The sequence below is a fragment of the Eucalyptus grandis genome, chromosome 6 (assembly GCF_016545825.1).
Source record: "Eucalyptus grandis isolate ANBG69807.140 chromosome 6, ASM1654582v1, whole genome shotgun sequence".
In the NCBI taxonomy this organism is placed as follows: domain Eukaryota; kingdom Viridiplantae; phylum Streptophyta; class Magnoliopsida; order Myrtales; family Myrtaceae; genus Eucalyptus; species Eucalyptus grandis.
The window spans coordinates 50,004,023-50,073,394 of record NC_052617.1 but is presented as its reverse complement, the minus strand read 5'-3'; the positions used below and the strand labels follow the sequence as shown (position 1 = coordinate 50,073,394).

At 39.5% G+C, this 69,372-nt stretch overlaps 7 protein-coding genes across 12 annotated transcripts in view; 4 read left to right on the top strand and 3 right to left on the bottom strand.

The window, feature by feature from the left end:
- The window catches only part of LOC104450519 (signal recognition particle subunit SRP68), an 8,090-nt gene extending 5,000 nt beyond the window's left edge, over window positions 1-3,090 (top strand). The window contains 7 exon segments of the mRNA XM_010065110.3: window positions 1-35; window positions 150-356; window positions 486-525; window positions 528-594; window positions 1,468-1,597; window positions 1,738-1,887; window positions 2,397-3,090. The exon segment at window positions 1-35 is cut by the window's left edge and continues 93 nt beyond it. Coding sequence (XP_010063412.2) covers window positions 1-35; window positions 150-356; window positions 486-525; window positions 528-594; window positions 1,468-1,597; window positions 1,738-1,887; window positions 2,397-2,615 — 848 coding nt within the window. The 3' untranslated portion in view covers window positions 2,616-3,090.
- Window positions 3,091-7,366: 4,276 nt separating this feature from the next.
- Window positions 7,367-8,508, top strand: LOC104452195 (E3 ubiquitin ligase BIG BROTHER-related). The gene has a single exon (XM_010066705.3). It carries the CDS (start codon window positions 7,535-7,537, stop codon window positions 8,234-8,236), a length of 702 nt encoding a protein of 233 aa, XP_010065007.2. The 5' UTR covers window positions 7,367-7,534; the 3' UTR covers window positions 8,237-8,508.
- A 5,075-nt stretch (window positions 8,509-13,583) lies between these two features.
- LOC104450518 (protein CELLULOSE SYNTHASE INTERACTIVE 3) lies at window positions 13,584-24,736 on the top strand. 3 transcript variants are annotated; one of them, XM_039315702.1, is made up of 8 exons: window positions 13,584-13,741; window positions 14,150-14,329; window positions 14,985-15,138; window positions 15,445-18,514; window positions 19,707-22,251; window positions 22,780-23,234; window positions 23,505-23,621; window positions 23,910-24,736. In XM_039315702.1, exons 3-8 carry the CDS (start codon window positions 15,077-15,079, stop codon window positions 24,072-24,074), a joined length of 6,414 nt encoding a protein of 2,137 aa, XP_039171636.1. In that variant the 5' UTR covers window positions 13,584-13,741; window positions 14,150-14,329; window positions 14,985-15,076; the 3' UTR covers window positions 24,075-24,736. The 3 variants fall into 3 exon arrangements, with proteins under 3 accessions (XP_039171636.1, XP_010063409.2, XP_039171637.1); XM_010065107.3 differs by having other exon boundaries at window positions 14,947-15,138; XM_039315703.1 differs by having other exon boundaries at window positions 14,944-15,138.
- A 1,167-nt stretch (window positions 24,737-25,903) lies between these two features.
- LOC104452194 (kinesin-like protein KIN-7C, mitochondrial) lies at window positions 25,904-53,046 on the top strand. Of its 2 annotated transcripts, none has more exons than XM_039315318.1 (26): window positions 25,904-26,340; window positions 26,505-26,602; window positions 27,033-27,122; window positions 27,599-27,651; window positions 28,346-28,411; window positions 28,485-28,538; window positions 32,463-32,522; window positions 33,131-33,209; window positions 33,483-33,550; window positions 34,531-34,593; window positions 34,750-34,854; window positions 35,424-35,528; window positions 35,694-35,801; window positions 35,892-36,038; window positions 36,278-36,460; window positions 36,695-36,865; window positions 37,465-37,701; window positions 38,351-38,491; window positions 38,596-38,721; window positions 39,641-39,691; window positions 39,787-39,834; window positions 39,930-40,220; window positions 40,426-41,124; window positions 41,275-41,364; window positions 41,560-41,630; window positions 53,026-53,046. In XM_039315318.1, exons 1-25 carry the CDS (start codon window positions 26,009-26,011, stop codon window positions 41,584-41,586), a joined length of 3,492 nt encoding a protein of 1,163 aa, XP_039171252.1. In that variant the 5' UTR covers window positions 25,904-26,008; the 3' UTR covers window positions 41,587-41,630; window positions 53,026-53,046. The 2 variants fall into 2 exon arrangements, with proteins under 2 accessions (XP_039171252.1, XP_039171251.1); XM_039315317.1 differs by lacking the exon at window positions 53,026-53,046 and adding an exon at window positions 41,712-41,844.
- LOC104430789 (F-box protein At2g02240-like) lies at window positions 43,338-50,415 on the bottom strand. Its single transcript, XM_039314649.1, has 3 exons — window positions 50,140-50,415; window positions 45,307-45,341; window positions 43,338-43,773 (listed from the first exon to the last, which is right to left on the bottom strand). The coding sequence occupies exons 1-3, from the start codon at window positions 50,413-50,415 to the stop codon at window positions 43,338-43,340; spliced, it is 747 nt and encodes a 248-aa protein (XP_039170583.1).
- A 73-nt stretch (window positions 53,047-53,119) lies between the features above and the next one.
- LOC104450516 (aspartic proteinase Asp1) lies at window positions 53,120-56,642 on the bottom strand. Of its 3 annotated transcripts, none has more exons than XM_010065104.3 (9): window positions 56,148-56,642; window positions 55,332-55,449; window positions 54,760-54,986; window positions 54,410-54,646; window positions 54,178-54,316; window positions 53,903-54,094; window positions 53,743-53,815; window positions 53,560-53,647; window positions 53,120-53,469 (listed from the first exon to the last, which is right to left on the bottom strand). In XM_010065104.3, exons 1-9 carry the CDS (start codon window positions 56,321-56,323, stop codon window positions 53,403-53,405), a joined length of 1,317 nt encoding a protein of 438 aa, XP_010063406.2. In that variant the 5' UTR covers window positions 56,324-56,642; the 3' UTR covers window positions 53,120-53,402. The 3 variants fall into 3 exon arrangements, with proteins under 3 accessions (XP_010063406.2, XP_010063408.2, XP_010063407.2); XM_010065106.3 differs by having other exon boundaries at window positions 53,120-53,464; window positions 56,148-56,641; XM_010065105.3 differs by having other exon boundaries at window positions 53,120-53,647; window positions 56,148-56,640.
- Window positions 56,643-58,794: 2,152 nt separating this feature from the next.
- LOC104450515 (aldehyde dehydrogenase family 3 member H1) lies at window positions 58,795-64,917 on the bottom strand. Its single transcript, XM_010065103.3, is given in 11 exon segments — window positions 58,795-59,346; window positions 60,007-60,156; window positions 60,626-60,716; window positions 60,794-60,966; window positions 61,045-61,149; window positions 61,237-61,265; window positions 61,268-61,351; window positions 62,885-63,091; window positions 63,188-63,284; window positions 63,381-63,449; window positions 64,693-64,917. Coding segments are annotated over 11 exon segments (1,464 nt in total). The 3' UTR covers window positions 58,795-59,112.
- Window positions 64,918-69,372: the final 4,455 nt, after the last annotated feature.

Here is a 69,372-nt window from a genome sequence, read left to right as displayed (position 1 = left end):
ATAATGAGGCGAGGAGTTGCATCAGAAATGACCTCGTAAGGAATATAAGATTTTGAATTCTTTCCAGTGAGGAATTTTGTCATGTTTAATTACCCTTCTTTTTTTGAGAAACTTGTGACCTATTCCTGTCAATGAAATGTGTCTTCTAGGTCAGTGCCGGGAATGCTGAAAATGTGAAAGATGACTTGAATGGTCTTGACAAGGCTGTAAGTGCTTTACTAGGACAACGAACCATTGAGCGCAACCAGCTTTTGGTCAGCATTGCCAAGAGTAAACTCACTAAGCGTCGTGAGGAAAAAAATGAGAAAGTTACCAAGCCTGAAGAGCTTGTTCGCTTGTACGATCTCCTACTTCAGGTTGGCTCTTCTAGTCTTTTGGTTTCTAACTTGCATATTGACATACAATTGCGTTGAGTAAAAATCCTGGAGTCATGTTTGCATGTTACCGGGTTAGTTGGGTGAATTTTTAGATGCTTAATTTTGCAGAATACTTCTGATCTTTGCGATCTACTAACTTCTGGGAGAGACCAAAACCGGAAGAAGCAGCACTAGCGGAGGAGTGTGTACTTAAGACTCTTGTTTTCCAAGCAGAAAGGTTTTCCTTGGTCCCTTTGCTTTTATCTGCATCAGTATTTGCCTTGTAAAATGTTCTAGAGAAGTTATAGCAAATTCAAACAGTTTCCTTGGTTCATCTTGATGTTCCCTGATGCTAAATAGTTTATGAAACTTCAGTGATGAGTTCACCTTTCTCCATGATAGTATCTCCAGTTTTTGCTTTTTGCTCTTTTTCTTCTTCCTTCTCCCATTATACCGTCTACCAATTCTAGCTCCAATTGTGTGATTTTTCATTTTGTGAATGACGTTCAAAAACCAATTTTACAAGAGGTCTATATTTCTCTTTTACTCATTTCCAAGCGCTACTTTGATGGAGAAATCCTTTGTTAGCTACTTGTGGGGTGTAAAAAATTAAAAAAAAGCAGCTTCATCTTACGACTCAAGCTTTTGGATAAGTTGGCAATGGTCTCACTATTTATAGGAGGTAACAAAATGCAAGTCAGAATTTCAAACTTTTTAGACTCTTATTTTCATTTTTTTTTTTTTTTTGCCTCCAAGGTGGGTTAAAAAGAAATGCTTGATATGCATTGCTGACTTGTTTCCTCAGAGCTTAAGATTGGTCATTTAATGGCATTAGGTCAGATGTTCGGATCTTTACAGACCCGTCACCACCCATATTCATAATTAATGTCAACACTTTGCCCTTGTTCGAATCCCAGTCTATGATTGAGGAGGAACTGCAAAGTATTATGTATTGAAGGCTCACTTTTGTTTAACAGGTTTTAGATAAGTAGGTAGAAGGTCTCACAATTTCTATAACAGCTTAGGTTTTAGATAAGTAGACCTTACCTTTCAATTCCTTGTCAATGGATGTTCTTTATTTGAAATAATAATGGAATCTGATTGGCTGCAGGTGCTTTTACTTAGCCTTGTCATATGGTTTGGCTGGAAAGAGGGTGGAAGCATACGTATTGTATTGTCGTGCTCGCTCTTTAGCAGAGGAGGCTCTTCAAAGATATGACAGTTCAGGCAGCAGTGATGAGGTATCCGTATTTTTTGTGTGTTTAGTTGTTTTTGGTTGATAAGTTATTTGGAGATGCTTCTCTGTTCTGAGAAATGTTAATTATCCACGGGATGCTATGGTGTTGCCAAATTCATGGTTTGGCTTCTGCTCATTTCACAGGTGTTGCAAAGAGAGTTGAAGACTTTACATGATGAGAGCAGATCCAATAGTTGCATAGAGCATGCAAAAGGAATTATGGAGGAGGTTAAGGGTCCTGAGAATCTCTCAAAGAAAATATCTACTATATCATTGTCTGGGACTGACGGGAAGGTACTCTTCCTTCTTCTATATACTAAGGAGAAGACTCAGCTAGAGTCATAGTTTACTGTAGCTAAATTACACAGCGAAATGAGAAAAAAAATTAAAATACGGAGATTTTCCACAATTGGTAATCTGTCCATGAAAAGTGACGATGCTTAAATTGATAATCTTGCAAGGTAAGACTTGATTAAGAAATCAAAATTGTTTTAAACAGGAGCGAGCTCAACTTCTTGAAGTCATCAAGACACCACAGGGTTTTTGGGTAAACATAAGGGTCAATTGTGTCGGGTCATTTGTGTCAATGATCCATACGCCAAAACTTTTAGAATGTTTCTTTAGGTAACGCTGTCAGTGATGGAACTTATGTCGTAACAAAGTAACCTGAGAAAAATAACAAATGGTTGATTATGAATGTGTCATACTTTGCTCTCGTAAGGAAAAATTTGATCTTTATAATACTCTTGGACTGGACAATATTGCCTTGACATGGAAATTTTGTGACCTTCGCTGTGTTTCAGCCAGAGAAACTTCTCGAGAAACTTGACGCATATGAATCTGCAGTCGGTGATCCTTCTGTGAAAGGTGTTACTCACATTGTGGCCTTCCCTCCTACTTTTGAAGCAGTGCCCCGTAATCCCATTGTTCTCGACCTCGCCTATAACTGTGTAGAGTTCCCATCCCTCGAAAGCAGAATGAAGAAGGACAAGAAGGGCTTCATAAGCAGGCTGTGGCGATGAACCCTGTTGATGAGGTTTTCCGATTGCTCGGATTCATCTACCATCTGCTCTCCATTTCACCATTGATTTAATCTAGTTGGAGGGGCGTGTTGAATTTTGGCTCACATTGCTTGCATTTTGGTGAATGACCTCCGATGTAGTTTTTCAAAGTTTAGGCGCCCTTAACAATTTTTGTTTGACCTGCATAAAGTTTCTTCTCCTACGAGCATGACGCCAAGGAAAGTGGAGCAGGGCGCGAAATTTCGTCCAGTTTATTTCATTTCGGCATTCAACAATCGACATTATAAAACGTCATCTAGTACTGAGAAATTGGGAAATTTTGGTATGTATCTGTAGATGTTATACAACAGCTTGAATTTTTATCTTCTAAAGACTAGCAGAAGAGTAGTGAGAGAACAAAAATAATGCGAAGGGAGATGGTTTGCGATTGTTAAGATGCTGTTCAAAGCAAATTCGTTTACGGAGTCTTTCGATACCTGAGTTGATCCTCTTCTATATATTGCATGTCTTCCTACTTACGGTAATCACCCGGTACTTTGACATTCTTTCTCCGCACGTGAAGTTACTGACCTAGGACGAGGCTTGCTCCGCTGGTCAATTTTATAATGCTCGTTTTGGCAGACACCTGTCTAGCAAACGACTACAATGAAGAAATCTAATCCACGCAATAGGGGGTAGACACGTGCACGGATTGTTTTCCATCGTTACACTCACGGATATCTATCCGCAAACTATTTTAAAGTAATTCACTGATAAATTTATAGATCTTCTGTAAAGAAAAAATTTCTGCATTACTGAATCTATCTTTGTAAATTTGTCCTGATTAGTCTAAAGATTATTTCGATGAGGCACGAATGTTTTCCTGAATATGATAATTGAGATTAAGTGTCAACTTACGAGTGTTGTTAACTTCATCATGATGAGAAGTTTTAAATAAATAAAAAATGGTAAAACGAGTTTAGGGACGCTCAACTAAACTGATGAAGTTATTAGACATGCAAAATTAAGAAAATGTTTCAGAGTGCTCCTTGGGCACTCGTTGAACTTTATTATAAATGTTTTAGAGATTTAAATTCACTAGTGGCTTATGAAAACTTGTTATTATTCCGTTTTTTAGAATGTCTCGTTCCATTTTTAGTGAACTTAATTAGTAACCCAGGCACACCTGTTAACAAGGCTCATAAAAAATAGCATAGTTTTCATTAACTTTATTCTTAGATGGAGTTCTTCTTTAACTCCAAGCAATATAAATATAAAAATCGTCACCCAACAAATTTCCATGATTGAAATTGAAGGTCAAACAATTCCACATGTAATCTATTGTTCGCTCTGAATTTTGGGTTCCATCGGATTTTGTTTGTTTTCTATTTCTGCACTTGAGTTACCCTTTTGCTAGTGTCGTCTTCGTACACCATTACAGTTTTTTTAGTTCACTTTCCCGCAACATCTCTCTCTCTCTCTCTCTCTCTCTCTCAACTTCCTTTAGAACACCACTCACTGATCACTATCTGACATTTTGCATGATTTTGCATGAATCCCATGAAAAGGATCAGCCCAAAAGCCATCTCTAACATCAGATTATTATCTTCATTATCTGCATTACTTTGGAATGACAACACGAATATGTGCTCGAAACAACTGGTTATTTCATGGGAAATATGGTGGGTTCATTCATTTCTGGCTTCACCTGAGTGATTAGTAGTGGTCTCTTGGACTCTGCTCTCGATTTCATGTCAGGAAAATCTTGTAGGTAAGCATCGCTCTGCCTTGAGTCATTCCTTCTTTTGCTCTTAGTTTGAAATAAAATAAAATTAAGTTCGTGCTATTTGGTTTTTCTGTTTAAAAGAAGCCTGTGCATACCCAAGTCGTATGAGATGATGCCTGTACAATGTGAAAAATGTGTGCATGCAGCAGTGTTCGCCTGGGCTGATAGAAGCCCTGTGCGTCTAAAGTTATATAAAACAAGGTCTCTGTCTTTAATAAAAGGTGGAAGTACTTTATATTTGAATTTTGAGAGTATTTTTCTGTTAAAATTGCATTTCAGCTCTTTTTGTGGATCGACAAGGGACTTCCTCTGTTGCAAAGAGAACTTCTGTGTTGTCAATGAGCTGAAGATGGCCACGGTTGCAATTCTTCTGTACATAGGTACGAGTTGCCCCAGGACCATAGTACTCTAAACTGTAGCCTTCAGATCAATGTTTCAAGCTTGTTTCTTTCTAATCAGCTATCATCAGCTCTTTTTGCGGATCGGCAAGGGACTTCCTCTGTTGCAAAGAGAACTTTTGTGTTGTCAATCAGCTGAAGATGGCCACGGTTGCAATTCTTCTGTAGATAGGTATGTTGTTCAATCTTTCAGGATCATAGTACTCTAAACTGCAGCCTTCAAATCAATGGAAAACTTTCAAGCTTGTTTCTTTCTAGTCAGCCATCTTCTTACATTCAAGGGTGTTTTCCATGTCATCAAACTCAGATTTGTTTTCTATATTACCAGGCTTAAGGCTACAGAGATTGCGGTTATGCTTCTGAAGCTTTCTACGATTAACAATCTGATAGCACTGTCATCACTATAGTCCCTTCGTTCAAGCTGGCCATTTTGAGATGCATCTTTTCCTGATGATCTAGCATTGGTTCCATTTGTTATCTTGCCTGCGACAAAATGGATTTGAAATGAGTCTGGACAATTATCTGTCTTTTAATTCAGGTAAACTAAACATACAAAGGTATTTAGAGGCTAAAATGTCCTGAGAGGCCTAATTCAATCCAATAAATTTGGGTTTTCTGCTCGCATGCTTGGAATTTGATTTTTCCTTTCCATTGGCAGTTCTGCTCTTCCTTTTTTCTTCTGTACAAATTGGGCATCTTCCAGTGTGTTGGCAGGAGCCTCGGTCCTGTGCATGCTGCTGCTTTTTCCTTCAGGGATAAGCAGCTTCTGAGCAGTGACGGAGAAGAGTTAATCGAAGGCACAAGAGAAGTGGGGAAGGCTTGTATTTGAGCATAAAATGTGACGACTACGATGGAAACTCTGTAAATGATATGCGTAAACATATGGAATTGAGGAGTTCATCTCGCAGTGAGATAGTCTTTGCAGCCTAGAAGTCATCGAGTACGGATAAGCATGAGCAAATATGATCATAGCAAGAAGGCTTGCAGCAGCATTGCGGTTGCGGTGGCTCGCTTCATGATTTTAGGGTGGTTAGGACAGCAAATTTTGTGCGAAAAAAGTACAGATTTTGAGCATGGGATTGGCCAAAGGCAAAGGAGGGGAGATGACGGACCTAAAACACACCGGAGGTGAATTTTTCTTGCGAAGTAATCTGTGAGGTTGCATTCCTTTCAGCACTTGCGCATAAACATGTCCATTAAACTTCGTATAATATAAGTTTACTTGAGTTTGCTTGGTACTTACTTCACGAGATGTTGAAGTTAATTATGATGCTTCCCTCATTAAAATTCTTCCGCTTAAACGGATTGAACCTACGCCTCTATAATCAATGTTTGGTAAGACCTAAAGTAAACTTTATAACAACCCATATTCTATTCCATTCCCACAATATTTTCTCCCGTTCCAAATTCCACGATTCTTTGTAACCCAACAAAGAGATGGATTCCTCATTTTGTTTAATTCGATTGTTGCCGATTCCATTTTGCTTCGTCGTACCAAACACATCGTTAGCTTTTGGTATACCAAGTCTAATAGGTTTGTGCTTACGTTTGTGGAGTGTAGCGGCTAATAAATTTTATGCAGGAATATGACGGAAGTACAGGCATCACTCAGCAAGGCATATTCACAGGCTATTGTACAACTCAAGTCACCAATCTCTCTCTCGTTCTCATGAATTCACTTCAAAGAACATGTCCCGATCACTTCGCCCACATATACCGATTTTTATAATTCATTCGAGGATTTAGTTTTGAGAATCAAACTATCTAAAAAACGTATCTTCACACAATATAACTGCACATTGCTAATCTATTTGTTTGATGTGTACACAATGCGATATGTAACTATAGGGGTGATCGGTTCTTAGTTTAGTCCAATCCCACGACCGATTTCTAGTTTCTAGGACCAAGAGCCAAATTAGTCTAATTTGTCAAGCTGATGGAGCCAATCACTTGGCAATTTTGCCTTCATATTTCAACATTATGAAGGTAAATCTTTTCGCAAAAAATAACACATAATGAACTAGGTAAATCGTTCCCCCAAAAAATACTGGACTTATTGTTATTTTAGGCATTATTGCTATTTGTAAGAAATTAAAATAATTAAAATAATATAGTCGGTCCAGTCCATACATTTCGTTGGGTCCGGTCCCCCCTCCCCCCAAAAAGAAAATAAAAGAAAAGGGAAAGCGGACCGACAGAATTGGGAATTGCCCGGATTGGCCGAATCTAGGCAATTCCCAGGGCGTCAATCCAAAATGCTCACCCCTAGATGTAAGAGCCCATATTCATGTCAATTGGATTTACCTTCTTCGGAAAAATGTTTCGAAACTGTTATCAGTATTCTCGATGCTTGCCTAAAATAGTGGAACATGTCATCTTCTGGCACGGAAAGGTTTCCGTTGCTTTGCATGAAAAGTTGAAAACTTGTCGTCTCCTTCAAGCGATCTCCAGCAAAACCTCCAACGTCTATCCTTTGCCTAGCTTGAATTGGAGGCATACGAACGCTAGTTGTTTGCACGTTTATGTCAAAAAGAATATGGAATGTCGTCACCCACTGGACATCGGGTTTCTTCTACTTTCCATTGAGATTGCCTTCTTCCTCAAGTAAACCTAAGCCTCATCTCATACCATTTCCTCACGATATATCCCTTCTCTATCCAATCCTCCGTCTTTCGTCTTTCGTCTTTCGTCTAAATGTTAAAAAGGTTCAAAGAGAGAAAGCTCTCTTCTCGATTCCCATCGTCTTTCGAATTGCCATGGACAACGAAGAAGAGTCCAAGAGGAACTCGAGGAGCAGGCCGGCCACCCCTCCCGCCGGGATGAACGACGACCAAGGCCCCGATCCCCATCCCGCCTTGGCAATGTCATCGCGACGAGAAGAGGAAGAACAAGAAGCACGAGAAGACAGAGACCGCACGGCGACGCTCTCCACCATCGCAAGCGAGACGGAGGAAGAAGACGAAGCCAGCGAGGAGGAGGAGGAGGATGACGAGTCGAGCGACGACGGTGGGGAGGACCAGGGCGAGGACCGTTACGACTACTTCTCGGGCCTCGGGTTCGAAGCCGAATTCGGGTTCCTGGAGGGAGAAGACAGCAGCCAGAACGACATAGACATGGCGGAGTTCGACGACATCGACCCGGACGAGCTGTCGTACGAAGAGCTGATCGAGCTGGGAGAGATAATCGGGGAAGAGAGGAGAGGGCTGTCGCTAGAACAGATCGGTAAATGCTTCGGGCCCTTCACTTTCCAGTCCCAATCGGCGGTCGAAAGGAAGATGGGAGCGATCGATAGATGCGTCATCTGTCAGATAGAATACGAGGAAGGCGAGAAGCTAGTCATTCTCGATTCCTGCGACCATTCCTACCATTCGGAATGCATCACCCAGTGGCTTCAAGTCAAGAAGACGTGCCCCATTTGTAGCACCGAAGTTTCCGCGCCCAAGAAATCCATGACCTAAGTTTGTTCTCCATTCGGTCCGAATTGTGAATAAATTCATTCCTTATACATAGCCGCGCTCGTGTATATATCTCCATTTGATCTGTGAACATGGTAGTGAACAGCAACATCTAGCCTATGTAGATCGTTCCATTTCTTGCAACCCGCTTTACATCGTCGGGCCGGGTCGCCACAGCGTATGCAGTTTCTTTTGTGTAATGGGCCGCCGGTTCAATGCGTCGAAGCCCATTGTTTTTTCTCGTACTTAGGTTAAATAATGTCTAGCTTGCTATATCTATTTACCTGGTATGAGACTATGGTGCGTGATTAATAGAGCAAAACCCTAAGAAGCTAGACAACAAAAGGATCAAAGCCCAACCACCGCGGAGGGCGACGATTCGGACATGGAGACCCATGGTGCTCTGAATTCCAGTAGCGCGTCGCTGTCCGCCGATGATAGGTGGTGGTGGCGGTGGTTCGCTACGTGGGCCGCCTTGGGCCCAGCTTCGAAGACCGTCCACGTCGCTAAAATATATATGTGACTAGATCTAGTTCCGGACCCACTACTCATACGGGCATCAATAGTGTGGGCATTCAATTAATTATTTGTACCCATGAGTTATTGCTCCGTGAAGAAGTGGGAAAATTGCTATCCATCGATGGGTCGATGTGTCCAATCCGAGATTTAAATGTAACACTGCCGATTCCATAATTATTAGGGGGCCATCAGTTTTAGGGTGGTTTAGTTCCTGCTCTAAAATTGGAACTGGATCAAACATGGTCGATTCCTAGCCATGGAATCGGGAACCAATCCTGTCCACCCTAGAATTGAAACAAACTTGCATATCTCAAGATTAGGTGGTGTTATTTTCTTTTCAACATTTTATTTTCTTTCGCAAAAGTTCAGAAAGTTACTTTAGTGTGGGATAAAATTATTAATTGCAAAGAATCAATTAATAAAAAAGTGAATTTACACCCACGATTAATTGCTTTGCTGAATAATGTACTCCAGGTTGGTTCATCAATTTAGTCCAATTCCTCCCAAGAATCGTGGAAATCACCTAAAATCGGTCGGTCTAATCCATATCTTGGTTTGGACTGGGATTAATCCATGCCCCCCATAAATAATATATTAGGGATAGTCGATAAATTGGAATAGGGCACGTCTCTCTACATAAAAGATACTACATCATTTTTAAAAACTAGTGGCCAAATTTACATACACATCGATTATATATATAGAGAGAGAATGTAAGATGTAAGTACATTTAAAATCCTTATATCATCGTGTCATTTCTTGTTGACTTTGAAATCATCTTACCTATTATTTTCTTGTCATTATGTGAGGGTCAATTAGTTTCCTAAAAGATATATGCTAACATGGAATCTGGACGAAACATCTTCATACTTGTGAGATAATGCAAGAGACATGACATTAATTGTGGCCACAAAATCCTCGTAGTGCCCCGATTTACTCACAAACACAAGTAACGTCGGAAAAGGATGCTTGTCTCGTATCTTTTTGTATCCAAATGAATCTTATGTCTCCGTTTCAAGCTCCCAACATCGCCATCACCCCTCTCGTCGCCAATTAGCCTTTTGCCCTTTTGCCCTTCCAAATGGTTTCCATTCGCACGTGCGAGTGCCTATAGTGTTTGGTAAGACTAACCCATCACACTTCCTTATATCATAAGATTCAATCACCCTCCCGACTCCTCGTAATCGTATGTGCAAATGACGTGGACCGAATTTGATGAACGGGATAGGCTCTAAAATTCCGGTCATCTCTCGAAATTGACGTCACTACTTTTTATATACGTTCCGTATAGACATTTTCTAACGACCGACAGAGTCAAACACCCAAAAAGGAAAAGAAAAAAATCGAGATCCTGGAAGCAACAGTTTCCATTGATCGGAGTAGACAACAAGGTTTGAGATCCGACGAGTTTTCCAATGCGTGGTGGCCTTAGATTCCACACAAACTAAACGTGAAGAGGGCCAAAACCGGGCTACGTCTTCTTAGGGAGGGCGTCGAGTTGTCCTGTCCAACAGCGCCACACGGTGGCTTCAAGCTGCTGTCAGCAATCAAACCAGGATAGAAAAACCTACCGTGTCTGTGCTCCAACCGATTTAAGTCTCAACCGCCCTGTCCTTGTCGTCTAAACCCACAAGCATCGGAAACCCAAAAAATTAATTTTCTTTCTTTCTTTCCAATCCCTATAGAATCAAAGGTTGCTGGCACTAAGTAAAGAATGAAGAGTCCATTTTTTTTTTTTACGGAAAAATGAATTATTAAAATATATATTAATAAAAATGGTTACTTATTTCGCTTATAAGAATGAATGAATGAAGTTTTTTATTTATTTATTATCTATGAAATATTCAAACATAAATCGTTATCGATAATAAATAAATGGGTTCCATTAATTAATTAATTAATTCAAGCAATACAAATGATCATCTTTTTATTTATTTTTCACGAAATAAATAGATCTTAAGTCTCGTTAGATTAGATGAAAAAAATGGGAATTTTGCCGTCTAGATCTCCATTTCCTTGAAAATAACAGCCACGCCTAAATTTTAACTGCAACCTAAATAATATGATTTGCCATCTTCATCGAATTTTCGCAAGATTTTGGCAACTGAAAAAAAAACGGAATAAAGAAAAAGGAAAAGAAACAAAAGGTCATTCGAAGGTGGGATCTGCATAAAAAAAAAAAAAAAAACACGTTGGAGTTGTGTCGGCAGAGGTGATTGAACGCGAAAAGCCACGTCATTTGTGGAGCATTTTATTATTTTATAATATGGTCTGATTCTAATACGAGATTAGATGATTATATGGGTAGCGACAGTGATTTCGAACCCACATGTGCAAGATGCCAATCGAGAGCCATCCACCAGATCTAAACGACCAGTCCTGGCTTCCTCACAGATCATCTCCTGTCAGATAAGAAATTTAAAAAGTTGGGGAGGGAGTGGGGAGTTAGAATCGTCACGAGAACCGATTTTTGTCCTTTTTTGGGGCACATGCTCGTCTCCTCCCCAAAGCCTAAAACAAATCTGCTCATCATTTATTTATTTATTTATTCAAAGATGGTGGTCTTCAAGTTCAGACCACAGTCCAAAACGTGATCGTTGATGCTTGACGTACCGTGATGTCCCCACAAAAATAATGTCCAACAAATCGTGAATTTATTATATGAAGGTTTATTCAATTTTAAATATTTTAATTATAAAGTTTTTGACGATTTGTCAATTTAACTCATAACTTTCAATTGTGCCGATGTAGTTCTCAACCTTTTGATGATTTATAGATCTAATTCCAAACATTTTAAAAATTTGTCGATGCAATCATTCCATCCAATTGCTTGATTAATAGGGTTATGACTGAATTGACAAATTATTCAAAAGGTTTAGAATTAAATTGAGACAATTGAAAAATTTAAGATTGAGTTGGCAAATCTTGAAAATGTTTAAGACTAAATTGATCATCGTATAATAAGTTAATGACTTTTTAAACGATTATCTCATGTCCCCATCGTGTTTTAAACTATTTAATTGTGTAAATTTAATCTTAAACATTTTGATGATGTGTCATTCTAATCCCAAATATTTTGAAGATTTGACAATGTAACTTTCTTAGCTAATTATAAAAGTAATAGATTTATGATTAAACTGACAAGTCTTTAAAAACTCAGGATTAAATCGATATAATCGAAAAGTTTAGAATTCGATTAATAAATTGTCAAAAAATTATGTGAACTGTTTTTCCGACAATAATCCCATTTCCATGGCTCCCAAGCACCCAAAAGGGCCCCCTCCCCCCGATCATCAGTGGCTCGTCCCCCATCACATGGCATGCCCCCACCTCTCCCTCCTTTCTGGACGGTGGACATGGGAGCACGGGAACTTCTCCCCGACTCTGACATGCCCCGTAGGAAAACCGCCGGTCGCTTTCGATCGTGATGGGGGGATTGATGATTTATCAAGGGCGAGAAAAATAAAATAAAACAAAATGAGTGAAAATACAAGAAGGGAAAAATCAAAGCGGTAAAAAACAAAAAGCAAAATAGTGCGGGAATCCCCAAAAAGAACAGGGGGCGCTTTGAACATTTGACTGACCAAACAGGTGGAGAAGTGCAGCAGCAGTAGCTGCTGCTAGCTGCCAGCGGCGGCAGAACAACCTATAGCCAATCCACGGCCGCCCCCACATCCAGCACCACCAAAGTTCTCCCCTCTAGCGCTCTCGCGCAGCAGTCTCTCCCGCTTTTTCACTGCGCAAGCTTCCAATACACCACCAACCGAAAATAACTGACCGAAAAACAGGGGAAACGACACAGCATATATGGCCAACTTCCTTTAGAAAATTATAATAATAAAATAAAGGGATGGACGCTATTAAAAAAATTCAAAACTATGTCGCCAAAATCCCTAAATTTTGTCCACTATGACACGACTCTCTATTTCAGTTTCATTGGTAGCATATTTGTCATATTAGTATAAATTCATGATTTTTTATAATATAAAAAAAAGTTTCAAGGTATTTGTATTACAACAAGTATACTTTGAAGCTTTTTATGGTATTAAAAAAAACACTTAAATTGAACATTTTTTTCTTTGTGCTAAACATGATCCTACTATACATAGGAATATTTATTTATTTTTTTGAAATTTCCCAAAAAGTTAATGTATTCAATTTTGCATAGAAATAAAAGAAATGTTAAGAGTAAAAGGAATTTCGTAACAAAAAAAGGGTACAGGTCAAGGTTGTACAGAAATCCCAAGAGATTGATCATTGCTTCTATTTATAACTTCTTAATTGTGTTATGAGAGTGAGAAAACTCATGGCATGAACATTTATCGAAATGATTATGTACGATTTCGACAATAAATTATTGACGTTCCATATTGAGAAAAGTCCAAATTTGGATGCCATAATGTCAATCGAAAAATTAGTTCAAAAAATATAATTCATTATAAGAATCGAGTGTCGGCAATGTCTTTTTCATGTTTTAAATGACAAATCTGATGGCGATTCAGTTACAGGGGATGAGATGCTACAGTTTTAGAAGGACCCAAATTCGATTCTAGGCTAGAAAAAAGATAAAGATATCGCGTCCGCCACAATAACTACTTGTTAATTATTAGATGCACGAAGTTAAGTGATTAGACTAGGTAGTGTTGAAATGTGATCATTTCAAGGTTGCTTTATGATAAATAAACAAATAAACGAAAAAAATAAGAAAAAAATAAAAAAAGGAGATAATTAATATAAAACGAGAGAGAAATTGAAAAAAATAAATCCGGAAGGGAAACGAAAAGAAAATGACAGAGGTAGTAAGAAGAGCAGCAAAAGGCAATGAACGCACGTTGAAAAAGAAACGAATTGACACTGACTCACTCCCTCTCCCTCTCCCTCTCTCTCTCTCTCTCTAGACGGACTCCATTTTCGGCCACCATTGGCGTTAAGCTCTGAGCTGGACTGGATTGCTCGCGAAGATTCACACACTCTCTCTCTGTCTGTCAGGTACAGTGCGGGGAAGGAGGCGGCGGTCGTCGTGCTTCGTCCGTTGACGCATGCATTCCCGCGTCGGCGGAAGCGTCGGTCCCCATCGCTTCGATGGGGACGAGAGAAGAGATTCCGCGACGCCGCCTCTGATCCGATCTGCTCGTCCCCCTCGCTTTCTTTTTCTTTTTGTTTCTTTTTTTCTTTTTGCTTCTTTTTCCTTCCGTTTCGCCTTCTGCTGTTTGATTGAGCTCGCTGAATCGCGGCGCCCGGCTGTTCTCTCTCTCGCTTCCTTTTTTTTTTTTTTTTTTTTTTTTAATAATAAAGTAGTGAGCAGCCTGCTCGTTCGCGATTGCGCGTTTACGTGGATGGAAGACCGGATTCGGTCGCGGTTCGATGCTTTGTTGATGGCTGGTATTTGGTCTCCAGGGGCTCGGCTTCGGACGAGGAGGAGGGAGGTGTCGGTTGAGTGAGCTGTCGATTCGTGGTTAAGCAAATTCGGTTGAATGCATTCCATGGCGAGGACTTGAAGTGGGCATTCGGAGGTGTGTTATTTGTTTATTGGCCGGCGGGAGTTCTTGCGCATCGCTCTGATTCTGTCTCCGAGATGTACGCTTTTCTTGGTCTGATGAGCATACTGCTGGACTGATTTGACTGCTGCCCGAGGCTTCAGCGTTTGAATTAACTAAAACTATTGCGGTAACGCGTTTGGATTTCAAAAATCGGCTTGCTTTTTCTATTTTTAAGTTATAATCGTGCTCCTAGCATCATTGCTGATCTTGTGTGAATTCGTCGGAGGAAGGGCGGGAAGTTATCGGGGATGGGCTCCCTGACCCACCTTTGGGTATGGAAAGTTAAGATAGGGAAGTGGGAATTGATAATCAAGTCGATAGAAGTCCTTGGTAATATTAATGATCTGATAATTGCTTGGTTGTTGAGACAGGAGGGCTACTGTGCGATGTGCCCATGGAATGGTGTGAGGAAAAGTGAATGATTTTGTTCTCTGTCATGTGGTAGACTAAATTATAGAAGCAGTGGACCTAGTATGGTCATTACTGCCCTACAGAATGCATGTCTGTTATTGCTTTCTTTGAGAGAGAGAGATCTCTCAAACTCCAGATGCTCTTGTTACATACGGGCGTGTGGACATGGATGCTGAATCGCCATTCTTTTGTTTGATTCTATCAAATATTTTTGAAAACTTGATTGGAACTTGTTTCCAGCAGTTTCGAGGTCTTATCTGGCACTTTGCCTCTCCATGTAGAATGGAGAAGAGGAACAAGTCGACAAGGTGGAATTCTTTTCCTTGATCTGCAGGAGTTAAAGGGCAAAAGCTGAAGCACAGAATCGGTGCAGATGTCAAAGTCTGCTTCTCCCGAACCAAGAGAGTCTACTGTCTCATTGACTTCTCATCGGCAGTGAGTGTCTCTTCTCCAAATCTTGCCCATGTGTTTTTAATTAGAGTATTAGGCAAAGGGGAAGCAACTCTTGATGGATCCATGCTTATAAGTACTTGCCGGTCTTATTGAAAAGAACCCAGTAGAATTCAAATTCAAATTTCTGTTACACTTCTCGTGTCTTTTATTCCCTTTGTGTGTGTACATATATGTGTTTTTTTTTTTTTTGTGGGGGGCTATTGAGGGTTGTAGTGAGCTTACGTTTCAAATACCTTTTCTTGGAGCATGCCGTCATACAGTAATCTACAATTATGTGTTATGTCATAGGGAGTCAAATGGAGCAGCTGGACTGGATGATACAGAAAGCACAATGGCCACAGTTGCTCAGTTCATTGAGCAACTGCATACCAACATGTCTTCAGCACATGAAAAAGAGCTCGTTACAACTCGTCTACTCAGTATTGCCAAAGCAAGAAAGGATGCAAGGATGCTTATTGGTTCTCATTCCCAAGCAATGCCATTGTTCATATCAATTCTTAGGAGTGGAACTTCTTTGGCAAAAGTAAATGTTGCTATGACGCTCAGCATTTTGGGCAAAGATGAAGAATTACGTTTGAGAGTCCTTCTTGGTGGTTGCATCCCGCCATTGCTTTCACTTTTGAAATCCGAATTGACTGAAGCAAGAAAGGCAGCAGCTGAAGCAATATATGAAGTCTCAGGTGGTGGGCTCTCAGGCGATCATGTGGGTATGAAGATATTTGTTACTGAAAGCGTAGTACCAACCTTATGGGATCAACTTGATCCAGAGAACAAACAAGACAAAGTGGTTGAGGGTTTTGTTATTGGGGCACTAAGGAACCTCTGTGGTGACAAGGATGGTTACTGGAAAGTTACACTTGAGGCTGGGGGTGTGGATATTATCATCGGTCTTCTGTCTTCTGATAATGCTGCTGCTCAGTCAAATGCTGCCGCTCTTTTGGCCCGTCTTATATTGGCTTTCAGCGAGAGCATTCCCAAAGTGATAAATTCTGGAGCTGTCAAAGTTTTGTTACGACTGGTGGGTCGGCAAAATGATGCTTCTGTCCGTGCTAGTGCTGCTGATGCCTTGGAGGCTCTTTCTTCTACGTCAACCACAGCTAAGAAAGCTGTCGTGGATGCAGATGGTATCCCAGTTCTCATTGGTGCTGTAGTCGCTCCTTCTAAAGAATGTATGCAAGGAGGATTTGGCCAAGCTTTGCAGGGCCATGCAACACGAGCTTTAGCAAACATTTGTGGTGGGATGTCCGAGCTTGTCGGTTACCTTGGAGAGCTCTCACAGTCTTCTCGTTTAGCTGCACCTGTTGGTGACATAATTGGAGCACTCGCTTATGCTCTGATGGTCTTTGAGCAAAAATCTAGTGTTGAGGAAGCACCATTCAACGTGACACACATAGAACACATTCTAGTCACACTACTGAAGCCTCGGGATAATAAATTGGTTCAAGAGCGCATCCTAGAGTCCATGGCCAGCCTATATGGTAATCCTCATCTATCCAGATGGGTTGACCATGCTGAAGCGAAGAAGGTGCTTATTGGACTTACGACGATGGCAGCCGCAGATGTACAAGAGGATTTGATACTCTCCTTGACTAGATTGTGCTATGATGGATTGGGCCTTTGGGAGTCCATTGGAAAAAGGGAAGGAATACAGTTGCTAATATCATTGCTGGGTTTATCAACCGAACAGCATCAAGAATATGCTGTTGAATTATTGGCACTTCTGACGAACCAAGTCGACGACAGCAAGTGGGCAATCACTGCTGCTGGAGGGATCCCTCCATTGGTACAATTGTTAGAAACAGGATCGCAGAAAACCCGGGAGATTGCTGCACTCATCCTATGGAACTTGTCTTGCCATAGTGATGATATCTGTGCTTGTGTTGAAAGTGCGGGAGCTATCTCATCGCTGTTGTGGCTTTTAAAGAGTGGCGGACCAAAGGGACAAGGAGCATCAGCAAAGGCGCTCATAACGATTGTGCGGGCTGCAGATTCACCCACCATCAATCAGTTATTAGCATTGCTCCTGGGTGATAGTCCCAGTTCCAAATCTCACATAATTAGGGTTTTGGGTCATGTGTTGACTTTGGCATCCCAGAGCGATTTGGTGTACAATGGGTCTGCTGCAAATAAAGCGTTAAAGACTCTTGTCCAGGTTCTGGATTCATCAAATGAAGAGACTCAAGAATGCTCTGCTTCTGTTCTAGCAGATATATTTAGCTTGAGACAGGACATTTGTGAAAGTCTAGCAACTGATGAGATTATTCATCCCTGCATGAAACTTTTGGCCAGTGATACTCAAGTGATTGCAACTCAGTCTGCACGAGCTTTGAGCGCTCTTTCTCGTCCCACCAAGAGTAAAAAAGCTAACAAATTGTCTTGCATTACTGAAGCGGATGTAAATCCTTTAATTAGTTTGGCCAAAAGTTCATCAATTGAAGCAGCTGAGACTGCAGTGGCTGCACTTGCCAATCTTCTATGTGAACCCCAGATTGCCGCAGATGCTCTTGCTGAAGATGTGGTTTCTGCTCTGACAAGAGTACTTGGTGAAGGTTCACTGGAAGGCAAGATTAATGCATCACGTGCACTTAATCAATTACTCAAGCATTTTCCAGTGGGTCATGTGCTCACAGGACATGCTCACTGTCGCTTCACCGTTCTTGCCCTTGTTGATTCTTTGAATGCAATGGACATGGATGGAACAGATGTTATGGATGCACTGGAAGTAGTTGCCCTCCTGGCTAGGACAAAACAGGACACAAACTTGAGTTATACCCCATGGTCTGCCCTTGCTGATGTTCCATCAAGCTTAGAATCTGTTGTCCGCTGCCTGGCTGAGGCCCCCCCTTTAGTCCAAGATAAAGCCATAGAGATACTGTCTAGACTTTGCGGGGATCAACCAGCTGTACTTGGTGACTTTTTGGTTGCAAGATCACAATCTATTTGTTCATTAGCTAATAGAATCATCAATTCAGCCAGCCTAGAAGTGAGGGTTGGTGGGGCCGCACTGTTAATTTGTGCTGCAAAAGAGCACAAACAGCAGTCTCTTGATGAGCTTGAGTCTTCCGCATACCTCAAACCCCTAATATATGCATTAGTGGATATGACAAAGCATGATTCCAGCTGTTCCTGCTTAGAGATTGGAGTTAAAACTCCCATAGGTTTTATGGAAAGAACCATTTTCCAGGAGGGGGATGAGTCTGATGTTTCTGATCCCGCCACAGTGTTGGGAGGAACTGTTGCCTTGTGGTTGCTGTCAATAATTTCAGCCTCACATGAAAATAATAGACTCGCTCTTATGGAAGCTGAGGGGCTTGAGGCTCTTTCTGACAAGCTGGCCAGTCATACTTCCCGTTCACAGGTAGCATTATTTTGTTCTTAGTCTGTTGTCAACTGCTTTCTCATTTACTTGGGTTCAAGATATATTTCTCAATTCCTTTTCCACCACCGCAGTCTTCCACTGGGTGATCATTGCAAATGATTCAGTTGCCAGGTAAATTGATTGAAATGCATTAAGTGATGAGCTGTCATTTAGGGGATTTAGCTTGGGATCCTGTCTCTTACACATCTTTTAACTCTTTTGACATTTGCCAATCAAATGCATGCTTTCTATTAAAATGAACAATTACAGAGATAGAGATAGTGTAAGCCACATAGAATCAAGCAAGGCATTGTTGCCAAGAGAGTGCGCCCTTAATTTTCTTGTTAATTCTGAAGATTATCAAGTTTTAATATATCTGTGACTAACCACACTTAATCCGGCACCTACAAAGCATGTACTTGTGGCCCTCTGTTCAGCGGTCAAATTTACTAGATAACGGGGTACATATGATGCTTTCATTGTGGAGAAAATATTTTATTTCATGGGAAAATTGCCAAAACATGATTTTCTCAAGTTGAGCCCCCTAGACTTAAGAAAGTCATTCTAATTTGCCCCAACAAACTCAGAGCATTGACGAATTCTATTTACATGTATTTTTCATCAAATTGAAAAAAAAATCATTTTAATTTTGAAACATTAACAAACATTTTCATGTGACTTCTGACTTTAAGTGCGAGTTCATAAATTTTTAAGATTTAAGGTGTTCCATACTAAATAAAAATAAAAAAAAAGCTAAAAAGTCCAAGTTAAAAGCAAAAACTACCTCAAGCGTTCATTGATTTCTCATTTTTCTTCTTAATCATAAATAAAGAGCCAATATACACCAAGGCAATGCAGCTAGAAAAACAAACAAATGTGCAGAAAGGAAGTGAAAAGAATGCAAATCCAACTATTGGATGAAGCTAAAAGTTGGTTTGGTGGAAATGAGAATGTTTCAGAGTGACGGAATTATTTAATTAAGTCTATGTTGAAAAGAAAATATGCTATTATTTCACAATATCAAATTTAATTAGCCACTATTTTCATAGTGGACCAAGGGCTGGTTCAAATTGATGCACAATCTGACGACAATTTGCAACACAATGTGCCATTCGTAGTTGCAAATTGGAAGGGGATTTTTGGACAGAGATTGAAAATGGGGTTCATGATCAAATTTCTGTTTTGTTTGCAGGCTGAATATGAGGATCGAGAGGGCATATGGATTACTGCCTTGCTGTTAGCCATTCTATTTCAAGATGCAAACGTTATACTGTCTCCAGCAACTCTCTGTGTTATCCCTTCACTAGCTCAGCTGCTACAATCTGATGAAATTATCAATAGATTCTTTGCTGCACAGGCAATGGCTAGTCTTGTTTGCCATGGAAATATGGGAATAAACCTTGCAATTGCAAATTCAGGAGCCGTTGTGGGGTTGATAAACTTGGTTGGTTATGTAGAGTCAGATTTGCCGAACCTCATTGCTTTGTCAGAGGAATTTTTCTTGTCACGAAACCCTGATCAACTTGCTTTGGAGCAGCTTTTTAAAATTGAAGATGTAAAAAGTGGCGCCACTGCACGAAAATCTATACCTTTGTTGGTGGACCTCTTGAGACCAATGCCTGATAGGCCTGGTGCCCCTCCCATTGCTGTTCAGCTCTTGACTTATATTGCAGAAGGAAATGATGTGAGCAAGCTAATTATGGCTGAAGCTGGAGCTTTAGATGCTCTTACGAAGTACCTGTCTTTGAGCCCTCAAGACTCAACGGAAGCTACTATAGCTGATTTATTGAGGATATTATATATGCATGCTGATATCATCCGGTATGAGGCATCAGTTAGTTCACTGAACCAGCTAATAGCTGTTCTGCGACTGGGGTCAAGGACTTCGAGGTTTAGTGCTGCAAGGGCTCTTCATGAACTTTTTGATGCTGAGAACATCAGAGACTCTGATTTGGCCAGGCAGGCTATTCAACCATTAGTTGACATGCTAAATTCTGCATCGGAGAGTGAGCAAGAGATAGCTCTTGCTGCCTTGACAAAGTTCACTTCAGGAAATCCGGTAAAAGCAGCGGTGTTTACTGAAGTGGAAGGCAATACCCTTGAGAATCTATATAGAATTTTATCCTCCGCATCATGCTTGGAATTGAAGAGAGATGCTGCAGAACTCTGTTTTATTCTATATAGTGATGCAAAGGTTAGGGCAGACCCAATTGCCTTGAAATGCATTCAGCCCCTCATAGTGCTTGTGCAATCCGAATTAAGCACAGCAGTGGAGTCTGGGATATGTGCTCTTGAGAAATTGTTGGATGATGAAAGACTGGTGGAGCATGCTTCAGCCCTCGATATCATAGATCTCATCGTTGGCCTGGTCTCTGGGACAAATTATCGGCTGATTGAGGCCAGCATCTGTGCTCTCATAAAACTAGGGAAAGACCGGACTCCTTGCAAATTGGCTATGGTTAAAGCTGGCATTATTGACAAATGTCTTGAGCAACTCCCTGTTGTACCCATTTCCTTGTGCTCCTCAATTGCAGAACTCTTCCGCATTTTGACCAACAGCAGTGCCATCGCCAGGAGTTCAACTGCAGCAAGAATAGTAGAGCCTCTTTTCACGCTTTTGCATTCTCCGGACTTCAGCTTATGGGGACAGCACAGTGCCTTGCAAGCACTTGTAAATATTCTGGAGAAGCCACAGAGCCTTGCTACTTTGAAACTCACTCCTTCCCAAGCAATAGAGCCTTTGATTTCATTTTTGGAGTCCCCATCTCAAGCCATCCAGCAGCTAGGCACAGAACTGCTCTCTCATCTTCTAGCCCAGGAACATTTTCAGCAAGACATCACTACAAAAAATGCAGTTGTGCCGCTTGTGCAGCTTGCTGGAATTGGTATCCTCAATTTGCAGCAAACGGCAATAAAAGCACTTGAGAAAATATCCACTAGCTGGCCAAAGGCTGTGGCAGAGGCTGGCGGGATATTTGAGCTTGCGAAGGTTATCATGCAAGATGACCCGCGGCCACCGCATGCATTGTGGGAGTCGGCTGCTTTAGTTCTTTCTAATGTTCTGTGCTATAATGCAAAGTATTATTTCAAAGTTCCTCTTGTTGTCCTAGTTAAAATGCTGCATTCTACAGTAGAGAGCACCGTTACAGTTGCTCTCAATGCCTTGATAGTTCATGAAGGGAATGATGCCTCGAGTGTTGAACAGATGACTGAAGCTGGAGCAATTGATGCTTTGCTAAACCTTTTAAGATCTCATCAGTGCGAGGAAGTATCTGGTAAATTGCTTGAGGCATTATTTAATAATATTAGGGTTAGAGAGAGGAAAGTCTCCAAGTATGCTATAGCACCTTTATCACAGTATCTACTGGATCCACTTACTAGATCAGAGTCTGGCAGACTTCTTGCAGCTTTAGCCCTTGGAGACCTCTCCCAACATGAAGGACATGCTAGAGCCAGTGATTCTGTTTCTGCATGTCGTGCTTTGATAAGCTTGCTGGAAGATGAACCTACAGAAGATATGACAATAGTCGCAATTTGTGCGCTGCAGAATTTTGTCATGCATAGCAGAACTAACAGGAGGGCTGTTGCAGAAGCAGGTGGCATATTAGTAATTCAGGAAATGCTGCTGTCCACCCATTCAGAAATTGCTCGGCAGGCAGCATTGCTCATCAAATTTCTATTTTCTAATCACACCCTCCAAGAATATGTCTCCAATGAACTGATTAGATCATTAACAGGTACATTACCAGAGTAACTGATTATTCCTTAACTCATATCTGGGGTCAATACTTTTTCCTTCTCATGTATGTTCCTAGCTTTACGTTGCCGTTGTCATTGGCCAAAAAACTCTGCATACCTAATGCTTTGATACCATGTATGCCATCTGTCCAGATTCTCGCGATGGTATTCTTCATCATTCAATTTTAATAATATTGGGTTGGCTATTGGTGAGAAGCCAACCCTCATTTCGACTGCAAAATTACGATCCTGTATGTCAAGCCTTTACTTTGAGACCAATGTTACTTTTTCGGCTGGCAGAAATATATCAATACTGGGTCTGATGTGAATGCAATGTAGCATTGTGTATCATGCATGAAGCCTTTTATATGATTTATGAGTATTTATCTTCAACAGCTCATAAATTTTTCCATTGCATGTTCACTGCCGACTTTTGTCTCACCATTTTGTTTCTCAGTTTTGATAGATTAACAGAACTTCCCCTTTGTCCTTCTTCATATATCAAATTGTGTTCGTTTCTTTTGCAGCTGCACTGGAGAAGGAATTGTGGTCAATGGCAACCATCAATGAAGAGGTCTTGAGAACTCTAAATGTGATTTTTATGAACTTCCCTAAGCTCCATGTATCTGAAGCTGCTACCTTATGCATCCCGCACTTGGTAAATGCCCTCAAATCTGGTAGTGAGACGGCTCAGGAATCTGTTTTGGACACTTTATGTTTGTTGAAACAATCTTGGTCCTCCATGGCTTTGGACATAGCAAAGTCACAGGCCATGATAGCATCAGAGGCCATTCCAATACTTCAGATGTTGATGAAAACTTGCCCACCTAGTTTCCATGATAGGGCGGACAGCCTTCTCCACTGCTTACCAGGATGTTTGACCGTGACCATTAAGCGAGGGAACAACTTAAAACAGGCAATGGGTAGCACAAATGCCTTCTGTCGACTGACAATAGGCAATGCTCCTGCACGACAAACAAAGGTAACATTTCTTTCGCGATAACCCACAATATTTGTGAACCTCATTGGCATGGCTTTGATATATTTTTTTGTTCCTGGTGGGAGCTTAGGAGGCTTGACTCCAATACTTTTAGGTTAGTGCTTGAAGGATTAAAATTGGTATGCTATAAGTTAAAAATATGGCTATTTTGATTATGAAATATGCAGCTACATTTGCATCTAGACACTGATATGATTAATTTTGTAATTCTCATAAAATTTTTCTTTCTGTTTCTTTATTTTCCTCCTTCAGGTGGTTAACCACAGCATTTGTCCAGAATGGAAAGAAGGTTTCACTTGGGCTTTTGATGTGCCTCCAAAAGGACAGAAACTGCATATCATATGCAAAAGCAAAAACACGTTTGGGAAGGTCTGTGTGCTCTGAACACATCATGTTGAAGCATATCAACCTAGACACTTATTATTGCTATAAGTATATGTGGTTCACATTATCGACCTGCACCTTTACCAGGCAATTCTTTAAATAAATGTAACTGTGTGTTCAATGCATGCTTATCTATTAAAAACTTATTCCCATGCTTAATAGTCCTACATGGTAATCTGTACTTAAACTTAGATGAGCAAGTAACACAGAGCTAAAAGTCATCCTGACCATTATCATGTTCTTCAATTTGACATGAGATGTGTTCCTTTTCAGGCAACTCTCGGGAGAGTGACTATCCAAATAGACAAAGTTGTGACAGAAGGAGTATACAGTGGATTATTCAGTCTTAACCACGAGAACAACAAAGATGGATCTTCCCGAACGCTTGAAATAGAGATTATCTGGTCCAACAACAGGCAACCGGGTGATGACATATGAGGGGATTAAGCTAGCCTCCCGGATGAAAAATCAGAATATGGCAAGGTCATGAAGTTAGCTGGTTGATTAGTAATAGTGTGCAGGATGTTGATTTGCTTGTAATTATCTGTCATTTAAAGGTTCGATTTTGTAGTCTGATGCATGTGCTGCTGGAGGGGTGTACAGTATAAAGCTTACACAAACTAGCAGAGGCGATAAGAGTCATGGGATTTTTGCTTTAGGGTTCTAAAGCTAATTATAGATCTACTGTACAGGTCAGTCTTCTAGGATCTAGCAAGTTAAAAATCCTTGCAGAAATTGGCAGTCGTAATCGATTTTTGCCGATAGTGCTGCTCTTAGCTGACAAAATCATTGTACTTGTGTCATGCTTGTGATCTTTCGTGAGGCAAATCCTCTCTGCAAGCATTATCATTTGCTTTTGTTATGGTCTCAAAAGTGGATGTATAGGTTGTTAGGAATATTTCTTCTGGAGTTGCATAATCTCTCAAATAAGAGATTTGTTCGTTGAGTTCAGAGGCTGGATCTCATGGGGGCAAGCAGGGGCCATTGCTTCCTTTGGCGGTTTGGCATCTGGTGCAATTTTTTTGATTATTTATTGTATTCTTCGGGATTCCATGTGTATTTTTTAAACCTTGCCCCTACCAAGGTAAGATTTTGCATTCCTTTTGATGTTGCCTATGGTCCAATGGGAGCAGGGAGAAAAGAAGGTGGTCCTTTAACTTCTCATTCATACTTATTTTACTAGACATGTGAGTTCCGTCTTCTGAGTTTTGAGTGGTGATCTTTTGCGAGGCTGAGATTAATCTGGATTAAAGGTCATGAGAGATGGAAAAGATTTGAGGTGGGGTTGGGCTTTTGCCTCTTTGATATGAGACAGCTAGACCTGGAATTGACTTGCATATTGCTACTTCCAAACCCGTGCGAGATGGATCGGGTGCATGGACCCTGGTCCATCTGGATCATTAAATCAAGTGAGTTTCATCATTGGTAAAAGATTGTCCGAATCTAAAGACTTTGATAGGCTAATGGGGCATATTATTAGTCCACTAATAATGTACAATCCTCTATCCTTGTAGATGATGTCACATAGGATAATTGAAACAAAGTTTGGAAAAACTCGTGTTTAATGGTATGGTTATTGAAGTGTTTTTATACAATAAAATGGAAAGTAAATATGAAGAGATTTTCACCTCCTTTCTATATTAAACAAGAAACATAACTCACGGTCTTTTCATTACGCCTGTGTGATTGTGCAAATAATGACATAGTCATAGACACTTTATATCGCAAGACCTCTCCTAGGATAAATCATGGCTATCATTTCTATTTCTATAGTACGGAATTGGTTTTCATCTAGGCCTAAGCTGCTTGGCAACAGGATGTATAAAATCACTTAATTAGATCGTGATATATAATTGAGATCTTAAATTTCAACCTTGGGCTGCTTAGGGAGGTCGAATTGAAGATCGGTATAAGTTTGGTAAAAGAGCATCTCAGTCAAAGAACATATCTCGCGTTGGTTCATTCATCATCTCTGTAATCAGCGTTAAATGGATGCGATGGTGACAAGTGTCTCTCGCACAGAGAGAGAAATCACAAGGTCGTCGCCCCGCCCCGATTCTCCAAAGTCCGAATGGGTCCTGAGTCATCGCCCCGCGCACCGGCCCACCCATAAAGAAAACTTTCCGAACTCGTACTTGACCCGCAAGAGCGCACGCAGGGCCAAACCGTCTTTTCGCTCTCCGCACGAAGAAGGGAAACAGGAAGAAACGAGCCAAAACGCCAAAACCAACATTCGGACAAATTTCAAAGCTGCAACGAATAAAAAGCTAAGCCCTGGTTTTTGGAGGGAGCAAGCACCCTCCCTCCTCGTGACCCCTCTCTCTCTCTCTCTCTCTCTCTCTCTATGTGCGAAGCTCGCGCATTCTCCGGCGATGTTCGGCTCGAGCTCCAAGTCGCAGAGATCCTCCGCTTCGTCAATCTCGCCGTTCCGGTCGCGGAAGCCGGCGGCGGCGGCGGCGGCGGCTCCTCCTCCGCCGGCCTCGGCCAAGCGTCCGGTCACTCCTTCCTCGGGCAGGCTGCCGTCGTCGTCGTCGTCGTCGTCGAGGTCGGCAAGTAAGCCGGCCTCGGTTTCTCAGGCTGCGGCGGCGGCGTCGTCGGAGATCCCGAAGCGGAACGCCAGCCCGACCTCGCAGATCGTCGAGCGGCCGGGTTTCAGCAAGTCCAAGGAGAACGTCACCGTCACCGTGAGGTTTCGTCCTCTCAGGTTAGTCGAGCGCGCGTTTATTTGTTCTCTCCGCGGAGTTGACTTTTTTTTTTTTTTTTTTTGAGTTACCGCGGGTCTGTTCTCTAGTCGATGGTGATCATTTTTTTTTCCCCTCTTTTCGCTGCTGATTCTGATTTTTGGAAATGTGGACTGATTTTGAGCAGCCCAAGGGAGATTAACAAAGGAGATGAGGTGGCCTGGTATGCAGATGGTGATTACGCAGTGAGGAACGAATACAATCCTTCCATTGCCTATGGCTTCGGTTAGCCTCGGTTCCTCCTTTTACTTCTCGAAGCAGTTACCGAGAGTTGGGTGGTCTTTGGCACACGAGCTTGAATAAGCTGCCCATGCCGTGGGATTGCCAGTTGCTGCATATAGTTTTTAAGCACAGTTAGCGGTCGCACCAACACGGTGGAATCCACACGATCGACTGAGTTGTCGATTCTGAATGGTGGGCCGGTGGCTGCACCTGAAGCTAGGTCATTAAGTATCATATGACTTTTCCCCCGATTTGGCATCCTGGAAACTTTACTTGACCACTTATATATTGATAATACAGTGGCAACATTTTTCGGCAAGGATTAAATGCAGAGTCTTACCATGGGACTCTAGTGTTTGAATTCGGATTTCAAATAAATCGAGTAAGAATCGACTTCTTTTTATCTGAGACATAAATTATGGCGGTTTTGCAGATAGAGTATTTGGTCCAGCAACAACGACACGCCATGTTTACGATGTTGCTGCTCAGCATGTTGTCAGCGGTGCTATGCAAGGGATCACCGGTACTTATCTTTTTCTTTGCTTGACATGGCTCTTTCTGTCTTAGAAAGCAAATAAGAGAATTGCATGTTGAGAAGCCTTGATGTGAAAGGTGAGATGATGTTTTACCTAAGGAAGAAACGCTGTAAAAACATAACGGCCATGCGATGCGTTTCCACAATGTAATTTTTTTTTTGTCTGTCAAAAAGTAGCCATCACGATAGAATGTATGCTGGTAATTTTCTGTCTAAGGTAGGAACCTTAGCTACTGTCCCTGCTCATTTTAGTTTGTTGTCCCTTTTCATTTGGTGTATGGATGAAGTTTACTTTTTTCTCTTGGACTAGTCGTTTGGTATAAGTGCACTGTACTTTGTAACTTAAAATATGATGTTCCTTGCACTGATTGGTTAGATATGACCCAACAGTGAGTTTCTTGTACAATGAGTGGTTAATGTGGGCACAAATAATACTTAGCTTTAGCTTCTCTATTCTGGTGCAGGTACTGTATTTGCATATGGCGTCACTAGTAGTGGGAAAACTCATACTATGCACGTAAGTCAGAAATTCATATCCATTCCATTCAAATATTTTTATCACTTCTCCAGATGACTTGTGATTTATACTGATGAGTCATATCCCATTATGTGAGAACCAGTACTTCACAAATTTGTTAGGGATACTGATGGAAATTGTTTCTTGAGATCAACAGAATACATGAATGGCATCGGTTTGCCTTCACCGTCCTCACTGTTTATGCATCTCGTTTGACTTTTGATGTTGATTTAATATATCGTTCTTTCACTTGATTTAATGAGTTCAAATTCTATCTTGTTATGCTAATCTGAGTGTAAGTGATATGCAAAACATGGTTTTCTTTCCAGAAACAAGTTTTCTCCAAATCAAGTGATTTTGTGAGGTCTATGCTGCTATCGCATGGATTTTAGCATGAATCCCAATCAACACTCTTTGAACTGAGGTTAACTATATCCACGTGGTTTGGAAAGCCAGGGGCAGTTTAGTTTGTTAGAAATATAATGTTTTTAACTGCGACTCAGTTTTTAGATGAAAGATGTATTCGCATCAATGATGGCATTACCACCATCTGTAGCAAAATTTGTTTCTTTTCTGAAGACATTGTGTGAGTCAAAGTAATAGTTTGTTGGCTTAACTACTGAAGGTGCATCATGTAATTAGGATAATTATGTGCTTGCAAACTGACCAACCACTATCTTTCTGTTTATTGAAGGGGGAGCAAAAATCACCAGGGGTAATCCCATTGGCTGTGAAGGATGTTTTTGGAATTATACAAGAGGTGGTGAATTTTCTGTTGTTTGATATATTGACATTGATCTGGAATTTCTACTGACCCTTCTGGCCCTTTTCAGACACCTGGACGAGAGTTTCTTCTTCGTGTTTCATATCTAGAAATTTATAATGAGGTCAGCTCAACTTAATTGCATTATTGTGTGGTATGGTATAGGAATTTTTGATATCTAATATATACAAACAATGGTGATTTTTATTATTATTTGAAATCTCAAGTGTGAACAATCCAAAGCAGGCCATAGAAAGAAAGTAGTTCTCTTTTATTTTGCTCAAAGGTTATTTTATATCCCCTTCTTACTTTCCTTATTGATTGAAAGACTCAATATGACTGATTTTAGTTTATGATTGCATGTACCTGGTGCATGTCTCTTCTGATCTGAGAATTAGAAGAGCGGTTTATCAACTATTTAAAGTAATTAGTTTTGGAGAGGGAAATATCAGGAGGGAATCCTGACACAGAACCAATGTACTGTTTAACTGTTGTTGAATACTGAAGGCTTGATCTTCAATTTTATGGAGCTGGTCCAGTTCTGGATTAAATGGGAAGACATTATAGATGAGATATAAAGGGCAGTAAGGGGCAGTGTCTTGGGAAGAAATAAACATTGCACACCTGTTAGAAATATTACTGCTCTCTGTACATTCAGACAAAGTTGGTTGCTAATGAGTTCATGGCCATGTTATTCTAGGAGATCATAGAATTGGTAATGCTGATCCTATGTCTTGTCTAGACCTACTTCTAAGCTAAATCTGTTTGTGTGCATATGGGATTCCAAAAGTTGCTGTACATGGAGAAAAAGGTTATCCTGTGAAATGACGGTGTAAATTAAATTGGAAGATAACAATGAGGTAGTACTGCTGGGATGGTGTTTTTGATGAGAAATGAACATTACCGGGGAAGGTTGTCTCAAGTAACAGTTGCATATTACCAGAGATTTGTTTCATTGCTCGTCTGCTGTTAGTTCATAGATTTGATTTCACTTTAAAACTCCATCTCTGATGTATTTAAACCTTGAGAAGTGATATATAGTTTCCCTCTGCACATTTGGAAAGGCTCAACAACTTAGGCTGCGCATGACAAAGTTTCTAAAATATAATCAATTTAAACCTTAATTTCTATTCCCCCGGATAAAATTTATGTTTCTCAATTTCTTCGTTTTTCTGTTCCTCGGAACAGGTTTGAAACAGAAATCCGTTTGGTAACGCATTTGATTTCTCTATTTCTCAAAACAGATTTCTATTCCGTAAATAGAGAAATCGAAGAAATCGAAGCTGAAATTTTTAGCTTTTCGGTTTTTGAAACAGAAATAGAAATTTTTTTTTCTCAACTTTTAATTTAGTCCAAAATATTTTAGATCACTAATATTGAAATAGAAATAGAAATAGAAATAGTTAATTTAATCCAAAATATTTTAATAATTTTTTAATATAATCATTTCAATTAATATTGATTGAAAATCTTAACCATTGGGCAAAATGGTGGGAATTGAATGAACAAGGCTTCATTTGTTGCACGCAAGAGATTTCACGCATGGTAATAGTCAACTTGCCACATTCATATTTAACGAGTCTTTCTTCACCTACTCTTCTGTAGTACACCAGACAACGGCTCTATCTAGCTAACTATTTTTTTAATCATAAGCTTCATATTGAGACGGTAAAAAAGGGTCAAATCATTAGGGCTTCATCCGATTTTTCTTTTATAAGGAAAAGAGATCTAATAAGGAATATGTTGTTCTTGTAAGAGTGTTGATGAAAATACAGATTTTGATAATAAATTTTTAAATAATCCTAGTGTTGATAATTTTGAAAAAAATTGGTGACGATTTTTAAACATGGTGAGGATTTTTTTAACAAAATTTGGAAAGAAATTGGAATTAGACTTGAAGTTAGGACTTTTTTAGGAGATTAGACTATTATAATCATGGCTATCATTAGACTTATTTGATTAATGTGAAATCAATTTCAGCAAAAACATAATGACATATTCACTACAATTGAATTTCAATTAATTTTTTTTTTGCCACGTTTATTTTTCGAAAGAAAATATTACATAATACGAAACGTAAACACATGTAATAGGAAATTCCATGAAATTGTATTTTCAACTTTTGTAATGTATTAGTATTATTTTGTATTATTTTGTATTTGGATTTCCTATGTTGTCATCTAATCAATTTCTATTCCTAGAAATTAAAATTTTATTCTGTTATCAAACGGATTTTTTTTTAGAAATAGAAATTTTGAGTCATTATTAAACGGGTTTCTTTACTCGAAACTTGTCCGGGGAATAGAAATCGAGAAATCAATTTTAGAACAGAAATTTTGTCATGCGCGCCCTAAGTTTCGAGCAAAAAAACCCGTTTGATAACGAATCAAAATTTCTATTTCTGAAACAGAAATTCGTTTGATAACAAAACAAAATTTATATTTCTAAGAATATAAATTGATTAGATAACAACATAGAAAATCCTCAAATACAAAATAATAGTCGAAATAATACTAAAACAACATAGGAAATCTTCAAATACAAAATAATAGTTGAAATAATACTAATACATTACAAAAGTTGATAATACAATTTCATGAAATTTTGGCATATTATTATCCCTTGCCATTTTATTAGCAATTGTTTTCCTAAGCGTATTTATTTGGTTTCCTCATCGGTTAATGTATTGTTTACAAGCTCATCACATACGTAGGTTCAGACAAGTACGGCGGAAGCATGAATATGGATGCCATTAATGGCGCCTATACAACCTTGTTATTTTATCAAAAACTAACATTATATAAGATTATCAACAAAATAAAATTAATGGTGTAAAGGAATATATAAGAATTCTACCTTAAAGTAATGTTTGTGGTTAGGAACCAATCAGGGGAAGGTCGGTTTATTTTTATTCTCGAATTGAATCGTAGAGTTGCTCATCCCTAATTTCTTTATTGTTACTCAATGAACCTTTAATGGTCCTTGCATAGCAAAGAGAACCTTTAATGGCCCTTGCCTAGCAAAGAGAGAGATTCTCTTGAATCTCTTGCCTTCGAATTAAAATTCAAGATTGTGTAACAATCTAATTATTTTGATTTTGCAAGAATTTTGAATCCGTAAAAAAATAAGGTTAAATTTCTAGGCATGTTTTTTATTCATTTATTACGTAAGAACTTTTTCTTCAACTGGCCATGCGCGTGCCTTTTCTAGGAAGAAAGAGCTCCATTGTTTTTAAGTAAGCATTTAAGAACTTTGGTCGTTTTTGAAAATTGGGGACCCATTCGATTGCCTTTTATCCTAAAGAGGAAGTTATAAAAAAAAAATTGAAAAAAAAATGCGAAAAATAACACGAACAAAATAAGAAAAAGAAAATTAGCAATAATTTGTGAAGTTGTGGTTATGAGTGAATTAAGTTAGCAAGAAAGCGCAAGATTCTTTTATATAGTTTGATATCAGTTTCTGATTTCTATTTCAGAAACTGAGGAGAAACAGTGAAATCAAGAAATAGAAATTTTGTCATGCGCGCCCTTAATGGCTAGAGCAGATAATTTTACTCCATGATTTTCTTTTGGCTTCTGTCTAGTTGTCCGTACTTAACATTTGGGTTGCTTTTAGGAGATCAGCGATTTAGCATGTCGTGGAGTGTTCTAGCTCCTAAGAGCTTCATTGATGTTGTGACTATGCTGATCTGTCTCCTGGATTGCCATTAAAAATTAGTATCATTATTTTTGGGAAAAGAGACATCTGCTGAATGGGCAATTTGTATGGATTTATGGTTTGCTGGACATTAACGATCCATCGGTCCAATGTAATCGGGATGAGTCTTTTCTTTCATCAGCAATTTAGTATCATTATTATTATTATTTTTCTTTTTTTCACTTTTATCTGCATCCATTGTATATGAGTTGGCTGGGCATTCGTCAATTAGTAGAATGTCTAAGATAATCTACTTTATTTTTCTCTGGATTGATTCTTCTGTATCTGATTTTTGCTTTTGCTGGTAATTTGGTTTTTAGGTTATTGATTACTTCTATTTTGGCTAATCCAGGTCATTAATGACTTACTCGATCCAACTGGCCAGAACCTCAGAATCCGGGAGGATGCTCAGGTTCATTGTTTCTCTAAAGATAAAGCTGTTGATATTTATGCAGTCAGCTCTAGCTTTGGATACTTTAATAGATGCTAATGAATGATTTTAAGCAATTTACTTCAATGTTACTAATGAAGGCTTCAAGTAATTTTCAGTGGTCACAATTCACATAATTTTCCTATTAAATTTCTTTTTCACTAATCAGTCGTGTGAAATACCTGCTATGTATCTCATAATTCAACATGATTTTCTCTACTCCTTGTGAGCAAGACAAGTTACGTGTGCATAGATCTTACTACTTTATCTACTATCAAATTCATTATATATGTGGCTGCATGTCATCTCTCTTTGATTTTGCTAAATAAGGAAGGCACATAACTTAGTTCAGAGTGAATCATCTATAGTAGGAAACCTCAAAAGACAAGTTGGCTTTAGAGTGTGTAAAGACATTTAACCCATCTCCAATTTGTGGAGCAATGTGTGATTTATCATCTTCAGCAAGCCGCTGTGAAATGTTTTCTTTTTGTCACCTTCAAACAATGGCTTCCTGAATTAGGCAGCTTTGCACTTCATATTTTGCTTCAGCTTAACATTTCAATGCCCATGCAACTTGTGGCCTGCTACAGGGTACCTATGTTGAGGGAATTAAGGAGGAGGTTGTGTTGTCTCCTGCTCATGCTCTTTCCTTAATTGCATCTGGAGAAGGTGAACTTGTTTCCTTGTGATTTTATATAGTATCTGTACTCATTTATGCCCTTCCCCTAGTTCTTTTCCTTCCTTTATCGGTATTAATTTGATGTGATGATTTCTAGCTTGATAGAAATTCTTGTCCTTGAGTTTACATTTTGTTCTGAATAAGTAATCTTCCTCCGTATAATGTTGCAACAGATGTTAGACACTTGATTTCGTGAGAATTTAAAATCCTCTCTTTCTTTTGTTCCTGTGCACATTTTAATATGTGACATTATAATCTTGCAGAGCACAGACATGTGGGTTCTAATAACTTCAATCTTCTGAGCAGTCGAAGCCACACTATTTTTACATTGGTAATTGTAGTTTCAACGTAGATTCTCTTCTTCTTTTTAGTACCTTTATATAGACCATCCAGTCAATTATCAGGGGAATCTTTCCTAGAACTACAAATGTATCAATAGCTTATTTAAAGTAAATCTTTTTTCCTTCATGTAATGGAAATTGTCTTGTTCGTTGCATGTAGGTCTGCTGACTTGTGCAAGATTGGGGAATTGAGATCCGAACATCCTCATCTGGCACTTTAATATAGGCTTGGCACCATAGTAAAATGACCTACTGAGAATGATATTTTTCACTTGTGAAATAAGCTGCAACTATATTAAATGCAGTAATATTTGGTCTTGTTAATGAGTGCCCCCAGGACACTAGTTAAGCTAACCAAAAAGGAAAAATCACTTTTTGAGACATTTTCAAAATTGAAAAATTACAGAGCTTAAGAAGACTTAATTAGACAATTTTATATTTTCAAAGTATATCCATTGAGGCTCAACAAGTGCCCTAGGGGCACTCTTTAACACTTCTCATAACATTATTATGCACAAGCATGTGGAAATTGTACATCAGTTTTCTTGATTACTTGGTGCATTTTCTCCTTTAGAAGTTTCTGTTACTATGTGTCTCTCTTCTGTGTCCATCTCAATCACTTCTGATGGATTAAGATTGAATATGTGGTCAAGTGGAGATTGTGAATTGATGATTTAATTGTGTATGAGGCCCCAAGGGAATGGATATTCTAGGGCCTGATGTCTCCTTACACGTTCTTATATGTTCTTATGAGGAATGATTTTTGACCCGAGGGAAGGAAGTAGCTTACGAGGCACAGTACTGTGAGTAGTATAATATAGTGTGGTACTTGATAATTAGACAATCTGTCTGTTTAAAAGCCAACGTTGAATACTTGCATGTTATCTCCTGTAATAAATGAGGAATCTTGAAGCAGTTTATAAAAATGATTGTTTATTGGTCCATTGCTAACCTAAGTGTAATCTTTCAGACAATTGAGAGCAGCCCACGGGGGGGAAACCAAGTGGAAGAGGATGTTACATTATCCCAATTGGTAATCTTTCATGCTTTTCATTTATTTAAGGTGACATTGATAACCTAGCAGATATGATCTTCATACTGATACGTGTGTGCGTGTGTTCCTGACAATAAATTGCTGACTACTTTTTTATGCACTCAATTAAGTTTTTCTTTGATTCGGATTTTGTAGAACCTAATTGACCTTGCTGGATCTGAAAGTTCGAAAACTGAGACAACTGGCTTGAGGAGAAAAGAGGGTTCATACATAAATAAAAGTCTACTTACTCTTGGCACTGTGAGATTCCACACCCTTTTATATTTAACTGAGTCATAAGTAGACTATATTGAATATCTTAACTACATATCCATCTTTCTTGCAGATACCCTAATTTCTTTAGCTGTTCATGCTTTGACTTAGATAAATTTTGCTGAAGGCATCCTTCTCAAATTGACATTGCAATATGCCTCTTTGATTCTTCTTCTTGCTGATGACATAAGTTACCATACATGACCTAAATAATGAATATTGATGCTTTGAGGTGAATTAGGAAGCCACTGGTTTCATGCATTAGTTTGGGTCGCTGGGATAAATGAACATTTTGATTGCATTCGTATGTTTTTCTGTTGCATTCATATGTTTTTTCGTTCTCTTCACTTCTAGAAGGTCTCATTATGTACCTGTAGTTGGGAATGGCAGTTGCATGTCTTGGATGCCTTTTTATAATAAATGAATGAGCTATTTTGCTGTATGTTTCTTTGTTCTCTTCACTTCTAGAAGGTCACATTATGTACCTGTAGTTGGGAATGGCAGTTGCATGTCTTGGATGCCTTTTTATGATAAATGAATGAGCTATTTTGCTGTAGGTGATCTCCAAACTAACAGATGGAAAGCCATCTCATATTCCCTATCGGGATTCAAAACTCACCCGTCTGTTGCAATCATCTCTCAGTGGCCATGGGCGGATTTCTGTAAGTTCAATACCATATGTTCTTTTAGATTGGAAACTCATCATTCAGTGGACTGTTTCATGCGGTCTGTTCTTACCTTCTAAAACGGTTTCACTATAAATTTTATATGTGTGTGATAAACTGATTCCTTCAGGATAATATTAGTTGTTTGAAACTATTTTGCAGCTTATTTGCACTGTGACGCCTGCCTCTGGCAACAGCGAGGAGACACATAACACATTGAAGTTTGCACATCGAAGCAAACATGTGGAAGTTAAAGCATCTCAAAACAAGGTTGATGTGGAACAGCAACTGAATGTCAGATCTTACTGCCACTTTTTATTTGTCACCTATGCTTATCCAGTCATTATTGTACTCTACTAGATTGTGGATGAGAAGTCCCTTATCAAAAAGTACCAGAGGGAAATTACAACCTTGAAGGAAGAGCTCCAGCAATTGAAGCATGGTATGATGGGAAACCCTTATACGAGTGCATCTGCACAAGAAGATTTGGTCAATCTGAAGCTTCAGGTTTGTCCTCTACACAACACAAGGACAGGGAGAGATGCAGCATTTTTATTGGTGTTTTGCAACTTCTTGTGTTACTGCTACATATAAGCTGATTACTATAATTCTAATGTGTATCTGGTGTTTGTAAGCAAAGCAAGATTTCTGTAGTTCATTAAATATACTTCTGATACATCTACTTTTTAAGGCCATTACTTTTTTTCATTGGTTTTACTTATACGTGTTATTTTGTGCTTTTAAAGCTGGAAGCAGGTCAAGTTAAGTTGCAGTCAAGATTGGAAGAGGAAGAGCAAGCTAAGGCTGCTCTAATTGGAAGAATTCAGCGACTAACTAAACTCATTTTGGTATCTACAAAGAATGCCATGTCAACAAACCTTCCAGAATGGCCTGGCCATAGAAGGAGGCATTCTTTTGGAGAAGATGAGGTGTGTGACGCAGCAATTAAATCCACATTTTAAGATCATAGATCAATGGTGAAAAGTGCGTTTGATTAACAATGTATATCTGCCAAGGAACATTTCTCACAGCTTGATTTCTTTCTTACCTGATAATCTGAAGTGCTACCCTTCTTGACAGTATGATTTGGGTTTTCTCATTCGCCTATCACATGGACCAATCTGCAGCTTGTCAGAATAACCTTCATATGTTTACTTGTGCAGCTGGCATATTTGCCCGATAGAAAGCGGGAATACATGATTGATGATGGTGCTGGAAGCTACACTTCTGAGTTTCAACTTGATGGAAAGGAGGCTGTGATGAATCTAGATGAGTTGGTCAATGATTACAAAAGAAACAGGAAACGTGGGATGCTTGGTTGGTTCAAAGTCAGAGTAAGCTCCAAGCTTCTATTTAATTAATAGTTCTTCATTATTGGCCATTCCTAGCCAAAAAAAAGAATTATTTGGCCTGTCCAGGCCTCATGTTACCACCTAGCTCCGTCTGACAGGCCAGCCCTATCTAATACAAAATTGGGCATCGATTTTATGGCATGGACATCTTCCCTGATAACATTCCTTTAAGTGCTATATTAGCTGAAAAACTTGGCCATTGTTTGAGCCTCAGCTATTGCTAATATCCTTATGACATATATAGTCAATGAGAGTGATGAGGTATGGCACATAATCCTTACTTATTTGTTTTGATGTGTCTCTTGATAGACTCATAGTTCCAAATATATCATGAATTAAATTGGGAAAAAAATTGTGATCAATTGATTCACTGTCTCTGAAATGTATTTTGTTTCTCGGCTGTGCTGATAAGGTTGAAAAGGCTGAGTGCTGGAATGAGATAGACATCTTCATGGAAGTTCTTGTTTTAATGCTTCTTTATTCTTTGTCAAGTGACAAAACACCAATTCTTAATTTCAGCTACATTCCATTAGTTTTGAAATGTCAAGCGTGCTCAGTAAAGCATTAAACTGTGAGTGTAGAAGCCTGAGAGCTTGCCGGGATTGCCTCCTAGTGCTGATACTGAGAGCTCTGCTAGTGCATCACCTGCGGGTTCAAAATCATCACAAAGCAGAGTGATGTTCCGTGATACCAAGGATGGACGGAGGAAATCACTCAGCAGAAAAGGGGACGATGCTTCAGCTGTGGAGTCCTTTCCAGAAACAACTCAAGCTGGTGAACTATTCAGAGCTGCCGTTGGAGGTCGACGTCTTCCCCCAGTGAGTGGAAGTCTACTTACCAGTTATTTGCTCTTTATGTGTTGGGGGAGATAACACTGTCCTTATTTAAAATGAACTTAGATCTTATAGAAGACTTAATGCAGAATAAAGCGCAATGGCGCAGGGGCATTCATCCACAAATCTTTACCTGAAAAGCGAAGTAAAATTATGAAGAATTTGTGGTATCTTTGCATTCAATCTCATCAGGTGGTAACATTTTTTAATACTTGGGCGTGAACTTTTTGAATTGTGAACTCCCAGAGGTACAATTTTCAAATGCCGAACCATTTAAAAGTGCATAAAATATAGGTATTTATTCTGAAGGAATGTGATGTATGAAATTGGACAGTAACTATGATTGGAAACCCCCTTTCTTGACTCTTGGAAATGAATTATCCAGTTCTACTTGAAAACTCTCCATTATGCATTTAAGAGGTTTTTCACATGATTGCTTGAATTGAAATCCAATAGATGACTTACAGATCTGAATAGCTCCTTTCCAGCATCATATTTTCCAGCATTGTTGTATCAACTTTCCACATTTAGTGTCATTCTGGTCCTTCTCTGCAATGTGCTGCTAACTCATAATACTGAATCGGTCAGTGATCTGAAACTAATTCATGAACATACTCCGTGGTTCTTTTTTTAGAGTGGTACCACCATCACAGATCAAATGGATCTCCTCCGGGAGCAGGTCAAAATGTTGGCTGGGGAAGTGGCATTGTCCACCAGTTCCCTTAAAAGATTGTCGGAGCAAGCGATTAACAATCCGGATGATTTACAACTTACGGTATGCAATGTACTAGGAACTTCTTTCACTTGGACCCAAAAAAAACTAATTTGGATCTGATAATTTTTCCTTCAATTTTTCTGTGGCCACCTTGGTTGATGCAGGAACACATGCAGAAGTTGAAGGATGAAATTCATGAAAAGAAGCTCCAGATGAGCATCTTGCAAAAGCGTATGATTGGATCACTTGAAATGGCTCCTCACACTTCAAATGTGAATGAGATGTCTCAGGTTATCACCTACCATTTGATATTTCCCCAGTTACCAAGGCAGCCTGTTACTGTATTTCAGCCATCCAATGGAGGAAATACTGTTATGACCAAAAAAAAAAAAAATTGAGGAAATGCTGTGTAAAGCCTTCATAAGTAAAAGGAAATGGATGACTAATAGGGTTGGTGGTTAGGTATTAAAATTCTTCCTGTAAACTGAACCAGACATTTATAAAAATGATGGATGGATAACGAGTAAAAGAAATTGGTCATTTTTTCAGTTATCTGGAATGAAGCAAATGCTTTGACTTCAACTATATAATCCTCGACCAGCATTGGACCTTGGGAGGGGAGGGGGAGGGGCAGGGGCAGTACCTCATCCCAAAAATATCTTAATTACTTTAAAAAAAAAAAAAGAAGATCTAGGACTCGACTTGCAGTCCACTAATGTCCTCATCGATGATGTGTCCCTATCACACTTGTGAATTGAAACAATTTTGTTTATGTTCTTTTTAATTTTACACATTGCCAGCATTGGCAGATTGGTAAGGAGTGTTGGGCACAATGATTGGAACTTATGTTACGCTTTACCTTTCTATGATTAGCCGCTTCCATAAGAATGCCATTTGTTTTCTCATCTCTCTTTAATATAAACATTTGATTACCTGAAGCAAAGCTCTTTACTTGATTACCTGAAGCAAAGCAATACTTTGCCTACACATTTTCTTACTAAACTGAAGCTTGGCTATTTCCATTGAGTGACATGCTCATTCCTCACCCTTCCTGGATTCATGAGAATTTGTTTTTGGATAGCTGGCTGGTCTTACTTCAAACTTGTGGATGGGTGATAAAATTGATTATAGCATGGCAATCAGAATTGTTCTATTATTTGGTTTCTTGATTATGTAGCTTGAATAAGAGGCATTTTGCATGTTGCACAGGCTCTGTCAAAGCTCACTACACAATTTAATGAGAAGACATTTGAGCTAGAGGTTTGCTGCTCAATTTCTGAATGTTTATAAAATAATATAGATGGCTACAGCTGTTCTACTTTGTCAATAAAGTCTGCTTCCAATGTATTTCCCAGATTAAGACTGCAGATAATAGAATACTACAGGAGCAGTTGCAGACAAAGGTAAATAACTAACCTTGCGTGACATTTTTTTTTTTTTTTTTTTTGCTTTAAAAAAATTGTGTTTGCAATTATTTGGTAACTGTACCTTGAAATAGATGTCAGAGAATGCTGAGATGCAAGAGACAATTCTTATGCTAAGGCAGCAGCTCAATCTGTTATCGAATAAAAGTTCCTCCAGTGCAAAACATAGTGCTGAGAGTGAGCCTACCTCATGCAAAACTGGATCTGGAGATTTACTAGGAGTAAACTGGATTGGCTCATGTGATGAAAATTGCATTGACGAAAACACTCCCACTAGTGTCATCAACCTGAACAGGGTATTTTCCCAGGAGGATTCAAGAGAATATGGCAATGATGCTTTTCTAAATTCCCAGGTCCTTATGCAGGTCATTCTCCTTCTATCCCATTGTTTCTATGGCTTTCCTTCTCAAGTAGTACTCTGATCTTCCTTTTCTTGATTCTTGTGTAATCAACTTAACATATTCTGTGATCCTTCCACCTTAGTATTATGGTGCAGATTGAATTGTGTATCTTCACGTACAATACACAATTTGTAGTATCCTAAAATTTTTGTTCCATACAAAAATACAGGGGGCAGAGATAGAGCATTTGAGACAAGAGAAGTGTAGACTCGTAGAGCAAAAGGATAGACTTGAAGTTCAGATCCAAAAGCTCGCGGAAGAAGCTTCCTATGCAAAGGAGTTGGCTTCTGCAGCGGCAGTTGAACTCCGTAACTTGGCAGATGAAGTTACTAAACTTTCCTTTGACAATGCAAAACTAAGGGGGGATATGGCTGCTGCAAAAGAGGATTCACGCAGTCGCAAATGTTGCACCCCATCTGATGACTATCCCGGAAAACCGGATGGAGCCTTAATCAATAACACGCAGAGGGAATTAGATGCAATACGTAAGAAAGAGGCAGACCTGGAAATCACAGTTTCTGAAAAAAATAAACTGTTATTTGAGCTGAGGAGAAAGCTGGATGAAGCAAAACAACGTGAAGAGAATTTGGAAAATGAGCTAGCTAATTTGTGGGTTCTGGTTGCAAGGATTAGAAAGTCTGGCAATGATGCCAACAACAAGATGAGTCAAGGGGTCCCTATCTCAGACAAGCAAGGAAGAGCCAGAAGTGGGATTCTTCCACGTAATGGTCACTCACGAGGAATGCCACAATCAGATGAAACTGCTGAGGAAATGGATGAGCCAAATACTTTGGAGCGATTAAAAGCTAGCTACCTTAAAGAAAGTGAACGATGCAGAGAATTGGAAAGTATGATTTCCAGATTAAAGGTAAAATATCTAAAACCGTATAAATCTTCTGAAGAAGTTAGTAATCTGCCATATCAGTCTTACGCATTAGTCTAGACAATTGTGTGATGTCAGTGGGTCCATAATCCAGAGTCAGATATTACAGCTAAACCCTAACTCTATTAATTCTAGGGTGAGGATCTTTCTGGTCTGGATGTCGCTGTCTTGGAGGAACTGCAGAATCTTCATGTTGAGGCCATAACAAAGATTTGCCATGCAAAGGTGCCCTTTTGCCATATTCATGATTTTCTTTCATGGTTCTCATTGATGTGTACAGGATGCTCAACATCATTCATGCTTTGCCTTCATTCTAGTAGATTGGTTTGCATCTCATTTCCTTCTTTTAAAGATGGTGTAGATATGGCTCCACGGCACTAGTTCTGACTTGAATAGCATTTCTGTTTGTGCCTTATACAGTGTGCAAGTCGTATCTTTGCAAACTGAGGTTGACTTTTGCCGTCTCAAGCAAATGGAGATTAATTTATAAGGTCGGCGCCGCTCTTCTTACTAATATGTGGGGAAGTGGTCATAGCATTGTCTGATGAGATTCTCCATCCCATTTCTTGCAGGTTTCGTCTAGGTGAAGGGTGGTACTGTGTACAGTCATTGAAAGGTTGAAAGAACTAACATACTTGTATCCGCTAGGGATCTCCGACATGTTCGTTGCGCAAGCAAATAAGTGAGGAGCTCTCTCTCTCTCTCTCTCTCTCTCTCTCATTTGCCTAACACATTCTCGATCAGCCAAAGACTGCTCTTCAGCGGAAGCAAGTCGCTGGATGCAATTATCTTGAGATACCAAAATCAGCTACATAAGGCTCAGAAAATTCACCATTTTAATAATGATCCGCACTGTTAATTGATTAGGAAAAAGGTTCCTGGTGACAAAGCACATGGCGCATTATTATTTAATAAAAATATTTACTCAGAACAGGTTTGGGCTCCAGAAGGTTTGAGGAAACCCATCTGGTCTGGCTTCGGAAGCTAGTCACAGTTTGCCGAAATCCATCCAATTTGCTTCTGTTCATTGTAGTGGATCACCATTCTGTCTTTGCATGGAAATGTCTGCAAGCAGCTAGCAATGAGCATGTCAAATACGCAAAAACATTTACTTCGGCATCCATTGATTTAAGCTATATCAGTCATGTTGCTTGTCACCTCCTATTACATTGAGCCCTCGTAGCACCTCTTTTGCACCGACCAAAATAAAATAAAATTCCCAAGCATGCGTTAACCGCTTCTATGGGGAAAAAAAACAATCTTCATTTATAACGAACGAAATATAGGAGTCAGCAGTTGAGTACTCGCATGATAAAAAGGAGAAAGATGTACAAGCTTACATTGATGATGAGATGAGCCTCGGGCAGCAACCGAAGTTGGGCATTTCCTTTCATAAAGCTCAATGCTACATGCATCAAGTAATTCTTGACCTCATTAACAGACTGGAAAGATTTTGCTCCCTTCCAGCATATTGAAAAACTCTCGTCCCCGTCATCTTTTGCGAGAGATTTGATAAGCCATGGGAATAAAATAAAAATAAGTATAGGTGCTCCCACTGTCAAAAGTCACTTGAAGACCCCTTTGTTATTTTTAAGCGCAATGGATTTTTTTGCGCCATATACAACTTATTTTTGTTTGAAACAAAGCACTATCGATTAATAGGATTTGTCTAGAATATTCTTCCTTGTTGAAAAGGGTCGACAAGGAAAGAGTGAACTTTGCTTTAATTTGCACAGCATCATGGCTACATCAAAGTTCAATGGAGTCATATATTCCGGTCCGTACCAACATGGGTGGTAGGAGTGAAAGATAATGAATCATTTTGCATATGTTTTAACAGGAATCAATCACACTAATTGAGCGTGTCCGTGTGAGCTTGTAGAAGCCTACGCTCATCTAAGTTCCATCATTTCCGCAGAAGGCATTGGGCTTTCAAAAACCAGATCAAAAGCCATTCGGTCCGCGAGCAAAAATATCAATGACTTTGCAAACCAGGCCAAAACACCATTCGCTCCGTGACACATGCTTTCCCCACTTACATTAAAGTCGATACAGATCACTAGCTCACGCTTTCTGATTTGGTAGAAAGCTATTAAAAATTGACAAAAGAACATTGAAAGAACGGCAAAACAGAGAGAAAAAGCTATTAATCAAAGGGCGGTAGATACAAATTACACATGCTGTACATAAAGGCACTTTTATTTCCTGTCCTTGGGCCTAATTTCGATTCCTTCCACCACCAGCCCAACCATCCATCTATTACCCCTCGCATCCTGGACACTCATTTCAACCTCCCCATCCTGTACATCCTTCGTCAAGAACTCACCTAACTCTATCTCCGACCACCCATCTCGTCTCTCTTCAGGTAATATTGGAATTATGTCCCAGCGGCATAGCCTAACAGATGCATACGATCTGGATAAATAGACAACAGAGCGCTCACGCTTGCCCGCTTCATCACCAACAAATCCAGCTCCAACCTCAAAACGCGGTAGTTCAAATCCATTATAATTCCCAGTTAATTTGAATACCAAATACGCTGCATAAAGGGTTCTGGGCGACAGCATGCGAGAACTAATCGTGCCTCTGATTTCGAGCCACAATACTTTGATGAGTTCAGCAACTTCTGCAAACCTGTTAATTCACAAGGACATTCCGTATGATCATCACCTTGAGGGAGAAATACAAGAGTTTATTTTGGGACAAATAAATTAATGCTATGCCTATTTTCTTCATGAAGGGGGAGAGTGGAGGAAATAATATATTACTTGGAATTGGCTATGTGATTCAAAGACTAGTAACTTGAAGTATCATTCCCTGTTATAGATAGGGCCCTATCAGATTGCATGATACGTCTTGTTGGAACCAAAAGAATGACAATAAACTTTGGAAACTTGGAATAAGAACACTAGAAATTTGAGGGAGAAATTTTTATTGAGAATGCTTTCTCTTATTTGTGTCTTTGTGGACTATGGCTTGTGGCTTGATTTACAACTCACGACTTCATCCCTTTATATAGGAATTGAAGTTTACAAACGCCAAAGATTACATAACAACCCACAAATTTAATGACTAAAACAAAACAGCCTCATACACGTAATCATAAACATAATCAAAACGCACAATAAAGTAATAAAAGTCTTCAATAACTTCCATTCTTCAAATCCATGTAGCTTACCATAAAGCTTTTATGGCTCCTTCAATGCTTGTAGGTTTCTCATCCAGCAATCGTCATCCGATAATCAATTTTATTTTATTTAAACAGTCTCCCTTAAAATTAATTTTGGAATTCAATAACTCCAAGCATCATCTTCAATTTTTCAAACAAATCTGCCTTCAATGGTTTAGTCAAAATATCTGCAATCTGATCTTCCAATTTGCATAAGTTAAGCTCAATTTCACCATCTTTGACTTGTTCACGAATATAGTGATTCTTGATATCAATGTGTTTGCTCCTACCATGAAAAACAGGATTCTTGGCCAAAGCTATAGCCAATTTGTTATCACACATTATTTTCATAGGATCTGCTTGTTCGTGCATCAATTCACATAGCATCCTATGAAACCATATTACTTGACATGCTGCCGAAGCTAATGCTATGTATTCTATTTCAGCGGTTGAGAGTGCAATGACTTCTTGTTTTTTCGAGGACCAAGAAATTACTCCTGATCCAAGAGAAAAAATATATCCAGAAGTACTCTTTCAAGTCTCGGTATCACCTGCCCAATCACTATTTGTGTATCCCACCAAATTGAAATTGTCAGTATGAGAATATAAAATCTCATGATCACGAGTTCCACTGACATACCATATAATTCTTTTTGCCGCTTGCAAATGTGATTGGTATGGTTTCTCCATAAATCTACTAATAATTCCCACACCATAAGTAATATCTAGCCTTGTAGAAGCCAAATATCTTAAACTGCCAACAATGCTTTTGAAATAAGTGGGGTTCACTGCTTCACCGGTTCTTCTTTATTCAACTGCAACCATTCTGCTACGGGAGTCCGTATTGGTTTGAGCGATTCCATCTTGAATTGCTTTAGAATATCATTAGCATATTTCTACTGTGAAATAAATATGCCATCATTTGTCTACTTCACTTCAAGGCCTAGAAAATAGGACATTAATCCTAAATCTGTCATCTCGAAATGACTAGTCATAACCTCCATGAATTCAGCAAACATCTCTTCACAACTCCCTGTAAATATCAAATCATCAACATAAAGGCACATAGCTATTATGTCACCGTTAGTGTTTGACTTGATATACAATGTAGGCTCATATGGGCATTTTCGAAAACCATGCTCTAACAGGTACGTGCCAATTCTTGTGTACCATGCTCGAAGTGCCTGTTTTAGCCCATACAATGCTTTCTTTAGTTTATAAACTTGATTTTCATGCCCTTTCTCATAACCCGTGGTTGCTCCACAAAGACACAAATAAGAGAAATGTTGGAACCAAAAGAATGACAATAAACTTTGGAAACTTGGAATAAGAACACTAGAAATTTGAGGGAGAAATTTTTATTGAGAATGCTTTCTCTTATTTATGTCTTCATGGACTATGACTTGTGGCTTGATTTACAACTCACGACTTCATCCATTTATATAGGAATTGAAGTTTACAAACGACAATGATTACATAACAACCCACAAATTTAATGACTAAAACAAAACAGCCTCATACATGTAATCATAAACACAATCAAAACACACAATAAAGTAACAGAAGTTTTCAATAACTTTCATTCTTCAAATCCATGTAGCCTACCATAAAGTTTTTATGGCTCCTTCAATACTTGCAGGTTTCTTATCCAGCAATCGTCATCCGATAATCAATTTTATTTTATTTAAACACATCTATCATCCCCGGTAATAGACAAGGCCCTCGCAAATAGCATGATACATTTCTTCCTACTGTGTCTGTCCAGCGAAAAGATCTACAAAGCATGTTGGATTCACATAAGCAACAAGAACTCGGGCCGATGTAGTTTTGAGAAAAAAAAATTCATTATTCAAGCAGATATAGTACGCGCAAGGAAATAAAGCTTAGCTCTTATTCCACCATCAATGCTGTCGCATTTCCAATAAAATAGTGAGTCTTTCTCTTGGCCTTTTTAAACAAAAGTTGTTTATCATCTTTTTCGCTAAACTTTGAACTAGGAAAACGAGTTTCACGTTAAATAAAAGTGAGGACATGAGATTTGGCCAAAAGAAAATAAAAGAGATAATTGTTGGAAACCACCTCAACTTAAGAACCATTGCATAATGAGCCCCGAAAATTTTGTGAAGTTAGGAATTACCCCTTGAACTTTGATTTTTTGTTGCAATTGCTAGTTATTCTATCTATAGAAGCATTAAATTTACGTGAAAATACACTTCATAATTATCATTATATTTTTTATACCAAAAGATGTCCATCCCATGGTTAATAAAGTCAACAAAATAGAGAAGATACATGATCGATGAAGTGGAGAAAATTCAGCAGAGGCTGTTTGATCAAAATAATTGAGTCAATCCAATTTTGGGTAGTACTAACCAGCTGTGCAGATGGAAAACTAACCACGGCAACAAAGAAATCAAAATTAGGGTATAATCTATAATTTTCCAAAGTCACAATGGCCATTATTCTATGGTACCAAAATAATCTTAAAGCCATATGCAGATCAATGCTGACAAAGTTCCGGAGGATTTTGAGCAATTAACTGAAAATAAAAAGCAAGCTCTTTCTGAACTCCGAATCAACCATAAGGTAGCAGACAGTCTTAAAGCCACATACAGATCACCCCAAAAGATGCATTGCATATCAACAGCGGTAACAATCTTCATGCTCTTGGCATGAAGATTGAATCATGTATATTGAGCACTGTATATTGAGTCGATATATCTATCCATTCTTTACTATAACAATTTGAATCATGTCATTTTCAGATGAAAGGTTCTTTCTTTCTTCTTTACCCTTCATTTATCACTCTTTATATTGTGGACGTAAACCTTGAGTTGTTTCACACAATTCAATCAACGTTTCGCATTCAGACCGCGGCCGTGAGTGAAAGAAAAATGTCCGATGGAAGCCGCAGCATGAATATTATATGACAGTGGCTTCTCCTTGAAGAAACAAAATGCACTCACTCGGTTCAGGCGCCTTTTAATTCAATCGCTCAGAAAATGAAAGAACATCACATGAATTAGATTTCAATATTCTATTAGATCTAACATGAAGAGCAGTTATCGCATATCAACCCCTCAATCCGCAAAGAAAGTAATAATAATAGAAAAAAGAATAGGAAGAGGCGGCTTGGGGTGGCAAGACGGGGGGTGGCAAGACCGGGGAAGACTAACCACTTTGCCATCGCCGACGAGAACGGGATCATTGCAGAGGCTGAAGTAGAGCTCCTTCAGCGACGGAGCGCTCCGGGAGACAGTCCGGCGGCAAGAACGACGCCCAGACCGCGTCAGAATTGCACGTTGACTTGAAACGCGACGAGCCGGACGCGAGCCTGCACGCATCGGGGGTCGGCGGCGGCGGGCGCTTGTGAAGGAGACGACGGTGGCGATGCACCCTTCGGGCAGCGCAGAGATGTCTGGACAGTCTCGCCCTTTGCTGCGGTCACCGCCATTAGAAGAACTCCAAAGAAAGAGATAGAGAACTACAAAAACTCCGATGATGGGTATGGCTAAATTATTTATTAAAATGTTGTGGAAATATTCAAAACGCGTTCTCACATTCACACGACCATTTTAATTTGTATCCTCAACTTTGAAGGCCTGCAATTTGCACCTCCAGACAAAAATCTAAGATTAAAAGGACTCCTTTGCACAATTCATCATGAGAGAGGGAGTGTTAGGTAGCTAGGGAGTTTTCGTGTCTGTGTCAAACACTCCGACACTCTCTTTACATTGTCGACACTTTTCGATACTCAGTTAATACATGTTGGAAAATCCAACACTTGGTTAACTTTTCCGATACTCGAATTGAAATTCTAACATGTGAGTTTCCAATACACGAGATCAATTTTAATTTTTTTTTAATAAATAAGGAGTCAAAATGTATAAAAGTGAAAAACAAAGATAATAAATAGGTAAAGAATAAAAGTCTAGTCTTTTTTTTTTCTCTTTTAACTCTCACTTCCCGTGATATACAATTCATCCCCAAGTTTTTTCTTCTCTTCCGACACGTTTGACATGCGAATCCAAAATGCAAATTTCTTTTTTTTTTTCCCTCCAAGTTTTTAATTATTGGAATAAAGCTGAATTTGTTAAATTAAAATAATTGAATGATATTAATAAATGGTGGATTAATATTTTTAGTGTAAATTCATTCTAAGCTTTTTTTATTATATATTTATTTGTGAATTTGAATTAAATTAATGTGATTGAAATAATCATAAAAATGATAATTTATTATGTATATATAAAAATGTGATTCCAAGACCAGTAACTCTGAGTATCATCCCTTGTTATAGACAGGGCTCTCTCAGATCGCATGATAAGTCTATCATTCCCGGTTATAGAGAGGGCCCTCGCAGATAGCATAATACATTTCTTCCCATTGTGTCTGTCCAGCGAAAAGCTCTGCAAAGCATGTTGGATTCACATAAGCAACAAGAACCCCGGCGGACGTCATTTTGAGAAAACAAGATTCGATGTTTTAGCAGATGTAGTTTGCGCAACGAAATAAAGCTTGGCACTTAGTCCACCATCTGTGCTGTCGCCTTTCCAATAAAATAGTGTGAGTCTTTCTCTTGGCCTTTTTAAGCAAAAAGTTGTTTATTGTCTTTTTGCCAAACTTTGAAGTAGGAAAACAAATTTCACGTTAAACAAAAGCGATAACATGAGATTTGACAGAGGAAAATAAAAGAGATATTTGTTGAAAACCACCTCAACTTCAGAACCATTTCATAATGACCCTGAAGATTTTGTCAATTTACAAATTACGCATCGAACTTTGATTTTTTGTTGCAGTCGCTAGTTATTCTATCAATAGAGGCATTAAATATTGCATGAAATTGCTCTTCCTAATTACCATGATCTTTTTTATCCCAAAAATGTCCATCCCGTGGTTAACCAAAAAGAGAAGATACATGATTGATGAAGTCAAGAAAATTCAGCAGAGGCTAATTTGATCAAAAGAATAGAGTTAATCCATTTTTTGGTAGCACTTTCCAGCTGTGTAGACGGAAACTGACCACAACAACAAGGAAATTAAAATTGGGACGTAATCTGTAATTTTTCAAAGTTACATGACGAGCGACGACTATTCAACGGTGCCAAAATAAAGTTTGGGGATAATGAGCAATAATGACAAAGTTCAGGAGGATCTTGAGCAATTAATTGAAAATTAAAGGCAATAAGGTAGCAGATAGTCGTAAAGCATCACCCCAAAAGATGCGTTGCATTAGTGGTCATCAATCAAGGTACCATATCAACAGTGGGAATAATCTTCATGTTATTGGTACTATATATTGAGTGATCCAATATATCCTTTCATTCTTTGCTCCAACCATTTGAATCTTGTCATTTTCAGATGATAGATCATTTCTTTCTTCTTCGCCCTTCATTTATCATTCTTTATCTTGTGGACGTAGACCATGAGTCGGTCCATATAATTCAATCGACCTTTCACATTAAGATCGCGGCTGTGTGCAAAAGAAAAATGTCCAATGGAAGCCGCAGCATGATTATTATATGACAGTGGCTTCTCCTCGAAGAAACAAAATGCACTCACTCGGTTCAGGCGGAAGAGGCCAAGAAACATGTGCTGATGACACCGCCTTTCATTTAAACTACCCAGACAATGAAAGAACAAAGCCAAATTCGCAATGTTTCGAAACATGCAGGCGACAGCACATCGCATGAATCACATTTCAATATTCAATAAAATCTAACATGAAGAACAGTCATTGCATATCACCCCCTCAATCTGCAAAGAAAATAATAATAATAGAAAAAGAATAGGAAGAGTCGGTTTAAGGTGGCAAGACGGGGGAGACTTACCATTGTGCCATCGCCGACGAGAACTGGGTCGTCGCAGAGGCTGAAGTAGAGCTCCTTCAGCGACGAAGCGCTCCGTGAGACCATCGGGAGCCAGTCCGGCGGCAAGAACGACGCCCAGACCGCGTCGGAATCGCACGCTGACTTGAAAATGGACGAGACGGACGCGAGCCTGCAGGCGTCGGGGGGGCTCGTGAAGGAGACGACGGTGGCGATGCATCCTTCGGGCAGCGCAGAGAAGTCTGGACAGTCTCGACCCTTTGCTTCGGCCACCGCCATTGGAAGAACTCCAAGAAATGGGTGTAGCTAAAACGGAATAAATTTGACGCCTTTTGGAGAGACGATGATCATTCAGAGCGTGATTCGTCGTGTTTATACAGCGCGACAGAGAGAGAGTGAGAGTGGTTAAGGCTTTTGTTGGTGTGAGGAGGGTCTCTGAATCGGCACACGCCAGAATGCAGGACAACCGTGAAAGTGGAAAAAATAAGGACGAAATAGGGGGAAAATTATAAAAAAAAAAATAAAATAGAAAGAAGATAAATATATTGGATTTTAGATGGATATATTTCCAAATAAAGAATTTTTTTTTTTTTAAAAGAAGAGATCAATTTACTGGATTTTAGATGGATATATTTCCAAATAGGAAAAAACCACGAAAAACCTAAACTTTGCCCAAAGTGATACATTTACCCCAAACTTTTTTTACACAAAAATCCTGAACTTTCGTTATGTGACACATTTACCCCAAAATTAGAGGGCATTTTGGTATTTTCATTTTTAAAATGTTTTTTAATTTTTTTTTTACTTTTTAATTTTTTTCCTTCTCTCTTCCCCTCCGCCGGCTAGCCGGCGAAGGGAAGCCGGTGTCCGAGTGAGGGCTGCCCTCACCGGCGTTGGGTGAGGGCCGCCCTCGCTGCGTGGGCGAGTCCTCGCCGTGTCGGCGAGGGTGTCCCCCCTCGCTCGTCCTCGCTCGACGCCGGCGAGGTTCGCCCTGGCCTGCATCGGGCGAGGACGGCCCTGGCCTACGTCGGGCGAGGGTGTCCCCGCCTCGCCGAGATCCGGTGAGGGCCGTCCTCGCTCGCGTCGGGCGAGGGTGTCCCGCCCTCGCCGGGTCCGGCGAGGGCCGTCCTCGCCGACGCCGACGAGGTCGCGGATGGACTTCCCCTCCGCCGGCTCTACCATGGCCGGCGGAGGGAAAAAGGAGAAAAAAAAAGGAAAAAGGAAAAACAGAATAAAAAGACAAAAATGCCATTGATAGGGTAAATGTCACGGTTGAAAAGTTTGGGGTTTTCTACGTCCACAAAAAAAAAGTTGAGGGTAAATGTGTCACTTTGAGCAAAGTTCAGGATTTTTCATGGCTTTTTCCCTTCCAAATAAAGGTTGACCGAAATTCCCACGGGAGCACGGCAGCATAGCAACAATTCAAAGGAAACCAAGAACAAAGAAACAGAGAATGGGCTAACTCCATTTATTGCTGACCATTTTATATTCTTGTTGGATGATGAAATGAAACAAAAATATCATCTGGGTCGGGGAATTCGAGGCATAAATTTGCAGTGTTTCGGAAGAAACTTTCACATTGCATACACACGAGAAGAAATAAAAAATATAAAAATATAAATTATAAAATTTATAAAAATTATAAAAAAATTATCCACTATATTTGCATTGCTGAGAAGTATTTTAGCAATACAATCTTTTAAAAAAATCATAAGAATAATTTTTCCAAAATTAGTTTAAATATTGAAGTATTTAATAATATGGGTCGAGTCAAGTCGGGTATAGATCAAAAAATTTACATTACGCATAAATGAGTCATAAATGAAATAATCGGTCAATTTGGGTAAGATGATTTATAACGCGGCCCAAATCCAACTTGAGCCACCCATTTAACAGATTTAGTAAAAAGTTAGGGCTCGCATCAAATAATCAAATAGGTAACATTGACTATGTTATATCCTTAGGCAAGACTTGCATAAGCTCAGAGCACCGGCCATCCTTGATCGGATGAAGCAGAACTACGGGAAGAGAATTTGAAAAATGAGCTGAGCTAATTTTGAGCTGAGCTAACTTGTGGTTTCTAGTTGCAAAGAAGAAATAGTCTGGCGATGATGATGGCGACAATTTGAGTAAAGGGGTCCCTGTCTTTGACAAGCAAGGAAGAGCCAGAAGTGGGATCCTTCCATTTGATGGTCACTCACGAGGAATGCCACAATCAGATGAAATCTCTAATGGATGAGCCAAATGCTTTGAAGCTATTAAAAGCTAGCTACCTTAAAGAAACGAACGATGCAGGGAATTGGAGAATACAATTTCCAGATTGAAGGTAAAATATCTGACAGCATATAATAATCTTCGGAAGAAATTTAGCTATCTGCTAAACCAGTCCTTAGCATTAGTCTAGACCATTGCGTGCTGTCAGTATGTCCACGCGCTGTAGTAATAGTTATTACAGCTAAAGCCTAACTCGATTAATTCTAGGGTGAGGATGTTTCCGGTCTGGATGTTGCTGTGTTGGAGGAACTGCAGAATCTTCACGTTGAGGCCATGACAAAGATTTGCCCTGCAGAGGTGCCCTTTTGCCATATGAATAATCTTCTTTTATGGTTCTCGTTGATGTGTACCACTGCACGATGCTCAAAGTCATTGCATGCTTTGCCCTCATTCTAGTGGGATTGGTTTGCTATCTCATTTCCTTCTTTTAAAGATGGTGTAGATGTGGCTCCACCGGCACCGGTTCTGAATTAAATAGCATTTCTGTCTGTGCCCTGTACAGCGTGCAAGCCGTATCTTTCGAAACTGAGGTTTGACTTTTTGCCCTCTCGAGCAAATGGAGATTGATTTATGAGGTTTGGTGCCTGATGAGACTCCCCACCCCATTTCTTGCAGGTTTCGTCTAGGTGTAGACTGTGGAGTATTGGGTACAGTCATTGAAAGGTTGAAAGAACTATAATATCGGTATCCGCTAGGGCCCTCCGACAGGTTCAGTAAGATGTTTGTGGCAGTAGATCACTAGATTGTAACGTAATGTTCTGAGCTTTTCTGTGACAAAATACATGTACTGCGCCTGCTAATATAGGGCTTATGGCAATTACATCTGCTGACCAGCGAATTTACAACAGGCAAAGGAATATAATGTTTGTAATTCCTACCTTTGCCCCCCCAAAAAAAATTACATGTAAGTCCGTGACATCAAGGAACTCTCTCTCTCTCATTTACCTAACACATTCTCGATCACCCAAAGACTGCTCCGACGCTGGAGTCAACTATCTTAAGATGCCAAAATCAGCTGCATAAGGCTCAGAAAAATCACCATTATAATCACGATCTGCACTGTTAATAAAGAGGAAAAAATGTTCCTGGTGAGAAAGTCAACAGCGCATCATTATTTAAAAAGAGAAAAAACTGAGAACAGGTCAGGACTTCGGAAGCCTGTCACAGTCCGCCGTAACCCATCCAATCTGCTTCTTTTCATTGTCGTAAATCACCATTTTATCTTGCATGGAAATGTCTGCAAACAGCAAGCAATGAGCAAGTCAAATCCATGAGAACAATTTCATCGGCATCCAGTGATCTAAAGTTTCATCACTCAGAACTGCTGGTTACCTCCGATTAGGTTGAGCTCTCCTAGTCTCATTTCCCCGCCGTTCAAAATTCCCAAGCATGCATTACCATGTTTCTGGGGAAAAATACAAGCCTTAATTTATCAGTCGCTGGTGCACTCACATGATACTTAAAAAAAAGAAGAAAAAGAAACAAAGCTTACTGTGACAATGAGATAAGCCTCGGGCAGCAACTGAAGTTGGGCATTTCCTTTCCCGAAATTCAACTGCAGAGGCTTGAAGTGGTTCTTGACCTCATGTACAGACTTGAAAGGTTTTGCTCCCTTCCAGCAGATCGGAAGAGACTTGTCCTCAACTGCATCTTTCAAAGGCTTTCCCTTCAAATCTGCCCTTACCTAACATGTGAAACGAGGGAACTACTCACCACGAAAGCCACTCAAATCTAAGTTTCAACAAAAATGTCAAGTTTCCAACAAACCTGATTGAGAACAGCTTGGTAAGCCTTAGAATTTAAGTAAGTGTAGGAGCTCCCACTGTCAAAAACTACTTTAAGACCCTTTACACCAGTAGGCTTATCATTGTATAAGAGTTCCGCAGGTCCTGCTGCGTAGTGCTTGCTGAAATAATACAATTCAGGTCCTAGAGATTTTAGCAAGATATATAATGTGACAAAAAAATCACCAAACGAAATAGATGGAACAGCTCCATACTCTGATGAACTAGCTGACAATGATACCCAGGCAATTTTCGAAGAAGGGACAAGGTCATCTCCAAAGAAAAGGAAGCCCCCACCTCGAGCACTTAGACAGTGACCTAGTACATTGCGTATCACGCTGAGGTTACTTAATTGAGAGATGATGCTAGCTTTGCCATTGCCAAGACCAAGGACACCAGCGGTAGGAGGAGGAGGAGGTGTGTTAACGGGAAAATGTTGATCATATCCACATCTTCGGGCAGAAATATTGGGAGTTATCATAAAATCAGTAGCAAGTCAAGATAACCATTTGGACATTAGTGACTCAAAGAGCATGAATGAAAACTACTGGGAATAAATTCTCACCCAAAGGCCAATCGAGGACTGACGAGAGATCCATTCAATAATTTTAGGGAGAAATAGTCATTGACGAGAACACCTAAAGATGAACCTTGATCTGCATATTCCACCTCATAATCACATTGATCACTGGGGGTTTTACATGGTTGGTTTCCGGATGTATTTATGGCAGCACAGAGAGGGTTCTCACAGTGCATAAGGTTGTTATTAGGCTTGTAAAGACTGTTGAGAGGCTGTTCACATAAGATAAGCAAACATCAATACAAAAAATCCCCTGCCACTGAAAACCTCACTAACAAATATAATAAGCAAGTGGCAAAGAGTGAATTGTTGCAGTGTCTTGTTGTTCTCATCTCATTATGAGGCTGTTCTTTACCTAAAGTATATGGGGTGACAATAGACACATCGAGATTTGTCAGGTTGAAGTAGATCATATTCTGGATCTATCAAACTCATATTCAAACCTCCTACCCTCTTTTTCTGCTCTTACTCATTTAAACTCGATAGCATTCTCTTGTTGCATTCATGGTAAGCATACAATTAAGGACAAACACTAGATCATGTAAAAACAACATTACCTTAGTGCACCCACTACAAGGAGCATCACACTGGACCCAAGTTAGGTCACTGCCAGTGTCGATGTCCAGGTCAAAAGCCTTTGCTGGGTGACCAATGCTGAGCGACACCGAATAGTACCTGCATGTCACAATGACAAGAATTCAATGACCTTCAACATAATCGGCATGCTCAGAAAGTTATGACGTCAAAAAAGAACACAATAAAGCATTGTCAACTTTTCTGACAGACCATTGAAACATTGTGAGCATCAAAGAAACGATAGAATGGACAAAAAAGAACAACTTTTGTTTTCTTGAAGTAGTGCAATGGGCCAAGTCGCAATTGGATGGGATAAAGTCCATCTGAACAAAAAGAGAGAGAGGAAAAGACTGCAGGAAAAGCTATAGTCTGGGTCTAAAAGGGTAGGAGAAGGAAAGCTCAAAAAGGACTAAACTTTTGCAAGAAAGGTAAAAATCTCAGAGAAATTTCGTGGAATACGATAATCAATTATCTAGAAGGCAGGGCACTTCAAGAAAGAAAAGACCGAGAAAACTCGAGAGCAAATTGGATCTTCGATTTCGATCGTTCAAACAATTGACAAAATCCAAGTCAGAAACAAATCTAGCAGAACACCCATCAATTCGAAATCGGAGCTAAAGGAACAGAAAAACTCGCACCGGTACAAACATAGAAACAATCACCATGACAACCCATTCCAATAAAAGAACAGAACAAGAAGGAACTGATTACCCAATGACGAAACAAGAAAGCACTCGTCAGAATTAGTAAATTAGCAGCGTTCAAAAGACGATCGGAGCAAAGAGAGCGGCGCGTACCCGAGAGGGTAAACATTTCCGGAGAGAGGGAGGACGAAGGAGGACCCAACGCGGGAGACGGACTTCTTCCAGAAGCGAGGAATATCAGCGACAGAGCCCTGGAGAGCAGCGGCACACAGCAAGACCCAGTACACCGCGGCGATCATACCCTTTCTTGATACGCCGTGACCATCCATCTCTCTCTCTCTCTCAAAGGCCCTGATCGTTCGGCAAAAGAAGACGCGGGACCCTTCGAAGCAGAGAGACGAGGGGAGTCCCCAAGGGACTTCTTGATCGCCCGATTCAGCCCCCGCTGCCTCGACCGGCGTCGCCCTCCGCGCGTTCAGCTGAGAATATGCGGAGAAAGAGAGGGCGAGAGAGATGATGATGATGATGATGATGATGGTGGTGGTGGCGGTGGTGCTGGTGGTGGAGGGAAGAGTCGTGAACGGATTCTGCAGGCTTTATGGATCTTGGAAAGTGAAGTAGAATATTAGTAACTTGGGATTCTTGGAAGCTTCGACGCGGCAGCATCCATGGCCACCGCGTTTTTGTGGGACGCGGGCGATTGAACCTTGTTGACTTCCGAATTTTCGGTCAACTTTTACCTTCTGTCTATTTTTTTTTTCTTAATTGGGTTAATTCCGGAATGCGATCGCCCCACCTTACGTTATATACGATTGATCCAAAAGAAGACCATAGTACCGCAGTAAGAGGATAATTACATATATCTGTTATCTAATGGCCCATCATTGGAAATCTTTTAATTTGACCAATTAAATTGAATCTAATCTTTTTAAGTAAATTGTTGACATAAACATCATTTTATATTAAGTATACTAGTCAATCATCCAAAACTAGTATACTCAACAAAGTTATTTCTCTTTTTGGGTAAATATGCTCGTACTGTGGTGTTCTTTTGGGTCAATCGTTAAAAATTAATCAGAAGAATTGCATTGGTAAATTATCAAAAAGCTTGAGATTAAATTAGTCAAAATAAAATGTTTGAATTTGAATTGATTGTCCTATGATAGATTTATTGTTTTATAATTTTTCTAATAAGATATGGACTACTTGGGTGGTTAGCATTTTCTTAACTCTCTTGCTCTCACGTTGCAAATAATTAAACTAGACAAATATGACCTCTCTCTCTCTCTCTCTCTCTCTCTCTCTCTCTCTTATTAATCTCTCTGTTCAGTGTTTTGTCCATAGAATATATGAATATTCTTGAACAATCGTGTTCTCCTCTAATCACCCATAGTGTACTCCGATCGCGTGTTTATATTCAATTGTATTAACATATGGGCGGTGATGTCCATGAGTGAAAACCCACCAATCAAAAGGTGGTCCGATTCGTCTCAACCAGAATCAGAAGAGAATATTAACTACGTTTTCTTTGATAAGGATAATTTTGAGATTATTTTCCGAAAACATCGACGGCCGAGGTTAATTTATCGAGCTTGAGGCACCAATAAAGGCACCTCGCGAGGTGGAAGATCTTTCGTCCGATGATAGCAGAGAGGATCCTAACGTCGGGTTGGAAGGAAACGCCAGTACCTGGTGGCGGCGACAATTGGCCAGGGAGCCTGACAATGGTGTTCAAGATAACAGTGATTGATACTATAATCATCGTAACTTCAACAAGTCCATGAAAGAAAATTTTCCCTATGACAGGAGAATAATTGTTTTTGGAACTTACATCTGTATCTATCTTTTGCTGACTTAATCAATATTATTTATTATATTAATGATCTGTTTTTTTTACGAAATAAATAATCTGAGAATTACTTTTCAAAAAATAATTACTTAAATCTATCAGTTAATGAAAAATATTTTCACTATCGACAGCAATTTATTAGTACTTTCTAATTTTTTCTTTCCAAGGATGAAGACATCATCGGTAGATGTCCGCATAAATTTCTCGTCTATTCTATGACTTACTAGAAACCCGTTTAAGACTTTTCAAAATGCTTCTTCTCGAAGTTTTGTGTGAGATTATTTTAATATATATATAACCTTTTTTTTTCCCTTTGTTTTGGCTAAAGTTTGGTGTGACATTGATGTCGACCTTGTGCCTCCACTGATGAAGCCTGTCCGAGGAAGTAGTGCACCAGCTGTGACCAGAGCGGACAGAATACTCTCGCCTCGCCGTTTAGACTTTTGTCCCATGTGGACAGAGGCAACAGACAATCATTTATACCTACCTACGAAAAAATCAAAATCTAACGCGAACCGATGAACATCGACTGACCCGTATAAAAACCGATTCCTGAACGGACATCGGAATTAAGATGCTTAGATTTCATGCGGTTTTGCCCGTAAATCAATGATCAGACGCGGAATTCGTCAATAATGATGTGCTGACCAGGCTTCCTAATCATCATTTTTTTTTTTTTGCTGGGAGCAGTTGGTTTTGCATGCCCATCCCGACATTAAAAAATTCCGGGATGACCAAACCCGACCACTGAGTTAACCTCCCAGACCAAGTCAATTTTCTTAATTTAAGTAAATTATTGCTGGATTAGTAGACCCGGTCAAGATAAATCCCCTGCTCGTCAGTATCTTCTCCGCACCATCTTTATTCACGGTGGAGTCCCATCGAACTACGCCGTTCCATATCATTGAACATAAAAAATAGCGACAAGGAAAGAATGAAAAAAGGCCGCTATTACTATCCAACGTTGATTCTATCTCCAAAGACACAACAGCAATCGCCTTGCTATAGGTGGAACTTGTTTGCAAGTCTCTGTAACAATCAGCTCGGGCCATAGATGGATGGCCTTTGTGATTGCCTCATGTACAGCATCACCTGCCCCTTCGAACCGATACAACCTCCATGGAGTTTTCACAATGCCAAGGAAGACTCCTCTTCAATAAAAATATCGGGATATTTCAACATCGAAAATGGGAAAAGGCTGAGTTATTTGACATGCAATTTGAGTTTACTTACAGATAAAGGGAAAGAAAGGCGGCATATCCCTTAAACCTAGGAACGTCCAAATAGAGCGCGTAGGATACCCAGTATACTACCACCAAGCAAGGCCTTCATCAGCCTAAGCTTTCCGTTAGTGTAAGGCGGGTACCTTATGGCAGCATCACCCATGAAACTTCGGTATACGACGGCCTTCTTATGGCTAAAAGCATCAAAAGAAAATTTTCCATGGTATGCCCCAATTCCGCTCTCACCGACTCCTCCAAATGGTAAAGCGTGGACTGCAAGCTGCATTTCCCAACAACAATAGGTTTTAGGTCATTTGTACTACTAGAGAACAGAGCAGTGTTGCGCAGAATGCAAAGCTTGCAGACTCAAGCTCACAAGTCACGAGTAGTTCCAGAACCATCACTATGCATTACTGATTCATCTAGAGAATATGCAAAAGTTTCTAGCTGCTTAATTTTTTTTTTCCAATTTTCATTGAAAAGTCTCTTCAAAGATTACCAAGATAGCATCACAAACAAATCTCACTTCCCAGCTTTTTGCGGAAAGCAGATGACATTGCCACCAATAACTCCAAAGCATTTCTCGCAGACATTTTGTTCATATGATCAATGTCTCTGAAGTTCCAAAACCGTTTACACTATAGGCCAGTGAGGACTTCTTGTTTAGGTGAATAGTGAAAGTCCTCCAAGGTGTGTCCAAAAAGCACTTGATAATAAAAAGGGTCATCATTCTAAGAAAAATACAGAACATGGCCCTGAAACAACAGTGAGAGCCACGCATCTTTATAATTCAGAACACTCTTATTTTGCTGCGTAACCTGGAACTTGAAATATGTTAACACAAGCACAAGCTAACAGAAAACAAAGAGACAGAATGATGCCTTAAAATAAGTACTATCAAAAGATGATGAGTTGCCATTGGAAACTTTTGTAAACTTACATGTACTGTAGTATCATTGACAACCAAACCCCCAGCAGAGACATTATTCACAAAATGCTCTTTAAGCTTCTTATCATTGGTAAAGATATATGCAGCAAGTGGCTTCGCCCCTGAGTTAATGATATCAAAGCTCTCTTCTAACTTGTCAACCTGTACAGCATTTTAAGAAATGAATCAGAAATATATTCCACGAGATTATAACTGCATAAAAACCTCTCAACATGTTATCAACAGACATTTCTATAATACTGCAGTAACTGCATACATAACCCTCCTTTCACTAAATATCAAAACAATAAGCATGAATCATCCAAAGTTGAAAACCACTACCCAAAACAGTAGGCATTTTTCTCATAACAACTAAGCCCAACTGCAAGCCCGCTCTTTGATTTCCTTGTGCTGCATTCTCAAAATAGCATTTTCCTGTGCGCGTTCTCTTCTCAAAATTACGATCAACACAGAAACTCACACTTTGCCCATCAAGAAGAGAAAGGAGTTCTTGACATCAGGTCCTCTATTTCGCTTGAAACTTTGAAATACAGACAGTGCCAACATTTCAACTATTCAAGCATGATGCATTGCCATTAACAATCAGCAGCAATTCATGTTTGGTTCTTACGGTAAGAATGGGAAGCAAGGGGCCAAATATCTCCTCATTCATAATCAGAGAATCCCTTGGAACGTCGAGCAAGATGGTTGGTGCAATTTGCCTGCCAATGAGAAACACCCTGTCATTCACTGAAATTTAACGAATAAAGAGGATGCAGATAGCCAGACAGAAACTCACAGCTTGGTTGGGTCTCTTTCACCTCCATAAACAACTTTCTTGGAAACCTTGTCTTCATCTAGAAGCTTTGTCAACCTAGTAAAGTGGTCGGAGTTCACAATACGGGACAAGTCTTTTGATTCCAAGGGATTCTTCCCATAAAACGTTTCCAGCTCATTCTTGAGAACATCCACCTGAAAGAGATAAGGCAATGTACAGGATACTACCCCATACAAGGAAAAAACTAACACATGTGGATATGGCAACCTTACCAACTTTGGAGCAAGATCCTTCGTAGTTATAATGTAATCAGAAGCAATGCAAGCTTGCCCATTATTGTTTCCCCACTTGCCTACAATTATCCTTCTACATGCAATCTATGAAACACAGTTGTTTTCCCTTATAAGCAGCAGAAAAATATGTTTCATAATTAATCAATTTTAAGTTGAAAAAGAGTTAGTTACTTGTAAATTAATGCCCGAATCCACAACCACGGAGATTTTCCTCCAAGCTCTAAAACGACTGGTGTCAGGTGCTTAGCAGCAGCAGCCATCACAATCCGCCCCACTCTGCCATTACCTGCAAAGACAAGTTTCACTTTAGCTGTTAAAATTCCCCCAGTGCTTATGAAGACTGCCTTCTGCACGAATTCCCCTAAAACCAACTATTCTAGAAGTTCAGTGATAATGTGTCTCCCAATTTTTCCTAGACAGAACACAATAGCACAAAAGACTCTCAGTCCAAGCTCAGGGTACAAAACCTCAGTTGGAAGTGGACCTTTTACACTGGACAATCAGATGCTATGAAAAATCAGGAATGACTGGAACAAACTGATATGCATAGTGTGAAGACAATGATGTTTGATAAGGTAAGCTTTCAATTATTCATACTCCTTCAGAGTAATATTAAACCTGGTGAACTGCTACCGTTGCTGCCAGTTGGTTATAGGTTTTCCAGCTTATTTCTATCAAAGGTTTGCACTGATACAACTGCTCCATGATTAATCCTACTGAAAAGGATCTCAAGCTAGAGTAAAGAGAACTGTCTCAGTTCCTCTTTTATCAACATGCAGAATATCTCCTTCATTTGATCATTCCCATTGAAATACAGAGAATATCCAATAGTACATCTGAGGAGCACATGGGATCCACAATATATTCAAAGAAATTACTCTAAATTTCAGAATAAATTAACATACCACACAAAGAAGGCAGAAATCAAAGAAAATTCACTTTTGCTCCAAATTTATTGGCCAGCGAAGATGTAGTATTTATTCACCAAATCAGGAATGGACAACTGTTCCAATATTCATCTGCAACTGGAAGTGCCAAGGAATCGTTCTCAATTAGTGACTTTGAGTTTGGATGCAGCTAATTGGTATCCTATACTCCGTACAAAAATTTTTGAGATCATATTGCCTGGGGGAAGCACATATCTCTTCCCCCTTTCAAATTTTAGTTACTAATCCCAAAGTGCATATTCCAATATTCACCGTCATATTATCTCAAGGACTTTGTCTCTATGATGTTGTAATCCACCTAAACTGAATAAACCTTGATAACACATTAACCTCATTCATTAAGACGTGAGCTAAAATGCTAGTGTGTGGCTCCAAAATAAGATTGTTCCCACCTAATGGTGTGGGAAATCCCACTTGTGTCGTCCGCCCCCATCCAGGCTCATAGATCCACTCCTTCACCATTAAATTGACCCCATAACAAATCTACCTTAACAAATTTTGTATTTTTCACTCATTTTTTACTTGCTCATTCTCATATTACTGGGAAAAGGGGATGACAATAGATGTAGCTCTCAAGTGAAAAAAAAGGCAAGGTACACAGAAAAGAAAACTAGCAGTTAAATTATTGTTTATCCCCATATCTTGAAATTTTCACTTTCTGATTCCCTGCTTCCCCCCCCCCCCCCAAAAAAAAAAAAAAAAAAAAAAAAAAAGCAGGAAAATCAAAGTTGCAGACAATTGATGGAAAAGTGCAAATAATTAGTTCGTAAGACATGTTAAAGAAGAGCTACTGTTAGAGAAATTCTTCAATATAAGCTAAGATCTTTCTTAAAATCGTTTGAAAGACATAAAGAAGCAATAAGTGAATCAACCTGTGTAAAATATTTTGTCCCACTTTTGCTCCAACAGTGCAGTAGTTTCAGGAACAGCTCCCTCAACAACCCTAATTGAAGAGCTATCCATATACTCCCCTAACAATTTTGCAAGCAATGCTGATGTGGCTGGTGCTATCTCTGAAGGTTTCAAAACAACAGCATTGCCTGCTGCAATAGCTCCAACAACTGGATCGAGAGACAACACTGACAAATAGTGAAGAAAAAATGTCAGAACCACAAAGAGAATAGTAAACGATGCAAAAGACACAAGGAAAATAAAGAATGAGAAATGTCTCATACAGTAAGGATAATTCCATGCTGAAATTATTAGGACAACTCCCAGAGGTTCTGACACTATTTCAGCTGATGAAGGAAAAGTGGTTAGTGAAGTTTTAACCTGCAATAACAAAAATTATAAAGCTCAATTCAATGACCTCTCAAAAAGAGCATAAAATATCCAGTTCTAGTCAGAAGTGATGTTCCGGGACAGTACCTTCTCCGGCATCATCCAACGTTGTAATTCTTTAAGAGCAAACTTGCATGAATTCCTCAACATGGCTGCCTGCATATCAAGTTGCATAAACTGTAATAATTCTGGAAGTACAAAGAATTCTCCAAGAAGCAAAACAGAAGTTTGTTATTAATCCACATGGCATACCCCAATCACTCCATGAATCTATGACACAAGCAGCCTAAGGTAGCTGCTAAATTAAATCAGCAATTCCAGTGTCAAAAGGTCACATTGTTCCAACAAGCAAGTGATTTTGGACCAGATTTAGTGGCCCAGCCTTAGATTATTTTAAGCAAAAGGAGCCAGGCCATGCCTCAGCCTAGGGATGAGAATTTCAAATGCTGATTATACTTCTATTGACCCAGATTTCACCTTCATCAAATAGAAAGGCTGGTTGCAGAAAATTTGCGCTTTTGCTCGAGACTACAAAATTGGAGGCATAATGGGTAAAGCAATTCATTCAGACTTCTGTACGGCTATATTCTGTTCTCCAGATTTAAACATGATGTCATAGTATTTGTTCTTTTTGGGGCGAATATTTCATCATAGTTCATTGAGGTTTTAACTAGTAAATAGCCTCCATTCAAGACGCATCTCATTATGCCCCTCCGTGATTTCTAGACACTTTGATCGGATTCATAATTTTGCATTCATTTCTTTGCCACCACGGGCCATGCCTAGTACAATTCCCAACTGTCCTAACAAACATCTCCACAACAGACAGTCATACCAGTTGCCAAGGAAAGGATAGTTAGGGTGATTAACCATCCGATTTTTCTACGAGAGAAAGGAGAGTTCTCAACGGCTGTACTTTCCACCAAGCAATTAATTGCAACTCCTTCCAAAGTAATGTCACCCAAATCCCAACTAACCAAGTGGTCCCAAAGCAAGCTCATGTCCCACGCTACGAGCTAAGTAACAAATACATGTGCTCAAATGGAATCCATCTAATTCGAGAAAACCAAACGTGACCAGATGGAAAGATGTACTACGAGCTATCGAGTATGCATCCAACGCAGAACGAGGAGAAGCAAGGAACGAGCATCCATCCACCTCCTGCATTCCTCATCGTGATTAATCAGCACGAGGAGAGAAAAACCAATGACCAGCCAAGCACACGGTCGAATTTCAGAGCACGAACTCTGACCGCCACAATGAATAATGTCCGCTGATCAGCGCGAAACTTCATGTACCAATAAGTTTCGAACGCGTGACAAAGTCAACGCGAAACTATTCCGCCGATTCGCGTCGGCACCCAGAAATCCGATCGCGCGCGGCGGAGCGACGGGCGTACCTCGTAGAGGACGGACTCGAGCTCGGGCTTGCCGAGGTCGGAGCGGAGGGCGGCGACGATGTCCTGCTCGTGCTCGTCGGTCATCCGGAGGAGGCCCCGGAGCTGCGATTCCCGCCATTGGTAGCTCCTCGTGGTCCCGGAGGCGAAGGCGCCCCGCAACTCCGCCACGAGCGACGACGCCGCCTTGGAATCGAAGGGCTGCTGCTTCTTGTCCTCCCCCGCCATTTGCCGTCAACTGGGGAATCCGATGCGTAGAGACTCGATCGGCGCCGTCGCTATAAATACAGAGAGAGAGAGAGAGAGAGAGAGAGAGAGAGTAAAGAAGAAGGAAGGGAGGCGAGGCGATTGAGGAGAGAGGTCGACTGCGACCGAATCATGCGTTGCAGTCCACGACAGCGATGGAGAGTATCATCTTCTCGTACACTTTTCGACGGTTTCGTATGATGGAGGAGCCGCGTGACCCGCACGCGCCTCGGCCGGCGAGTGGAGACAGGAGCTAGGGACGAGACGAGATGCGGGAATGGCACGGGAAGAGGACGAACGCTTCTTCCAGATTGGCTTGCCGCAGCTTTCCCCTGATGACGTGTGCTCCTGATTTATGATGAGAAATATCATAGTTTAGAAGGGGGGGCCCCACTTGGATAAATTAAATCTCACGATTGCAACCATGCGATCCCCACTTGGATAAAATTAAATCTCACGAGGGCAATGATGCGATCTGGACCGCCACTCGACTCGTTCATCGTAACCGTATTCAATATTATCGAGAAGGAACGAAAACGATCTTCCAAAAAATTTAAATAAATTAATCATTTTAAAAGATACAAACGATCATATTTGAAAAATATATTTTACAGATCAAATAGAGTCCAAATTACAGAGTTCATTATATCTATATTAAAAATGATCATGAAGGAACGAAAATAATCTTCATAGAAGATTTAAACCTATACAATAAATTAAGTATTTCAAATGATATAAAGGATCATCTTGAAAGAAATGTTTTACAAATTAGACATAATCCAAATTACAGACTTTTGATTCAATTGGACAATGAGATGAAAAATGAATTAATTTTGTCATTTATCATAACTTGAAAATAATGACATATTAATATAAGAGGTTCCGTTTTGGTGTTTTTTTCTCTTTTGTCTAGAGTATCAAGGTATCTTGAAGCCGATGGAATCATGCCAAGATCTCATAAAAAAGTTTTTGACCAGCGCATGATAGCCCCATTGCCATCTTTATATATCAAGCTTGATGTGAAGTGAGCTTGCTAGTTGCGTAGTAGCTCTTGTATTTAGTTGGATAACCAAACTCCTTTCCCCTTAAAAAATGGATTACCTAACTCGTCTTCACTAAATTAGATTATATCTTCTTCTTTTTATAGTCATCAACTAAGGCGAAAGATGCCCAAGGGCGCTCCAAGCATCCATAAGATGAAAACTTTTAACTTATCCACGACAGGAATCTTTGCTGGACACTCAAACGGTGATGGACTCGCCACCATTGTGCAAGCAAGCAAGGGCGGCAACCCTCGTCGACAAAATAGGGGCCTAGCCCCAAACCTCTTTCAAACCTTTCTTTCTTAAAGAATTTTCTACCTCGTTTTCTCTTGAGCAAATCAGCCTTTATCTTTCTTCTTTCAACTTTTTCGTGATGTAGCAACGCATTGACGATCCAATTATCTCTTCAAAATTATTTTTAAAATACCACATCAACAATTTTCATTAAACCAATCTAGATGAAGCAATCAAAACGACTAACCGACTAAATTCTAGGATTACCCATCTTTTGAAAACTTCAGGAAGTTATAGAAGTTAAAGATAAGACTTATTTCGAATAGAAAAAGAGAAGACAGATGGAAATATGGATACATTATGTCCACTTGCTTGTACTAAATTGCTACACTATTACGTCTCCTCTGCCATTTCAGTTTTTAAAGTTCCGACTGCATATCACATCGTATATCTTCTTTCCTAGAGGCTGGCCACCCATCGAAGCCCCAAGTCAATAGTCCCTTCCATTATGATGGATTGTACTCAAGAAAACCAAACGAGATTTGGTGAGGATCCGCCCACCTACCCACCTCACCCTTCGATGTCAAACAACTGTACCAAATCTAGATGCTGAAACTTGGAAGCATTTTGATTCGCATGATCTTCTTGTCTTTTTAGTCTCTCGATTCCCTTTCTTTTCAAGGGCTTCAATATGTCAATCTAGGAGAAAAAATATCAAAAATATCTTAACTTTGAATGTTAATTCAATCTAAATCTTTTAATTTGGATGACTTAGTCCTATTTTTTTTTTTTTTTTTTTTGCAATTTACCAATTTAATCTTTCTAATCAATTTTGGCCAAAAATTGCCGATGTGGATATTAGTCGTTTTATGTGGCACAATTAGTACTAAATGAGACGATTTTTATAATTATAAAAAATTGTTTATTTTTTATATTTTGGTCATTGTGGCCAAAGAGTTGGAAAAGACTTGTAAGCCCTCATCAACCATGAACGAGGGCGCAAAGACCCTCGCTAGATCTGACAAGGCAACTAGAGAGGCCATGACAGCCTCAACAAGCCTTCATGGCCAATGAGGGTCTTACGCAAATTTGGCAAGGTCTTTGCAATCTTGTTGGCCGCTAGTGAGGGCTTGAGCAAGTACTTGCACGCCCTTGCCGACCCTAATGAAAAAAATAAAATAAGAAATAATCAAGAATTCAAAAAAAATTATAGAAAATTTGTAAAAATTGTGCACATTAATATTAGCCATCCTATGTAGCACGATCGATATCCACATCAACAATATCCACCCAATATTAATTGGAAAGATTAAATTGACATATTATTGAAAGGTTTAGAATTAAATTGGTATCGGTACAATGAGTTCATGACTTTTTTGATAATTTTCCCATCACAAATCCATGTTTCCATGCTTGATTCTTATATACTCGCTCGCAGTATTTTCTCTATAAGATCATAAGATGTTTGTATTTTATATCAGGGCTTAGCACTTTACACTCAATATTTACATATGCTGCCTTCTCATCGGTCGGTCCGGTCGTGGAATTGCATTGTTCATCATAAACGAAAGAAATGGAGAGAATCATAAGAACTGAGAGTAGATGATGAGGAGATCAAGGGAGCGGAGTGTAAGCTGAGAGAGTGAATCAAATGACTACAAATGGATAATTGAAACAAACCGACAGGTTCGAATGTTCTCCGCTGAGTGCATGTGAGCCCGGTGCATCCCATTCCTTGAATCGGGTGAGTTGCACGTCAAGAGCTCCTATGCAATGCGCCCGGATCTAACTAAGAATTTTTCAAGTTGAAGGGTGGATGGACTTAACTCAGTGGCCAGTTCTCTAATGCTTTGTCAACCTCTTCAACTTTATACGTCGAATCCAACCTTTCATATTTCACTTTCGAACTCAATTTTTCGATCACCATGTTCAACGGGGGTTTGTTGGATTGATTTCCAACCTCTACTTTTAGTTTAATCAAAATCTCGTAGATAAAATACTTTGAGTTTTTTTTTTTCTTTTTAAATCCGATCTTTGCAAATTTCATACAATTCAAAGTGGTAGACTTACATTCTGACCAAAAAAAAAGTAGTAGACCTACAAAATAATGAATAGGCGACACGTGTTTGCGAGGTAACTCACTTTCGCAATGTTTAATTGAGAACCAGAATTTCTTTTTCCATGTTTCCGATGCTTAATTAGTACACTTTATAGGATGCATATCTTTTACAAGCTCCCTCGATTTCACTTTTCTCTTTGGCAAAATCCCATATTCCACGTCCAATTTTGAAGACAACTTTCCAGGAAATTTATATGGTCGATAGAAATCAATGAGACAAATCATGGGCAAATTCTTGAAAAATCGATTAAAAGGTCGACGGCGAGCAAACTTGGAAGGAGTAAAAGCCACGGTAGGCAATTGGGCAACCTGCTGGTCCATGCATGTGGAAGTCATAGCTAGAGACTTAAAAGAGGCCCTAGATTGCCATGCATCTCAAAATCCGATTGAGCAAAAGCTAGTACATACATCTTGAAATTTAAATTATTTTGTACAATTACGTAATGGACAAACATAATTCTTAGAATTGTGCACGACTAACATCGCGCATTGTGGTTATCTTTTTGTTTTCGTCTCCTAAGAACAACTTTTCACGAACAATAAATGCGAAAGAGAAAAGAAGGACGACGCCATGCCTCTTCTTAAAGATTGGTACGTAGGATTCCAAGGCAAACGAAGCCTTCAATTCGATCCAGCTTCAAGTACGTACCAAAGTACATCGTGGTTATCTTTTCGTTTTCATCTCCTAAGAACAACTTTTCACGAACAATAAATGCAAAAGAGAAAAAGAAGGGCGATGCCATGCCTCTTCTTAAAAATTGGTACGTAGAATTCCAGGAGTGCTTAAAAAGGCAAACGAAGCCTTCAATTCGATCCAGCTTCAAGTATGTACCAATGTCTTCAAGTCGCTCGTACATCATGCTTTTGGACCGTCAAATCATAGGCTAGACTTTTGGAATCGGCCTTTTAGGGCATGTAAATTTATAAACAGGACTAAATATCCAGTCTCTCTCTATAATTATAAGCAGCATCAAGAATTTCTTTCTCTTTCCAATCAAACAATTACAATACTGCTTACCTTAAAAGCCCGGCGTGCGTCGT

What these genes read in the sequence shown, in the direction of transcription:
- LOC104452195 (XM_010066705.3), top strand. Translation starts at nt 7,535, where the DNA reads ATGGACAACGAAGAAGAGTCCAAGAGGAACTCGAGGAGCAGGCCGGCC.
- LOC104450518 (XM_039315702.1), top strand. Translation starts at nt 15,077, where the DNA reads ATGTCAAAGTCTGCTTCTCCCGAACCAAGAGAGTCTACTGTCTCATTG. An exon ending in TCATTGACTTCTCATCGGCA is followed by an intron (nt 15,139 to 15,444) that starts GTGAGTGTCTCT and finishes GTTATGTCATAG; the next exon opens with GGAGTCAAATGGAGCAGCTG. An exon ending in ACTGATTAGATCATTAACAG is followed by an intron (nt 22,252 to 22,779) that starts GTACATTACCAG and finishes TTTCTTTTGCAG; the next exon opens with CTGCACTGGAGAAGGAATTG.
- LOC104452194 (XM_039315318.1), top strand. Translation starts at nt 26,009, where the DNA reads ATGTTCGGCTCGAGCTCCAAGTCGCAGAGATCCTCCGCTTCGTCAATC. An exon ending in GTGGCCATGGGCGGATTTCT is followed by an intron (nt 35,529 to 35,693) that starts GTAAGTTCAATA and finishes ACTATTTTGCAG; the next exon opens with CTTATTTGCACTGTGACGCC. An exon ending in AGAAGACATTTGAGCTAGAG is followed by an intron (nt 39,692 to 39,786) that starts GTTTGCTGCTCA and finishes TGTATTTCCCAG; the next exon opens with ATTAAGACTGCAGATAATAG.
- LOC104430789 (XM_039314649.1), bottom strand. Translation starts at nt 50,415, where the DNA reads ATGGCGGTGGCCGAAGCAAAGGGTCGAGACTGTCCAGACTTCTCTGCG. An exon ending in TCGTCGGCGATGGCACAATG is followed by an intron (nt 45,342 to 50,139) that starts GTAAGTCTCCCC and finishes TGATATTTACAG; the next exon opens with GGAGTTGTGAAGAGATGTTT. An exon ending in TGTTTGCTGAATTCATGGAG is followed by an intron (nt 43,774 to 45,306) that starts GTTATGACTAGT and finishes GTGAATTAACAG; the next exon opens with GTTTGCAGAAGTTGCTGAAC.
- LOC104450516 (XM_010065104.3), bottom strand. Translation starts at nt 56,323, where the DNA reads ATGGATGGTCACGGCGTATCAAGAAAGGGTATGATCGCCGCGGTGTAC. An exon ending in GGAAATGTTTACCCTCTCGG is followed by an intron (nt 55,450 to 56,147) that starts GTACGCGCCGCT and finishes TGTGACATGCAG; the next exon opens with GTACTATTCGGTGTCGCTCA. An exon ending in AGAGCTCAACCTAATCGGAG is followed by an intron (nt 53,648 to 53,742) that starts GTAACCAGCAGT and finishes TGCTGTTTGCAG; the next exon opens with ACATTTCCATGCAAGATAAA.